This window comes from Lepidochelys kempii, chromosome 14 (genome assembly GCF_965140285.1).
Source record: "Lepidochelys kempii isolate rLepKem1 chromosome 14, rLepKem1.hap1, whole genome shotgun sequence".
Taxonomy (NCBI): domain Eukaryota; kingdom Metazoa; phylum Chordata; order Testudines; family Cheloniidae; genus Lepidochelys; species Lepidochelys kempii.
Genome location: NC_136393.1, coordinates 36,411,482 through 36,483,324, shown reverse-complemented (window position 1 = coordinate 36,483,324; position 71,843 = coordinate 36,411,482). Strand labels below are relative to the sequence as shown.

Below are 71,843 nucleotides of genomic sequence, written 5' to 3'. Positions count from 1 at the left end.
TTGTCCAAACATGAATTTTGATCAGAAATGGCTTTTTTATGAATATAAAAACTTGGTTAAAATGGTCTCCACTCTGCCTGTTGCGCAGTTAAAAACTCCGTGATGGGCCCATGGTTATGGCCACTTCCCTCCCTGGTCCTTCCACTTAGATGGACCACACTGACCTGAGCTCCAGCTGGATTCTCCGTTGTGTCCTTAGGGGCATAAGAAACGGTCTGCAGCAAGAAACATGATGATGTCACCCATTGCGTTTTGTTTGTATGAGACTGTCTGAATTTGATTACAAGACTTAAGTATCTAGCACAGAGAAACAATGAACAGCGGATACACACAGGGATTTACTTTGATCGTTAGTGGACTTTGTGCCTTACACAGTGTCAGCTCTGTGCAGTTTCAGACGCTGTACACGCTCCTCACAGAGGGTGAATGTTAAGACAAGACTATGGAGAAAAATACCATCATTCTGCGTGTGTCAGTGGTGAACATGAGAGCGTGACAGAGCTGTCCGCAATCTCACTTTCCTCTCTGTTCTGTTCCATGGAGACAGCGTGGGACTGCCAACACTGTCTCAGTGACTCCATACAGATCATCTCCATTTTTTTCACATTAGTGGTGAGATTTTCAATGGGGGATTTCAAATGAATTTCAGTGGAGGCTGATAGCCTGAGGTTTTCAAAGCTGCCTGGGTGATTTAGGCTAAGTTATAATCGAGGATTCTCTGCCTGTTTTTGTGAAAGCCACATATTTACTGACTGCTTTGCTCAAGGCTTCCTTGACATCTCTGTTTCTCAGGCTGTAGATGAGTGGGTTAACCAGGGGAGTCAGGACTGTGTAGCAAAGAGAGAGCACTTTGTTTAAGATGTTTAATGTGTCATGATTCGGTAGCACGTGGACAATCATGAGGGTTCCATAGTAAATTGTCACCACGATGAGGTGAGAGGAGCAGGTGGAAAAGGCCTTTTGCCTCCCAGTGGTGGAAGGGATTCTCAGGATGGTTGTGAGGATACACACATAGGATGTCAGTGTAAGTAGGAATGGAGGCAGGGTGAATACACAGGCCAGTACGAAATCCAGCAGTATGCTCAGGTGTGTGTCACTGCAGGAAAGCTTTATCAATGGGATGAGATCACAATAGAAATGGTCAATTTCATTCGGGCCACAGAATATTAAATGAGACATGAATAATACAAAGATTGCAGTAGCCAAACAACCATTTAACCCTGACCCAGCAGCCAACTGGAGGCAAAACCTGGTATTCATAAGAGTTGAATAGTGCAGGGGTTTACATATTGCTAAATACCGATCATAAGACATCGCTGCTAGGAGACAGCATTCCGTAGCCGCCAGAGCACAAAAGAAATACAGTTGTGTGATGCAGCCACTGAATGAGATGGTTCTGTCCCCAGTCAGGAGACTGGCCAGCATCCGGGGCAGGATGGTTGAGGTGTAGCAGGTCTCCAGGCAGGACAAGTTCCCCAGGAAGAAGTACATGGGGGTGTGAAGGTGCTGATCAGTCACAACTAGTGCAGTGATGAGCATGTTCCCAGTCACGGTTGCGATATAGATCACTAGGAACATGAGGAAGAGAAGAATTTTCAGATCAGGGAAATCCCCGAATCCCAGGAAGATGAATTCTGTGACAGCTGTTTGATTTTTCCAGTCTCTGTCTGCCATGGGTTGAGTCAAGGAACAAGAAAACAAACTGTGAAATTGAATTGGAAGAACATAAAGTTAAAAGTTAATCAAGTCTCATGAATTAATTACATAAATATTCAGAAACGCACCTTCCTCTCTTGGTTACAGGCTGAAAGTTTTAGACTAAATGTAGACTTCAGAGCTAAGTGCCAGGAGTTTCAGTCCGAGGACACATCATTGGTATTAATGTAGACCTCCTTCTGCCATATCAGAGCAATGACTAATATAACAAGCCATTTCTCTGGTAGCTGAGTACTGATAAGACAGATCAGACCACTTCTTTATCTACTGTCATATCCCATCTAGTAACATACTAGAGCTTAACAATGATGCTTAAATGCTGTATTTCACTTCTGGCAATGACCGGAGTCAAAATCAATAAATACATCAACCAATACTTTGGACTGAGATTTCTAGTGCAGTCTAGTACCCTTAGGCACGATCTTCTGTTAGAATTAATGGAAATTAGTCTAACCATATATTCTGGTCTATTCAGCATTTCAGTGCCCTGTCGGAGAAGGAATAATTTTCAGCTCCTCAAAAGAGATCAGGTTATGCCATAAATTCTGAAGTGGCGTAAATTCTCCCTTAGTTCCACTGGGTGTGATGGTGATGTTGTCAGAGACTGGCAATGCCTTTTCTGTTGCCTGATGTTGACTGGTGCAGTAATAAAATACAGCTCTTTGGAGGGTGGATCTTAGGAAGGGGCAAAACCAGGTTCATGTTCAACCCTAAGTGGGGTGTGACCCTCTGCACTCCATAACGAATGTGGGATGAAAATACAGGAACAAGAAAGGCACAGGGTTGGGGGGTGGGGGGATGATGCTGTCCCTGAACTCGGAGTCTAGAAACAATCTGGCATATGTGATCTGGGCTAGTAAGATTCCAGCACCACTTGCCACCCCATTGGGGCACACACTGAGCCAGATCCCCAGCTGGTGTAAGTCAAGGTAGCTCCATTTGTGTCAGTGGGGCAGATCCCCAACTGAGGACTTGTCACAAGACATGGATCTCAAGCTCCATCTCTGTGAAATGCTGCTGTGAACGCTGACTGGCACTGCTGTGGGAAGGTGAACCTAAAACTACACATACTAATCTGAAGAAGAGCTCTGTGTAGTTCAAAAGCTTCTCTCATTCACCAACAGAAGTTGGTCCAGTAAAAGATATTACCTCACCCACCTTGTCCCTCTAATATTCACAAAACACATTCATGCCCCTATTTGGTGGTGGTATAGAAATGCAGTCAGGAAGACGGTGCTTACCTGTAACCACAGCAGAGCCCAAGCTTGAAGCGATGAGCTCTTATTTCTCAGGGATTGGCCACTCAGACTCAGGATCTTCAGCTGAGGTTCTTGTCTCTCCTCTTTCTGCAGAAACTGGATTTTCTCACTGAAGAGACGTGCAGTTACCTGAAGGAATGAGCAGGTACAGTTGATCTACGGTTTGGAAAATGAGCTTCCCCTTCGATCTACAAAGTGTAAATGCTCCCTCCTATTTGTATTCGGTCTTCACACTTTTTAATATGGTTCCACTTCAACCTTTCTCCCACATGGTTCGTTTTGTGTCTCCAAAGCGTTGTGGCTAACAATGCCCAATGGGACTTGTACACTGTGACTTGTACAATTGCATTTTATTTAAGTCTAATGATCCTATATGGAAAATAATTTGATGATGAACAAACACGAGCTTATATTTTTGGAAGATGCCTGTCCAAGGTGATGGCCTGTTATAATGTACTCCCACCACACCTTTATTAATATTAAATATATGCTGCCATCTAGTGGGTACTTCTGAAAATAGCAGCTCATATCTCACCCTTACAACATGCTGCCACCTAGTGGCCATTTTACAGTATGACTTTTCCATCATTGTGTTGGATACTAAAATCTATTGGTCATTAGTCAATATTTCTGCAACCCCTGGCTCATTTCCTCTACTCTGCTGCAATCTAGCATTCATTTCCCAGCATGACAGCCCATTATTCTGCTCTCTTCTAGTGGATTCTTTTTGCTATAGCTGCCTGTTTCCAGTTCTTGACTCTTGTCACATGCTGGCCATTATTTCGTGCAGGCAGTCCTCGACTTTATGAAGTTTGAGTTAAGACAAAGGGCACTTATGACATTTATAAATTGAAATATAAAATCCACTTTACAATGCTGGTTTCGACTTTGCAACTCTCGGTTCCGAGTTAGGACGATTCGACTTAAGATGTGATTTTCAGGAACCAATTGTGTCTTAAGTCCGAGGACTGCCTGTATTACAGCCCATTTCTCACTCCTCAACATCTGTTACTATCATTACATACCTAGAGGCCCATTCCTCACCACTTATATGCCATTATACAGCTTCACCTCCCTTTCCACTTCCCTCTGGTGGTCATTTGGCAACAAAAGTTCTCCTTTCTTGCCCTTCTGCTTTGACTGCTATCCATTGGCCATTGGTCAGCATGGCTGCACATTTTCATTCCCCTGCCCTCTAGTGACCCTAAAGGGCATAATCGCATCTTTCCTCATTTCTTACCTACTGCTAGGTGTGCGCTGTTCCAAATTAGAGCCGCAGAGAACCAAATCGTAGAACAGCTTGAATGGAACATTAGTGGCTACAACAGCACACCCAACAGTGGACGCTCTCAAAGGTTTCGCAGGGGTTTCCCATCAGTCCAGTGCATTTCTGTTGCTGTGGTGTCTGTTTCCAATGGAAATGCATAGATTGAACCGACCATAACAGAATCTCACTGGCTCTCCAGGCTGAGATTCTCAGAGGCGTCGAAGGGAGTTAAACAATGAGGAGTCCGGTGGCACCTTAAAGACTCAATGTTTTTGTGGAAACAGACTAACACGGCTACCCCCTGATAAGGGAGTTCAGCGTTCAACTGCCATTTCACAGGGATGTGGGTACCTAACTCCATTCGGTCCCTTGGAAAATCCTTTCCGCAGTGCTGAAATTCTACCGTGCTCACCGGTGCCCAGCTCCCCTGCCTCTGGCCAAGCCCTGACGTGCTCCCACTGACTGAGCCAGCACTGCCATTTTGGCATGACAGGAGTTCTGCCCGTTGGTAGGTGGTAGCCGCTTCCTCTCACCATAGGTTGCCTCATTCCCTGAGGAGGGGACCCTGCGTGGAGCAGAGCTGTCTGTGGTACCTGAGGCTGCCTGGACATGGTGCCCTGAGAACTAGCCCTCTCGGGACGGGCACTTGTTACAGTCAGTTTTGGGGACACTCATTGTAACAGGTCCCCTCTCTTTGAACTGCTCTGTGCAGTTGGTGGTGGCAGAGCAGCTGCTGCCCTGAGGGCCACAGGCCAAGTCCCTCCTCGCTGGCCGTTTGACAGACCCAACCCCAGAAATGTCCTGCGTTCTACGTGTGCCTTAGCAAACCCCCAGCTGGGTCGGGACAGTCCCAGTGGCCCTGGTTTGTGAGTCTATCTCTTTGTCTGCCCAACCTCTCTGCCTCCAAGGGCCCTGTGACCTTTGCTGCAGCTGGTCACAGCTGGGCTTAGCCTAGATAAGAGCGATGAAGCTGTTCCTGGTGAAGTGTCAAGAGGTCATTGCTGGGGCCTGGCTGTTTGCATCCGGCGTGTGTTAGTGCAATGGTGGTAGCTGGTTTGCAGGGGGATATGGTGAGGATGGCAATAAGCACAATTTCAGGGGTGGCATATTTCCCAGGCTTATGTCCCCATTTATGCTGCACCAGGAGTTACTATTTTCATTGTCCAAACATTAATTTTGATCAATAAATAAAAATTGGTCAAACAATTGTATCCACTCCACCTCTTAGAAACTGTATGATGGGAACATGGTTATGGCAACTTCCCTCCTTGGTCCTTTCACTTAGATAGACAACACTGACCTGAGCTCTTCCTGGATTCTCCACTGTGTCTTTAGGGGCATAAGAAATGATCTGTCGGGACCAACACATCATCCATTGTGTTTTATTTGTATTAGACTGTCTAAATTTGATGACAAGACTTTATTATCTAACAGAGAAACAATGAACAGGGGTCAAGGGGAGTGCCCCAGAGGTCGGTCCTGGGGCCGGTTTTGTTCAACCTTGTTGCCGGCACCCAGTGCCAGAGGGGAGCAACAGCAGGGGTTTGCTGCCCGGTGTGTGTTACTTAATAATTATAAAGGGTTGGAGAAGCAGAAAAGTTTATTTGAAGCTTTAAAGAAGGTATAGGGAGAATAGAATCTCAAATCCTGCACACAGAGCAGGAAGTTACACAGGCTTTTATACATTTTTTTTAGCATACTTATTTAATAGCAAGCTGTCCTAAGTATCCATATAGCTAGCCAATTTAGTTACCAGCTAGTTTTTTTTGTCCTTTGTACCAGCTGTTAAACTATACATAAAGCTGCTTTCTTTAGCATTGTTTTTCCATATTTGTCTTGTTTAGCCTTGTTTCGGTTCAGGCAGTCTGACTCTGCAACATATTGCAAGGACACTTGGGCCTAGTATGCATAGCTGCTGCGAGTGCCTCCAGGCTGGGGCGCGGGGGCAAGGACACTTGGGCCTAGTGCAAGGGGGCTTCATCGACACTCGTGGTCTTCCATCCCCTCGAGTTACCTAGTGAAAATAGTAACTCCTGGTGCAGCATAAATAGTTACTCCCATTTTGTGATGTGGGAGACAGTGTCAAAAGCTTTGCTAAAGTCAAGAAACAATACATCCACTGCTTTCCCTTCATCCACAGAACCAGTAATCTCATCATAAAAGGCGATTAGATTAGTCAGGCATCATCTTCCCTTGGTGAATCCATGCTGGCTGTTCCCGATCACTTTCCTCTCATGCAAGTGCTTCAGGATTGATTCTTTGAGGACCTGCTCCATGATTTTTCCAGGAACTGAGGTGAGGCTGACTGGCCTGTAGTTCCCAGGATCCTCCTTCTTCCCTTTTTTAAAGATTGGCACTACATTAGCCTTTTTCCAGTCATCCGGGACTTCCCCCGTTCGCCACGAGTTTTCAAAGATAATGGCCAATGGCTCTGCAATCACAGCCGCCAATTCCTTTACCGCTCTTGGATGCAACTTATCCGGCCCCATGGATTTGTGCACGTCCAGCTTTTCTAAATAGTCCCTAACCACCTCTTTCTCCACAGAGGGCTGGCCATCTCTTTCCCATTTTGTGATGCCCAGCGCAGCAGTCTGGGAACTGACCTTGTTAGTGAAGACAGAGGCAAAAAAAGCATTGAGTACATTAGCTTTTTCCACATCCTCTGTCACTAGGTTGCCTCCCTCATTCAGTAAGGGGCCCACACTTTCCTTGGCTTTCTTCTTGTTGCCAACATATCTGAAGAAACCCTTCTTGTTACTCTTGACATCTCTTGCTAGCTGCAGCTCCAGGTGTGATTTGGCCCTCCTGATATCATTCCTACATGCCCGAGCAATATTTTTATACTCTTCCCTGGTCATATGTCCAACCTTCCACTTCTTGTAAGCTTCTTTTTTATGTTTAAGATCCGCTAGGATTTCACCATTAAGCCAAGCTGGTCGCCTGCCATATTTACTATTCTTTCGACTCATCGGGACGGTTTGTCCCTGTAACCTCAACAGGGATTCCTTGAAATACAGCCAGCTCTCCTGGACTCCTTTCCCCTTCATGTTAGTCCCCCAGGGGATCCTGGCCATCCATTCCCTGAGTCCAAGGGGAGAGGCTGGGAATCCTTGGTATACCTGTGAAGAGACAAGAGAACAGCAGACAAGGAACACATATGCTGTGACGAAAAAACATTACCCAAATCCTATTCCCCTGACAGAACCGGGGTGCCATTCATAGGCCATGCCCTTCCAAACATAATTTTAAAGGGACTAAGCCCTAATCTACCCTTTGGGAGAATGCGGATACCGAGTAGGACGAGGGGCAAAGCATCAGGCCATTGCAGTGAGGCTTCTTGGCACACTTTTGAGAGATGCCGTTTAAGGGTCTGATTGGTCTGCTCCACTACCCCACTGGCTTGCGGTCTCCAGGGCATATGGAGTTTCCAGGGGATCTGTAAGGAATGTGAGATGCTTTGAATGATTTTTGACGTGAAATGTGTCCCGTTGTCAGATTCCATCCACAGGGGGAGTCCAAAGCGAGGAATGATCTCCTTAACAAACTTAAGGGCCACTGTTCTGGCAGTGCAATTACGGCAGGGGAAGGCTTCTGGCCATCCGCTGAACCGATCCACTAAGACAAGGAGATATTTGAACCCTTGGGTCTGGGGAAACTCAGTAAAGACTCAGTAAAAACTCAGTAAAACTCAGATAGGCTCAGTAAACTCTATTTGCCCATCTTGTCCAGGGCCTGGAGTGGGTTCTAGGGCAGCTGATGGCAAAGGATGTCCCGGTCGGGGGTTATTCTTTTGGCAGACTAAGCAGTCCGCTTGTACCTGGGCAGCCAGGGGTCGGAGTCCGGAAGCAATAAAGTATTTTCCCGTTAGTTGGATAAGTGCTTCTCTGCCAGCATGAGTGGTTTGATGTAGTTTCTGCAGCACCAGCCGGATCAGGCCCTTTGGTAGGAGGACCTTCCCTTCCGGGGAATGGAGCCATCCCTCCTTTTCCCAGAGACCGAGTTTGTCAGTTAGTTGTCTCTTCTCCCCAGAGTACTGAGGGGTTGGAAGCTCCCCTACTGATGGGATAAGGGCATGCATATGGGCGTTCTCAGTCTGAGGGGATGGCAGGGTGGCAGCATGCTTAGCCTCTCTATTTGCCCAGGCGTTACCTCTGGCCACATCTTGATCTTCCCTTCGATGGGCTTTACAGTGTACCACCGCCACTTCCGAGGGAAGTTGTACGGCTTCTAGGAGCCGGAGGATTTGGGGCCCGTACTTGGCTGGGACCCTTGGGCTGTCAGCATTTTCCTTTGCTTTCATAGGCCAGCATGAGCATGCAGCACACCAAAAGCATACTTTGAATCAGTAAAAATGTTGACCCACTTTCCTTTTGACAGTTCAAGTGCATGGGTCAGGGCTATTTGTTCGGCAGGCTGGGCAGAGGGCCCAGCAGGCAAACCTTCAGCTTCCACAGTCTCATGGAGGGTCACAACAGCATAACCCGCCCTCCTTTGCCCATCTATTACAGTACTGCTACCATCAGTGCACCACTCATAATTTGCATTTGGGAGGGGTGCATCCTTTAAATCCGGACGGCTGGAGTACTGGGCATCTATGATCTTTAAACAGTCATGTTCCTGTTCCTCTGTCTCTGGCAAGAGGGTGGCTGGGTTAAAGGAGGGGCAAGGCTGTAAGGTGACTTCAGAGTTCTCTAACAGCTTAGCCTGGTACCGAGCAATCCGAGCCTGGGTGAGCCAGAGCCCACCCTTTGCATCCAATAAGGCTGGGACCACATGGGGAGTATAGATTTGCATAACCCCTCCCAATGTTAGCTTCTCGGCTTCCTCAAGCACTAGGGCAATAGCTGCGACCGCCCGTAAACATGCCGGCCAACCCTGTGCAACCTGATCCAGTTGCTTAGAAAAATAAGCCACGGGACATCGCCATGCTCCCAACAGTTGTGTGAGCACTCCTAGGGCCACCCCCTTTCATTCATGTACATACAACTGAAATGGCTTAGAGAGATCCTGCAGGCCCAGAGCCGGGGCTTCCATCAACTTTCTTTTTAAGATTTTAAATGCCCTGTCAGCCTCTGGGGTCCAATAGAAAGGGTCATGATCCGCTCCTTTTACGTAGTCGTACAGGGGTTTAGCCCATAGTCCAAACTCTGGGATCCATATCCTGCAAAAGCCTGCCATACCCAGAAATCATAGAATCATAGAATATCAGGGTTGGAAGGGACCTCAGGAGGTCATCTAGTCCAACCCCCTGCTCAAAGCAGGACCAATCCCCAATTAAATCATCCCAGCCAGGGCTTTGTCAAGCCTGACCTTAAAAACTTCTAAGGAAGGAGATTCTACCACCTCCCTAGGTAACGCATTCCAGTCTTTCACCACCCTCCTAGTGAAAAAGTTTTTCCTAATATCCAACCTAAACCTCCCCCACTGCAACTTGAGACCATTACTCCTTGTCCTGTCCTCTTCTACCACTGAGAATAGTCTAGAACCATCCTCTCTGGAACCACCTCTCAGGTAGTTGAAAGCAGCTATCAAATCCCCCCTCATTCTTCTCTTCTGCAGACTAAACAATCCCAGTTTCCTCAGCCTCTCCTCATAAGTCATGTGTTCCAGACCCATAATCATTTTTGTTGCCCTTCGCTGGACTCTTTCCAATTTATCCACATCCTTCTTGTAGTGAGGGGCCTAAAACTGGACACAGTACTCCAGATGAGGACTCACCAATGTCAAATAGAGGGGAACGATCACGTCCCTCGATCTGCTCGCTATACCCCTACTTATACATCCCAAAATGCCATTGGCCTTCTTGGCAACAAGGGCACACTGCTGACTCATATCCAACTTCTTGTCCACTGTCACTCCTAGGTCCTTTTCAGCAGAACTGCTGCCTAGCCATTCGGTCCCTAGTCTGTAGCTGTGCATTGGGTTCTTCCGTCCTAAGTGCAGGACCCTGCACTTATCCTTATTGAACCTCATCGGATTTCTTTTGGCCCAATCCTCCAATTTGTCTAGGTCCCTCTGTATCCTATCTCTGCCCTCCAGCGTATCTACCACTCCTCCCAGTTTAGTATCATCCACAAATTTGCTGAGAGTGCAATCCACACCATCCTCCAGATCATTTATGAAGATATTGAACAAAACCGGCCCCAGGATCGACCCCTGGGGCACTCCACTTGACACCGGCTGCCAACTAGACATGGAGCCATTGATCACTACCCATTGAGCCCGACAATCTAGCCAACTTTCTACCCACTTTATGCTGCATTCATCCAGCCCATACTTCTTTAACTTGCTGACAAGAATACTGTGGGAGACCGTGTCAAAAGCTTTGCTAAAGTCAAGAAACAATACATCCACTACTTTCCCTTCATCCACAGAACCAGTAATCTCATCATAGAAGGCAATTAGATTAGTCAGGCATCATCTTCCCTTGGTGAATCCATGCTGACTGTTCCTGATCACTTTCCTCTCATGTAAGTGCTTCAGAATTGATTCTTTGAGGACCTGCTCCATGATTTTTCTGGGGACTGAGGTGAGGCTGACTGGCCTGTAGTTCCCAGGATCCTCCTTCTTCCCTTTTTTAAAGATTGGCACTACATTAGCCTTTTTCCAGTCACCTGGGATTTCCCCTGTTCACCACGAGCTTTCAAAGATAATGGCCAATGGCTCTGCAATCACAGCCGCCAATTCCTTTACCGCTCTCAGATGCAACTCATCCGGCCCCATGGATTTGTGCACGTCCAGCTTTTCTAAATAGTCCCTAACCACCTCTTTCTCCACAGAGGGCTGGCCATCTCTTTCCCATTTTGTGATGCCCAGCGCAGCAGTCTGGGAACTGACCTTGTTAGTGAAGACAGAGGCAAAAAAAGCATTGAGTACATTAGCTTTTTCCACATCCTCTGTCACTAGGTTGCCTCCCTCATTCAGTAAGGGGTCCGCACTTTCCTTGGCTTTCTTCTTGTTGCCAACATACCTGAAGAAACCCTTCTTGTTACTCTTGACATCTCTTGCTAGCTGCAGCTCCAGGTGCGATTTGGCCCTCCTTATTTCACTCCTACATGCCCGAGCAATATTTTTATACTCTTCCCTGGTCATATGTCCAACCTTCCACTTCTTGTAAGCTTCTTTTTTATGTTTAAGGTCTGCTAGGATTTCACCGTTAAGCCAAGCTGGTCGCCTGCCATATTTACTATTCTTTCGACTCATCGGGATGGTTTCTCCCTGTAACCTCAACAGGGATTCCTTGAAATACAGCCATCTCTGCTGGACTCCTTTCCCCTTCATGTTAGTCCCCCAGGGGATCCTATCCATCCGTTCCCTGAGGGAGTCGAAGTCTGCTTTCCTGAAGTCCAGGGTCCGTATCCTGCTGCTTACCTTTCTTCCCTGTGTCAGGATCCTGAACTCAACCAACTCATGGTCACTGCCTCCCAGATTCCCATCCACTTTTGCTTCCCCCACTAATTCTTCCCTGTTTGTGAGCAGCAGGTCAAGAAAAGCTCCCCCCCCAGTTGGCTCCTCTAGCACTTGCACCAGGAAATTGTCCCCTATGCTTTCCAAAAACTTCCTGGATTGTCTGTGCACCGCTGTATTGCTCTCCCAGCAGATATCAGGATGATTGAAGTTGCCCATGAGAACCAGGGAGTGCGATCTAGTAGCTTCTGCGAGTACACTGACAACAACGCATGTGAGCAATGTACTTGACTAGCAAACACACACTAAAAGCAAAGTCTCAGTACTCTGCACTTGTAACGTAATCTCACAAAAAGAAACATATAAGCCAGATTTACACTAGCAACTTTCACCATCATAGCAATATCAGCTTGGAAGTGTGATTTTTTGCAACATTTCTATACCGATGTCAAGGTTCCTTCCCCACTCTGAACTCTAGGGTACAGATGTGGGGACCTGCATGAAAACCTCCTAAATTTACTTTTACGAGATTAGGTTAAAACTTCCCCAAGGTACAAACTATTTTACCCTTTGCCCTTGGACTTCCACTGCCACCAACAAACTTTATCTGGGTTCCTGAAAAAACGTAGTTTGGAAACGTTTTTCCCCCCAAAATCCTCCCAACCCTTGCACCCCACTTTCTGGGGAAGGTTTGGTAAAAATCCTCACCAATTTGCGTAGGTGACCACAGACCCAAACCCTTGGATCTTAGAACAATGAAAAAGCATTCAGTTTCCTTACAAGAAGACTTTTAATAGAAGTAAAAAAGAATCATCTCTGTAAAATCAGGATGGTAAATACCTTACAGGGTAATTAGGTTCAAAACATAGAGAATCCCTCTAGGCAAAACCTTAAGTGACAAAAAAGACACACAGACAGGAATATTCATTCTATTCAGCACAGTTATTTTCTCAGCCATTTAAAGAAATCATAATCTGACACATACCTAGCTAGATTACTTACTAAATTCTAAGACTCCATTCCTGTTCTGTCCCCGGCAAAAGCATCACACAGAAAGACACAGACCCTTTGTTTTTCTCCCTCCTCCCAGCTTTTGAAAGTATCTTGTCAAGTTGCAGTGGGGGAGGTTTAGGTTGGATATTAGGAAAAACTTTTTCATTAGGAGGGTGGTGAAACACTGGAATGCGTTACCTAGGGAGGTGGTTGAATCTCCTTCCTTAGAGGTTTTTAAGGTCAGGCTTGACAAAGCCCTGGCTGGGATGATTTAACTGGGAATTGGTCCTGCTTCGAGCAGGGGGTTGGACTAGATGACCTTCTGGGGTCCCTTCCAACCCTGATATTCTATGATTCTATGATTCTGTGATTCCTCATTGGTCATTTTGGTCAGGTGCCAGCGAAGTTACCTTTAGCTTCTTAACCCTTTACAGGTGAGAGGATTTTTCCTCTGGCCAGGAGGGATTTTAAAGGGGTTTACCCTTCCCTTTATATTTATGACAACCGATAAAAACCCCTAGTGCAAATATGCTAAACCATCTTAAAAATGCTTCTGTGATGTGTCTTGTTTCTCTCAGAGCACCAGTGTAAGCAATACCAGCAAAACTACTAGTCCATTTACATTAGGACAGTTTATTTGTATTGCTATACCAGCAAAACTTTTCCAGTGTAGATCTGGCTATACATTGTCTCACAATACATTCTCTCTCTTCTTCTCATATAAACACACACACACACACTGTCAAGGTTCCTTCTCCACTCTGAACTCTAGGGTACAGTTGTGGGGACCTGCATGAAAGGCCCATAAGCTTATTCTTACCAGCTTAGGTTAAAAAATTCCTCAAGGTACAAACTTTGCCTTGTCCTTGAACCCTATGATGCCACCACCAAGCCTGTTAAACAAAGAACAGGGAAAGAGCCCACTTGGAGACGTCTTCCCCCCAAAACTTCTCCACCAGGCCATTTCTTTGATGATGGTAAGGGGTGGCAACCAAGTCATTCACCCCATGAGCTTCCCAAAGGCTTTCCATAGTTCCTGCCAGGAAATTAGTTCCTCCATCTGTGAGGATGTTGGAGAGCCAACCTACCCTGGCAAAAATGTCCGTTAGTGCCTGACACACATTTTTAGCCCTCGTGTTACTTAGAGCTACTGCTTCCGGCCATCGGGTGGCAAAATCCATGAAAGTCAGTATGTACTGCTTTCCTCTGGGTGTCTTTTTCAGAAAAGGACACAGAATATCCACAGCTACTCTCTGAAATGGAACCTCAATGATGGGAAGTGGCTGTAGAGGGGCTTTGACCTGGTCTTGGGGTTTTCCCACTCTTTGACACACCTCACAAGACCGGACATAGGTAGAAACATCCTTGCCCATTCCTTCCCAATGGAATGACTTTCCCAAACGGTCTTTGGTCCTGTTCACCCCAGTATGGCTACTAGGATGATCGTGGGCCAAGCTCAAGAGCTTTACCCGGTACTTAGTTGGAACTACCAACTGGCTCTGATGATGCCAGTCTTCCTGGTGTCCACCAGAAAGAGTTTCCTTGTGTAAAAGTCCTCTTTCTACAACAAACCTGGATCGATTAGAAGAGCTGAGAGGCAGTGGGTTGCTCCATGCCACCATCCAAGCTTTCTGGAGGCTTTCATCTGCTACCTGTTAAGTCTGGAACTGTTCCCTTGATGCTGGAGACATCAGTTCCTCATTGGATTGTGGACCTATGCTTGGTCCCTCTGGAAGCAAGGCAGGTGATGGGGCTGTTTCCGTTGACTGTGAACCGCTGTCCGCTGGTACACTATGTTGGGGTTCAGGATCCCGCTGAGCCTCTTGTGTAGGGTTATCTGGTGCTGGTGGTGTAGGTTATGTGGGGCCCTCTGGTGTTGGGGTTGCAAGCACTGGATTCAGTGCTGGCACTGGTTGTGGTGCTGGTTGCTCTGCGGGTTCCGGTTCTGAGACTAGCTCTGTCTGGGTCTCTGGGACTGGATCCACTACTGCTGTTGCAGACGTTGGCATGGGGTCCAGTTCCATCACCCTGACCGGGTCCTGGTAGACGTTTCCGGAACAGAGCTAGGTGTGACAGCTTGCTTAGCCTGGCTGCGGGTGACCATTCCCACCCTCTTGGCTAGCTTCACATGATTGGGCAAGTCTTCCTGCAACAGCATGGGGATGGGATAATCATCATAGACTGCAAAATTCCACGTTCCTGACCAGCCCTTGTACTGGACCAGCAACTTGGCTGTAGGCAAGTCAAAAGAGTTTGACTTGAAGGGTTGAATCGTCACTTGGATCTCTGGGTCGATTAAATTGGGGTCCACTAAGGAAGCATGGATAGCCGACACTTGTGCTCTGGTGTCCCTTCACACGGTGACCTTCTTCCTGCCCACACTCACAGTTTCCCTCCGCTCTGAGGGTATCTGGGAGGTATCTGGGCCTGAGGACTTCTGGTGTTTTTCTGGTGCAATGAACTGTAATTGGTTGGGGTTCTTGGGGCAGCTGGCCTTTACATGCCCCAGCTTGTTACTTTTAAAACATCGTCCAGCTGATGGGTCACTGGGGCAAAATGGGTTGTTGGAGAATGGTGTGGCGGGACGATAAGGTGTCTGGAGTATTCCTTGGTGTGTAGTTGTGGCCTTGGGCTGCCCATGGTAGTAGGGTGTGGTGTGAGGATGTCCCTTCTGGTATCCCCTCCAACTGCAACCAGGGTTGTTTCTCTCTCCTCCCTCCACCTGTTTTGTTCCGATTTGCCCCACCTCTCTGGTGGTCTGGGACTGCTTGTATTGATCAGCATAAGAAGCAAGACTTTCTGCAGAGTCCATTTTCTTATCCCATAAACACTGTTTTATTTCCTTCTTGGACATATTCAGGAATGCTCCTGAGCCATCAAATCACACATTCCTTCAAAGCTAGTTACACCCCTTCCTTTGACCCATTTAGGTAACAGATCCTTCATCTGGTTTAGATAGGCCACATTACTTAGTCTAGGTCCTCTCTTAAGGGCTCTAAATTTTACTCTGTAAGTTTCAGGTGTAACTTGAAATTGCTTTAAAACCAAATCCTTGAATTTATTATAGTCAGAAGCCTCATCAATAGACATCTTATTGAATATGTCCAGAGTTCTTCCAGTCAATTTTGCGACCAATGTGGTCATCTTGTGAGCTTCAGGAATTTGATGGAATGTGCACAGTCTCTCAAAGGTAAGAAAATATTCAGCAATATCACTGGATTCATCATACTGTGGACATAGTTGCTCCCATTTGTGGATTGTTGGGTAAGGATTGTTAGAGTTATCCGGTATATTCTGCTGAGCCTTTGCTTTCTTCATCTCCAGTGCATGCTTCCACTCTTTTTCCTTTGCCTCCATATCTTTGTCCTTTGCCTCCCTAGCTCTCCTGTGGGCAGCCTCTTGGGCTTTTTCTGCCTCTTTCGCTGCCTCTAGTCTGGTTAACTCCAGTTTGTGTTGTGCCTTGGTTTCTGTCATGTTAGCTTCTCTGTTTTTAACTAACTTTACACCCGAGAGTTAGAAAGAAAACCACAAAACAAAAACAAAACAAAACAAAAAACCTGTCTTGTAAAACTTTGCTGTGCTGTAATCTGATACCTATGTTCTCTGATAGCTATTTTCAGCCTACAGAAAAATCCTTTAAAAAAAACCTAACACCTCTGTCTCCAGGCAAATAGACAGAAAACCCTCTAGCTGCTTTTAGCTAAAAAAACCCACACCTCTTCAGGTCTGTGAAAAACTTGTGAATGTCCCTGCAGGAGGTTAACTACCCTGCCTTTAGGTAGAGAAAACTCCAGCTCAAAAAAGAAAGATCCCTTTTGTTATGCCTGCTGTTCTGTCCCCCAGGCAGAGACACTGAATTTACAGCTGCAATCCTCTTTTACAAAACCTTTTAAAATCCTGCTGTGCTTCTGGTTCAGAATGTTCTCAAAAAAATCTCAAAATGATCCCCAAAAAATCTCAAAATGATCTAAAAAAAATCTCAAAATGTTCCCACCGCTCTGCCACCATGTCAAGGTTCCTTTCCCACTCTGAACTCTAGGGTACAGACGTGGGGACCTGCATGAAAGACTCCCTAAGCTTATTCTTACCAGCTTAGGTTAAAAACTTCCTCAAGGTACAAACTTTGGCTTGTCCTTGAACCCTGTGCTGCCACCACCAAGCGTGTTACACAAAGAACAGGGAAAGAGCCCACTTGGAGATGTCTTCCCCCCAAAATATGCCCCCAAGTCCTACACCCCCTTTCCTGGGGAAGGCTTGATAAAAAATCCTCACCAATTTGTACAGGTGAACACAGACCCAAACCCTTGGATCTTAAGAACAATGAAAAAGCAATCAGGTTCTTAAAAGAAGAATTTTAATGAAAGAAAAGGTAAAAGAATCACCTCTGTAAAATCAGGATGGTAAATACCTTACAGGGTAATCAGATTCAAAACATAGAGAATCCCTCTAGGCAAAACCTTAAGTTACAAAAAGACACAAAAACAGAAAAAAACAAAAAATATACATTCCATTCAGCACAGCCTATTTTACCAGCCATTTAACAAAAGGAAATCTAACGCATTTCTAGCTAGATTACTTACTAACAAGTTCTGAGACTGCATTCCTGATCTGTTCCCGGCAAAAGCATCAGACAGACAGACAGACCCTTTGTTACCCCCCCCCACCTCCAGCTTTGAAAGTATCTTGTCTCCTGATTGGTCATTTTGGTCAGGTGCCAGCGAGGTTATCTTAGCTTCTTAACCCTTTACAAGTGAAAGGGTTTTGCCTCTGGCCAGGAGGGATTTTATAGCACTGTATACAGAAAGGTGGATACCCTTCCCTTTATATTTATGACACACACGCACACAAATTCTCCTCCATTTACTGCCAATAGGTAAAATTATCACCCCACCACCAAGTTATTTAGATACCTAAGTCTTATTTTCAAAAGTGACTTTGGCACTTATAAATATAATATGGCCAGATTTTTAAAGGCATTTAGGTGCCTATAGAGGATTACCTAAAGAACCTAGAGTCTAACAAATTTATTTGGGCATAAGCTTTCATGGGCTAAAACCCACTTCATCAAATACATGGAGTGGAAAATACAGTAGGAATATATATATAGAGAGAGAGAGAGAACATGAAGAGATGCGGTTTGCCATACCCACTCTAACAAGACAAATAAATTAAGGTGGGCTATTATTGGCAGGAGAAAAAAAAAACTTTTGTAGTGATAATCAGGATGGCCCATTTCAAACAGCTGACAAGAAGGTGTGAGTAACAGTAGGGGGGAAATTAGCATGGGGAAACAGTTTTTAGTTTTTGTAATGACCCATCCATTCCCAGTCTCTATTCAATTTGATGGTGTTCAGTTTGCATGGTGTCCAATTTGATGGAGTCCAGTTTGCAAATTAATTCCAGTTCTGCAGTTTCTCGTTGGAGTCTGGTTTTGAAGTTTTTTTGTTGAAGAATTGCCACTTTTAGGTCTGTAATTGAGTGTCCAAGGAGGTTGAAGTGTTCTCCAACTGGTTTTTGAATGTTATAATACTTGACGTCTGATTTGTGTCCATTTATTCTTTTGTATAGAGACTGTCCGGGTTGGCCAATGTACATGGCAGAGGGGCATTGCAGGCACATGATGGCATATATCACATTGGTAGATGTGCAGGTGAATGAGCCCCTGATGGTGTGGCTGATGTGATTAGGTCCTATGATGGTGTCCCTTGAATAGATATGTGGCAATGGGTTTTGTTGCAAGGATAGGTTTCTGGGTCAGTGTTTTTGTTGTGTGGTATGTGGTTGCTGGTGAGTATTTGCTTCAGGTTGGGGGGCTGTCTGTAAGCGAGGACTGGCCTGTCTCCCAAGGTCTGTGAGAGTGAGAGATTGTCCTTCAGGATAGGTTGGTTGATCCTTGATGATGTGTTGGAGAGGTTTTAGTTGGGGGCTGAAGGTGACGGCTAGTGGCGTTCTGTTACTTTCTTTGTTGGGCCTGTCCTGTAGTAGGTGACTTCTGGGTACTCTTCTGACCCAGGCCTTCTGCAGCCATGCCACAGGAAGTGGATCTCCTGGACACTACGGTGCTAATAAGCGATGGTCACATAAACACCACCCTATACCGGAAACCTACTGACAGCTATACTTACCTGCATGCCTCCAGCTTTCATCCAAACCACATCAGACGATCCATTGTCTACAGCCAAGCTCTGCGATACAACCGCATTTGCTCCAACCCCTCAGACAGAGACAAACACCTACAGGATCTCTATCAAGCGTTCTTACAACTACAATAACAACCTGCTGAAGTGAAGAAACAGATTCACAGAGCCAGAAGATGGCAACCCCCATCTCTTCATGTTCTCCCTATCTATCTATCTATCTATCTATCTATCTATCTATCTATCTATCTATCTATCTATCTATCTATCTATCTATCTATCTATCTATCTATCTATCTTCCTGATGTATTTTCGACTCCATGCATCTGATGACATGGGTTGTAGCCCACAAAAGCTTATGCCCAAATACATTTGTTAATCTCTAAGGTGTCACAAGTACTCCTCATTCTTTTTGCTGATACAGACTAACATGGCTACCACTCTGGTAGGTGCTTAATAGCTGCTTAATACCTATAGGTGCTTAATACCTATAGAAATCAATGGGTGTTAAGTGCTAAGATGTTTTTGAAAATCTCACAATGCACCTAAATACTTTTAAAAATCTGGTCTGAATGACTAAGGCATTTTTGAAAATGGAACCTTGTCACAGAAGTGCTTTTGCCAATGTTACTCCTCGCCATGAGGCAGCCACCAGCCAGAGGCAGATACCTTTGCTCATGATGGTGACATTTTGCAGGAGGTATCAGATGGCCATAAAGAAGTATAAGGACATGACATCAAAGAGGAAGAACTCCATGCAGTCCATCAGGAAGTAGGCCTGGGCATGGTAGCTAGGGAAGGAACTCGTATCCTGATTGCTCACTATTGGGATGACCTTGTTGGTGAGCAGGACATCCAGGAGGGAGAGGTTGGTGATGAAGGGGCATACTGGACTGGTGAGTTTGGAGAGGAAGACCCAGAGATTCTGGCTTTGAGATAAACTGTTATTTCATGTTAATCATCCAGAACCCAGAAAGGGAGAATAATTCCAGTGTACCAATTGCAGGGCTTTATTTGATTGGGAAAGGAGAGTAACTTGTATAGTGTCAGGGTCTGACACCAGTTTGGTGTTAGCTTTAAGTCCTATCCATAACCAACAGGGATTTAAGTATAAGTTTTTCTTTAAACCTTCAGTGGGGCCACTTGTGTTTAAAGTTGAGAATGTGCTGAAGTGGCTGTGGAATCAGGGCCTTTGTACAGAATATTCAAAGTGAGTTTTAATTTTATAATCATGAGTGTTTGGACCAGATCCTCAGCTGGTGTAAATTCTCAGAGATCTATTGACTTCAACCGAGTTATGACAATTTAAACCAGCTGAGAATTAGCCCATTGATTTTTCAGGAACCCATGTCTGATACTTCCATTTATTCAGAGAAACAAAACACAGCATGTTTGAAATGTTTCAGAGTAACAGCCGTGTTAGTCTGTATTCGCAAAAAGAAAAGGAGTACTTGTGGCTGTAGCTCACGAAAGCTTATGCTCAAATAAATTGGTTAGTCTCTAAGGTGCCACAAGTCCTCCTTTTCATGTTTGAAATGTATCCAGTCAAAACATCTTGAAGTCCAAACACTGAGTTCTTTTGATGAGCTGTTTATAAATGATTGATGGAGTAAGATATAGTCATAACAAATCTTTGCTAAATAATGTTTAATAAGGAGTACTTATAAGAAAATCATGATGTGGACAAAGACAATCATTAACAGGAAAAGAAGCACAATAATTTTCATAGATTATGTTATCTAGCTAGCTAGCTAACATAATTCACAATCAAAGAGAAATCTGTCATTATGACTAAATGAGGTTGTGTGTTAGGAGAAGAAATGGTCCTATCTGTCTGTCTCTCTGTCTAATCACATGGTCTGTTTTTGTCTGTCATATATCTAGTGTACAGAACCATTCACAAAGATGGTATTCTAATAGTAACAACTTCTGAGATCCTTTCTCAGCTTGGAAATGAGTAGATCTACATGGGATAGCATATGGAACACTAGATAAGTGCATGTGACGGCACTTTTCCACTTACATCAAGGCTAGAACAAAATGATCCCAACCAAGTAACTTACACCAGTGTTCATGTCACTACTGAGTGGAGCCCAGAGACTTTGGGCCAGAACCTCATCAGTATTAAATTGGTGATGTCAATGGGTCTAGTTTACATTGGTGCTGATTTAGATGAGTTGGGATATCAGATCCTTACATTTCTGTCACACTCACTTTCTCCAGGGGTCTGTCAGCCAATTCTGGATCCTTATGTAGACAGGCTCTTGGCCAAATCCTAATTTCTTTGAAGTGAAGGGCTAAACCTCAGTGACTTCAATGAGATCCAAATTTGGCCTCATTATCCAGAGTTAGATTTTCTTTAGAAAATACTGGAAAAAGTTTCTCTTCAAAACAGTCTTTGCACCATAGCAAGAATGACACAGTTCTTACATAGAAAAGATGAGTGAGGTAATATCTTTTATTGGATCATCTTCTGTTGGTGAGAGGGACAAGCTTTCGAGCGACATGGAGCTCTTCTTCAGGTTAAAATAATAAAAGACAGCTACCTGAGGCTTTTTATCTCCTAACATGTCATTAATAATACAATAATATCCCAACAGTATATACATAATAATTTCAGGAGGAACTTAGCCACGCAGAAATTTCTTTTGCACCCTTTTATCATTGTGGGGAGCAAACCTTCAGCTCACTCAGAAAACCCCATCCAAGAGATGACATATGAGCACTCTCAAGAGAAGGCAAACATTGAAAATCTTATCTAACCAAACTCTCACCATCTCAACAGGCCTTCCCACCTGCAAACCCACCTGGAACAAAGAAACAAATAAAAACAGCAAACAACTCAACAAAAATCAACTAAAAATCTGACAAACAAAAAAACCCCAAAGAACAAATGCGTTGATACCTCAGTCAGAATTATTATCCTGAAAAATAAGAAGAGCCAGAGAACCCACTAGGAACTTTGCTATGGCTACTGATTTTATTTGCAAGATTATCACATAGTATGGTGATGGCTAGCAGTACATAGGTAGATAGATAGATTCCAATCTTAATTACATTGATGTAAACCTAGTAACCACTGTTTTTCTTGAATTGTTTGTCTGGATTTTTATTAGTGTAAATACCCAATTCTGCATAAACAGATTGCACAGTATGTTCTCATGAAGGCAATCATGTCATCAGATGATTCTATTTATAAAGAAACACAGAATGAAACTGTGATCAGTGGAGAAATATAGACATTTTATTCTTGCTGAATAACCTCCAACCTAGCAGTTTACTCAGTGCATGTTTCATTTCCTTGTTTCTCATGCTGTAGATAATCGGATTCATCATTGAGGGCATTATGGTATAGAGAACAGCCACCAAGAGATTCAGATCTGAGGTTGAATTGGAGGTGGGTTTCAGGAAGGCAAAGATGCCAGTGAAAAGGAATAAGGAGACCACAATAAGGTGAGGGAGGCAGGTGGAGAAGGCTTTATGCCGGCCCTTCTCAGAAGGGATTCTCAGCACTGTTTTGTAGATCTGAACATACGACACAATTATAAAAGCAAAGCAGATTAAACATAAAGGCACACAAAGAGAAATAAGAACAACTTCACCGAGGTATGAGTCAGAGCAGGCAAGGTGGAGGAGCTGGGGAATTTCACAGAAAAACTGATCCACCCTGTTGCCTCCACAGAAAGATATTGCAAATGTGTTCCCGGTGTGCATTGCAGAGTAGAGAATACCACTGACCCAGGCACTGGCTGCCATTTGGACACAAGCTCTCCTGGTCATCACCATCTCATAGTGCAACGGTTGGCAGATGGCGATATATCGGTCGTATGCCATGATGGTCAGTAAGACAAAATTTGCTGAAGCAAAGAATAAGAAAAAAAAGACTTGGGTGACACATCCAGAATAAGAAATTGATCTGGTGTTCATGAGGGAATTGGCCATGGATTTGGGGATGGTGACAGAGATGTAGCTAAAGTCTAGGATGGACAGATTCATCAGGAAGAAGTACATGGGGTTGTGAAGGTGGCAGTCGAAGGCTATGGCTGTGATGATGAGAAGGTTCCCCAGCAGGGATATCAGGTAAAGCAGTAGAAACACAATAAAGTGTAAAATCTGCAGTTCCCAAACATCAGAGAATCCCAGGAGAAGGAATTCAGTCACGGCGGTTTGGTTGGACATTTTCTTCCTCAGAACACTGTGTGATGGCTGCAGGGGGAATGAGAAGGACCATGGTCAGGATTAGAGCAACAAAGGGAATTGCCCTGATTCCTCTTTCTCTAATATCTCATTCTATGAATGTCAAAGGTGCACAGAACTCATCACTTACAATGAGTCGGTGTTGTTAGTGCTCCTCGCCTCTGACAATCCATCAGTCATATTATCACACTAGTGTAACCTCCTTTAAACTCAACAGAGCTTCATCTCTTTACCTGATCTGAGGATTTGGCCGAAGGTGTGGCTTGTTAAAATGCAGTATGAAGGATGGAACAAGGCACACTCCAAATCCAACAATTCTTGCAAAGAAGGTCCCTCCATTGCGACCATCACCAAGCTCACAACTTGGGCATAAAACTAATAGACTAAAATGCCAACACAGCCTGATTCCCACTTTGAAGGGCAATATGACATAGACTCCTCCAGCATCATAAGTAGCAGGTCATCTGTAATGTTTCTACTGCAAGCTCTGTGCCTAGATGGCCTGCTGCCTGCTTCCAGATTAATTTATGGCAACAACTCCCAGCTGCACTTTGGCCTGCATGTAACAATGGGCTAGCAGCATCCCTCCGTCACCACTATGTTTTATCGTTTACTCTGTGCTGTGCGGTGCAGGAGTTGCCAGGCCACTTGGGCTCTACTCTTGTCTCTGCCAGTGACCTGCTGTGTGACCTTGAACCAGTCATTTCCCCTCTTTGTGACTCTGTTTCCCCTCCCTCCCTTTCTCTGCCATCTCTACTAGGACTGTAAGGTCTTTTGGAGAGGGGCCGTGGGGCAGATTTTTAAAGGTATTGAGGCACCTAGTGGGATTTTCAAAAGCATCTAGGCCCCCAAGAAATCAATGAGCTGTAAGCTCCTAGGTGCTTCTGAAAATCCCACTAGGCACCAAAATACCTTTGAAAACACGGCCCCGTGTCTTACTCTGTGTAAGTTGTGCACAGCCATTTACACCTTTTATACTCCGCTAGCAGCAGAGTGGAGCTAGGCCAGGAGGTCTGAGTTCTACTCCCAGGGAGCTCCCATATGTCCTTGAATGAGGTCAGGATAGACAGGCTTTGGCTGCTTGGTCAGCTCTAAACCGGGGTTTAAAGAGACAAGTCTGTATAAAACATTCTGTGCGCTCTGACGCAACTATCCCTTTGAAAGCGAAATCACACAGATTCAATAGAATAAATGGGTTTGAAATCAAGCTCTTATCAGGCAATATTAATGTTCCCCAATTAATTTAAAATTTATGGCTGGTTGGAAATTTTCAGCTGTGTTATTTTTAATGGAGATTGTTTTTTCAGCTAACACCGCCAACAACAAAATCTTAGAATCTCTCTGCTTCCCTCCAACATTTTGGGATTCTTTTGTAAAAAAACCTGAAAACTCAAAACCCAAACAGTTTTGGTTTAGTGATCAAAAAAATCCAGTTTTCATCAGAAAGTTTTCATTTTCTAAAAACTTGATTTGGGGTTTTCAGTGAAAAGTCAAAATTTTCCTGAATGGTGGAAAAATTCCAGTCAGCAGCAGGTATTTGATTAAACTGAGAGTAAAAGTCTTCATGAGTTCATAATGTACGTCTTATTTATCATCTTAATGTTCCCCTGTATGTTGATCCCCCAACATATTTAATTGAAATAGCAAACTTACTGTGCTGATCTTGTGGATTTTTTCCCAGCATATGATGCATTCAGTCATCCAGCACCAGGATTTTTTGGTCAATATCTATCTATATACCAGAATCTAGAAGCTAAAGGCACAGAGAGAATCCTTCCCCCGTGCCTGCACCCTTCTGAGACTGAACGGACAGAAATAGACTCAAACCTGTTGCTCTCTGCAGATGAACTGTGAGCAGCTGGCATTGAGTATCACTGGCATTGAAGGACTGATGCTGTGGGAAGGTGATTTATTCATGTCTATTTCCTAAGGGCGAGCGGGACTCACTCCCTGGAGCCCTGCACAGCTCAGCAGCAGAGGCCCAGAGGCAAGTGCAGAGATGCCTAGGTAATAAAGCCAAAAGAGCCATTCTGTCCCTCAAGTCTGAGACCCACATAGCACAGGCCTATGGTCTCCCCCAGCGTTCCCTGATTCCAGCCCAGCTTCTGTGTTATTCCTGGGCCAGGATCACAAAGATGGATATAGGCACTGGCAGGGATTGATCAATGCTCCTAAATGAGCTTGGTGGCTAAGTCCCATGGTCATTCTGTGGGAGTTAGGAGCGTAACCTGCTTAGATGCCATTGTAAATCCCAATCGGCAGCTATCTCCTTCTTTAGGTGCCTTTGTAACCCTGGTCCTGTGTCTATCTTGTTCACTTCAAGGCCTGGGCTTGGAATTTCAGATAATGGAGGCTGGGATTCACAAAGAAGCCTATGGGAGTAAGGCATGTACATCTTGGGCTCCTAACTCCCTTAGACTCCTTTGAGAAGCTCAGCCTGAAATGATAACTAGTAGAGCCAGGGATCTAGAGAGAGGAGGTCACAAGAGGCCAAGAACTCCTGTAATCTAAGCCCAGCTATGCAGCTATGTGACTTCAACTCTCTGTGCCTCACTTTACCAAAATCTGGAGCATAATAATTGAGACTGGATGAAAAATTCATAATGAAACTTTTATTTAGAGATGATCCATGATTCAGTTTTGTTTGACCTCTTAATGAATTTTCATCGATCTGGGTGAAATATTTGTCTTTTTTTTTTTCTAACAGAATTTGCCCGTGTTCCACAGGAATACAGGAATCACCAGAATCCTGTGCCCTGGCTCTCACAGGGGCCAGCCCCAGATGATGCACCACCCACAGCCTGGAACAAAGGTTGGGAAGTGGGGAGATCTGCCCCCACTGCAGCATCTGCAGCATTGTCTGCCTGAGTCTGAAGAGGTCCTGAAATAATGGTTCTAGGAGAAGGGAACTGCCCCAGGCATCTCCACGGGGTATAAACTCCCAGCTCCGCTGTTCTGGAGGACTCCACCAACCCCGCCTCAGAAGGGGGCTCAGTGTGCAAGGAAAGAGGAAGAGCACAGCAGTCCTGACCCCCTCACCCAAGCAGATACACCCTGGCTGGGGAGGTAAGGACTGGGAGTACCACAACTGCCCCCTGCCTGTCTGTGGGCACCTTGCTGATCCCAAGGAGTTGGGGGACAGTCACCTGCTCCTCTTCTGGGACAGAGCAGGGGTCCTATGCCACTGTCTCAGCCTCTCTTTGAGGGCCCCCTGCCACTGCCACTCCATGTGGGACACTGGATCAATGGGGCAGAGTCCCTTGCATAGCCCTGGAGTGTCTGAATCTAGCCCTGAGAGTCAGCAGAGCTATATGGGACAAATGGGCCTCTTTCCCCAGGCTCCTGGGAACAGCCTTGCTCAGAGCAGTGACTCCTGGAGGGACCAGCTCCAGCTACTGTAGAGGGAGGGGCAGGGGACCCTGCCCCCCTGAATGAACAATTTTGCACTAACTTCCATGTCAGGGAGATTCCCTGTGAGTGAGTGGCTGGTTGAAGACATGCATCATGGTGGTTTAATTCATTCTCTGGTGGAATGTAACTGTGAAGGCTTTCATGATCCCTGTCAGTGTCTCACCCTGCTGGTCATTTTGTCTCAGTGATACCTTGTGGCAGTGAGTTCCCCAGGTTAGCTGTGTATTGGGTGGGGCTGGGCAAAGGCCACCCTGGAAATACTGTTCAGAAAAGGGACTGGGCCACGCAGAGGAAGGATGAGAGCAGGTAGGGAAGAAAGTGGTGGCCAGAGCTTGCCAATGGGAAGAAGGAGGAGAGAATGGGCAGGTGTTTGGAGCCGGGGTGGGGGGCTGTTCCCTGGGGTTGGGGCCATTTTAGGGGAGTGGGGCTGAGCAGAGGAGGGGACTGGTGGGCAGAGAGGTTAAGCAGGGATCTCTGAAGAAGCTGAGTCAGGAACTCTGGGTGGGGGAATTGGCTTTGTGCCATCGGAGGGGAATCTCAAAAAACAGGGTCTGACAGGGTCTGTGGGGTGGAGGGTGGTGAGAGAGAGGGAGGAGATTAGGGGCTACGGGTGTTTGTTTGGGGGTCTTGGCTGTGGGAGGCAGAGGGAGGGAAACACTCAGAGGGTAGGGTAAGGGTGTTCAGGGGGTAGATGATGCAGTAGGGACTGGACTCAAAGGGCCTAAATCTCTTCTTCCTTAGACCAGACATACTCCATTGTAACAGTATGGACTCACCCTGCGGAGAGTGAGTGGGGAATCAGTCTCATTGACTGCAATGGAGTTACTCCTGATTTACACCAGGCTGAGTGAGAGGAAATCAGCCCCATTGATTCCAAAGGAGTTACATCTAACTTTTCTTAACTTTGGTGTGTTTGGTACTGATTTTTGGTGCCCAGATAGAGATAAAACCAGGGCTCAGATCCTCACAGCAGGGAGCATTTCCAGTGCTCAAGGGCCACCCCAGCAGCCCTTTGGGGAAAATAAAGTTACAGTGTTATTAGCCAAAGGGTTTAGCTCTCAGTTGGGCCCTTCAGAAGTGCTTGGAGTCACGCTGAATGGATTATACGGGGCACGTGCATGGAGAGAGCATGGGCTGGTTGAAAGCTACTTATAATGTGGAATGTTCTGGCTGACAAATCCACATGCCAGCTGGGCACTTTGAGTTCAGATCTAACCCTGAGCAGAAATCTGAAACTAAGAACAGGTGGCATCTGACTCTGTCTGAGGGGTTTGAATTGTGGGGAAATGTCACCTGAGCACAGCAGGATATTTAGGAGGTGCTGAAAGTATTTTGGAAACGCACTTACCTGCTGGGAGGGGAGGATGATGGGAGTGGAAATTGGGGGAGAAGGCTTTTTGGGGCAGTGTGGGAGGGGTGATTATGGGGTGGGGGATGGAAAGGATGGGTGGGTAAGAGGTGGGTTGGGGATCAGGAGATGAGGAGGGGTGGGACACTGGGAAGGAGGGACTTGAGGGTGAGTGACAGGGGGACTGGGACAGCTGGGTTCAAATATAACAGCACATGCTTCCACTCTGCCTTGTGCCTGGAGCTACCTTCACCTTCCCTGCCCCCCTGGGAGAGAGCCTGCTCTCCTGAGAGAACACCACACCTCTGAAATTTAACAGCCACTTCATCCCCTTTAACAGCCCCTTCACACTTGCCCACAGGAGACCACCTAAATTTATACTTCCCTACATATCATTAAATCCACAGCCTGCTCTCATATCCCACTTCACTGCCGGCTACACCTGTGGCAAGAAGACACCAGTGCCCTGCTCCTGACACAACCTACCACAACCCAGTTCTGTATTGAATTGATGCAGATGGGACCCTCAAGGAACAGGTGTACCTCTCTCCTTTGATCACACCCTTAGGGGGACTCAGACCCAGATCTTGTTAGATCACAATCATGGCTCTGTGATGCTCCTCAGCTCATCCCAAAATCTCCTCATATCACAATCACACCTCCACCAACTTGCTCCACCTACTGCCTCCACTACTCAACACAGCTAAAAGGAGCACAGTGAATGAAGCTGGAGTACATGCAGATAATTCCCAGCAGCTACTGTCAGCTCCTGGGGGCAGAGTTAAGGTTATGTGAGCATGTACCTTAACTCTATATTTCTTGGGTTACCAAAGTTTAAGGATTGCTGAACTTAATGTTCTGGTACGGCAAGAGCTATCACTAGGTGACCTCAACTCTGTGTTAACAATTATTTTTTTTAGATAGATAGATAGATAGATAGATAGATAGATAGATAGATAGATAGATAGATAGATAGATTCTTATCTAATTTACACTGCTGTAAACCTAGAGTAACTCCACTGACTTCAGTGAACTTAGTCTGGATTATTACTACTGTGAACATAAAGGTTTTGCATAAAACAACTGCACATCCCATTCCTGTGGAGACAATGTCATCAGTTGATTATGTCTGTAAAGAAGCACAGTATGCAAACATAGTCATGGGAGAAATCTGGAAATTTTATTCTTCTTAAATAACTTCCCCTCAGTCAGTTTCCTCAGGGCACCTTTTATCTCCGTGTTCCTCATGCTGTAGATGAGGAACAGCAGATTCATCGCTGGAGGAACCACAGAATCGAGAACAGTCACCATGACATCCAGACCTGATATTGAGCTAGAGGTGGGTTTCAGGTAGGCAAAGATACCAGTGCAAAGTAACAAGGAGGTCACAAGGAGGTGAGGGAGGCAGGTGGAGAAGGCTTTATGCCGGCCCGGCTCAGAGGGGATTCTCAGCACTGTTTTGAAGATCTGAACATATGACACAATTATAAAAGCAAAGCAGATTAAACCTAAAAGCACACTAAGAGAAATAACAAAAACTTCACCGAGGTCTGCGTCAGAGCAGGCGAGGTGGAGGAGCTGGGGGATTTCACAAAAGAACTGATCCACCTTGTTGCCGCCACAAAAGGTTAATGCAAATATGTTCCCAGTCTGCATAGTAGCAACAGAAATTCCATTGATCCAGGCACTGGCTGCCATTTGGACACAAACTCCTCTGTTCATTATAGTCTCATAGTGCAGTGGTTGGCAGATGGTGACTTCCCCTTCGGTCATACGCCAAACGCTATAAGGGAGCATTGGACCCTGGAGAAGATGCACATGTAAGGTGAGGTGGTGGCCTTGGGGGGAATAGGGGTAGGTGTGAGCATTCTGAGTACACACCTGGGGGTGGGGGGGCAGAGGATGTGCGAGAAGAGGGGGTGGGGGGAATTTTGGACGTGCTGAGCTACGGTAGCCAGAGAAAGAGGCTCCAGGGCTGTGGCTGCTGGGGAGAGACCCCCCTTCCTTCCCAGCTTCAGCTCTGTGGCTGCTCTGGCATGGGAGAGCCCTCCCCTGCCCCCATCCTTTCCAGCCCGAACTCAGGGGCTGCTGTGGTGGTGGAGAGAGGGCACATCCGTGGCATTAGAAACGTTAAGACTATGGATATTAAAACATGAGTTGTGTGCTTTTATGTGTAGAACAAAAAAAGTTAATTATTAGTAAGGGTTTTTTTTATATATATAGCACTGTGATGAAGTAGGACTGTTCTTCATGTTTTCTCTGACTCCTCTGTGGGTGCCTCAGTTTCCCCTATGCATTCCTTAAGTATCGAGGTGGGAGAATTAGGGGTATGATTGTTGCAGAGCCCTAGAGGGCCAGTGTCATACCTTCAGAACAGAGATTGGTCAACTCCCTGTCTCCTGGCAACTGACAGCCTGGGCCCCTCCCCTGCCAGGTGCCAACTGAACGTGTTGGAGAACAAAGAGATCAGGTGTCCTCCTGGCTCGGGAAAGAGACAAAGGCCAGAGGAGAGACTGAGGAGTTTCCGTTTGGAGCTGGCTGGGGAAATGGAAGGAGGCGCAGACGTGGTCTGGCCTCCCTGCCCCCCAGGATGGACCTGATTGAGGGGTCCTAGTCTCTCTACCAACAAACTCTGTTTTAGACCGTGTTCCTGTCGTCTATTAAATCTTCTGTTTTACTGGCTGGCTGAGAGTCATGTCTGACTGCGGAGTTGGGTGCAGGGCCCTCTGGCTTCCGCGGGAGCCCCGCCTGTGCGGACTCGCTGCGGGAGGCACATGGTGTGAGAAGGGGATGCTGAATGCTCTGAGGTCAGACCCAGGAAGGTGGAAGCTGTGAAGCTTCTTGCCCTGCAGACAGTCTGCTCACAGAGAGGAGGTGCCGCGTGACAAGCCCTTTTATCCAAAGCACTTTACAATGGTTAGCTCAGGGTACAAACGACATTGGGAAAGGTCATTAAGTGGTCCGCAAAGACCCTCAGCAATTTTTAAGTGGTCCAAGGAAAAAAAAGTTTGAGAGCCACTGCTCTCATTGATCATCACTTTAACACCAAAACAACGTGAATCGGGACAAGTTTAAGTGAGGGTTTAGAGTAGCAGCCGTGTTAGTCTGTATCTGGCACCTTAGAAACTAGCAAATTTCTTTGAGCATAAACTTTCGTGAGCTACAGCTCACTTCATTGGATGCATGCAGTGGAAAATACAGTGGGGAGATTTATATACACAGAGAACATGAAACAATGGGTGTTACCATACACACTGTAAGAAGAGTGATCAGGAAAAGTGAGCTATTACCACCAGGAGAGCCGGGGGGCGGGACCTTTTGTAGTGATAATCAAGGTGGGCCATTTCCAGCAGTTGACAAGAACAGTAGAGGGGGAAATAAACAAGGGGAAATAGTTTTACTTTGTGTAATGATCCATCCACTCCCAGTTTTTATTCAAGCCTAAGTTAATTGTATCCAGTTTGCAAATTAATTCCAGCAGTCTCTCGTTGGAGTCTGTTTTTGAAGTTTTTTTGTTGAAGAACTCCAACAGACTCCAACGTCGTACCCCTGTCTCCGAGACCAGGGAGGTGGCAGAGCGCAGACTGGTTTATGACATACTACAACTTTTCTGGTCAGCCCTGAACTCTGATTTCCCTCCCAATGCAGAGCGCGGCGCGGCTGACAGGGTGGCCGGGCTGGATTGAGCCGCTCGTATCGGGGCCTCCAGCAGCCAGAGCCCCTCCCCTGTTGCCCCCCTCCCCTGCAGCCTCAGCACCCCATGCCGGCAGCGCTCTGGGGGGCGGGGCTGCGTGCGTTGTGGGGGAGCGCGGCACTGTGTCTGGCTCCGCACACCAGACACACTGCTCTGAGCAGCATGGTAAGGGGGCTGGGGGGTTGGAGATGGGGCATGGGGTCCCAAGAGACAGTCAGGGGACAGGAGCAGGAGGGATTGGATGGGTCAGGGGTTCTGGAAGGGTCTGTCAGAGGGTGGAGGTGTGGAGAGGGGTCAGGGCAGTCAAGGGACAGGGAGCGGGGGGGTTGGATGGGTCAGAGGTTCTGGGGGGCAGTCAGGGGACAGGGAGCGGTTGAATAGGTGTGGGAGACGAGGGGGTCTGTCAGGTGTCAGGGGTGTGGATAGGGGGTGGGGCTGTCAGGAGACAGAGCAGTCAGGGGACAGGTACGGGGTGGAGTTTGAGGGGGGCAGTTAAGGTGGGGGGTCTAAGGAGGGGGCTGTCAGAGACAAGGAGAAGGAAGTCTTAGATAGGAGGTGGGTCCCGGGAGGGTGGTTAGGGGCAGGGGTCCCTGGAGGGAGCGATCAGGGGACAAGGAGCAGGGGGGGGGTCAGATGGGTTGGTGGTTCTGTGGGGGACATTCAGAGGGCAGGAAGTGGGAGGGAGTGGATAGGGGGCAGGGCTACCACTCCCCCCCACCCTTGGAGTGTCCTCTTTTTTGAAAGTTCAAATATGGTAACCCTACCCTATGGGCCAAGCCTCCACTCCTGACAGTTCAGGCGAACCTTCCCCTGTTCTCAGTGAGTCTTGGCTTTAGCTGCTGGGCCTGCCTGCCGAGACAGAGGACTCAATATTTCCATCAGGCTGCTCTGTTGCTAATGCAGCCATCCAAAGAGGTGAAGAATGGAAGATAAAGAGCAAAGCTGGACCATCCGCTGAGCTCCTGCAATCAAGTGAGCACAGCCTGGAAGAGAAGAGGGAAAGCTTGAAGGTGGCTGGTAGCTGTAGGGAACCAGGGGAGGAGAAATAAATAGTTAATGATGAATCCTACGGGCTTTGTCTTGTGTGGTGAAGGGTTTAAAATGGGTCTAGTTACTCTCACATTCAACTTTACAATCACTGTGTATGACTGAAGGGCAGGTCTAGAAAGGTAAGAGGTCACTCTCGGAGCTTCAAGTCTCAGACTCTGTCACTATTGCCGGCTATGACCAGCTGATCTCAGCCCAACACATCCCTCAGGTGGTCGCGGTGGTGAGCTCTTTCCCTCCTTTTCTGGATTAGCCACCAGAATAGGGACAGGATACATGTGGCCAAGGAAATCAAGAGGCCTGGGGGGGTCACTTGAAGAGGCATGGGGGTCAGTTGCAGAGTTGCCTGTTAATGCAGTTCCCTTGAGGGAAGCACGGTAGGGTTCTGTGCACTCAGGGGCACCATTTCCAATTTTGGTGGTGGTGGGAAGGATAATTTCATCATGATTCCAGGGGCTACTTAGGCACCTGAAAACTCTCGTGTTTTGGCCAATAACTTCGCAATGAGCTGACAGGAACACTTGCCAGATTGCTTTCCAGGGAAGACAGCTATAAGAATGGATCCAGGGAATGGTTCATAGAATCATAGAATCATAGAATATCAGGGTTGGAAGGGACCTCAGGAGGTCATCTAGTCCAACCCCCTGCTCAAAAGCAGGACCCATCCCCAATTAAATCATCCCAGCCAGGGCTTTGTCAAGCCTGACCTTAAAAACTTCTAAGGAAGGAGATTCCACCACCTCCCTAGGCAACGCATTCCAGCGTTTCACCACCCTCCTAGAGAAAAAGTTTTTCCTAATATCCAACCTAAACCTCCCCCACTGCAACTTGAGACCATTACTCCTTGTCCTGTCCTCTTCCACCACTGAGAATAGTCTAGAACCATCCTCTCTGGAACCACCTCTCAGATAGTTGAAAGCAGCTATCAAATCGCCCCTCATTCTTCTCTTCTGCAGACTAAACAATCCCAGTTCCCTCAGCCTCTCCTCATAAGTCATGTGTTCCAGACCCCTAATCATTTTTGTTGCCCTTCGCTGGACTCTCTCCAATTTCTCCACATTCTTCTTGTAGTGTGGGGCCCAAAACTGGACACAGTACTCCAGATGAGGCCTCACCAATGTCGAATAGAGGGGGACGATCACGTCCCTTGATCTGCTCGCTATGCCCCTACTTATACATCCCAAAATGCCATTGGCCTTCTTGGCAACAAGGGCACACTGTTGACTCATATCCAGCTTCTTGTCCACTGTCACCCCTAGGTCCTTTTCCGCAGAACTGCTGCCTAGCCATTCGGTCCCTAGTCTGTAGCGGTGCATTAGGTTCTTCCGTCCTAAGTGCAGAACCCTGCACTTATCCTTATTGAACCTCATCAGATTTCTTTTGGCCCAATCCTCCAATTTGTCTAGGTCCCTCTGTATCCTATCCCTGCCCTCCAGCGTATCTACCACTCCTCCCAGTTTAGTATCATCCGCAAATTTGCTGAGAGTGCAATCCACACCATCCTCCAGATCATTTATGAAGATGTTGAAGATGTTCTGTCTCTCTGAGCTGTTTGGACACTTTCAGGGAACTTTCCAGATGCAAGACAGAGATCCCCAAAGTTATCTTGGTAACCCTGAGAGACTTATGGAAAACTAGCAGACACCACATCTCTGCTGTCACTTTGCACTGACAAACTTGGACTGTCCAAACCTGTTCATGTATTTTACCTGCTTTAACCTCTCAATAACTTTCATATATAAAAGAAAGAAAATTAAATAAATATTAGACCCACTGAGCTCTAATACTAACGTGGTCTGACACCTTTTGGAAAATCACTTTAGGGAAACTGGTTCAAATTGTAATGTATATTCTTACTTTGTTACTAACTCTTTAGAGAGAAAAGGAGGACCTGTGGCACTTTATAGACTAACAAATTTATTTGAGCATAAGCTTTCGTGAGCTACAACTCACTTCATTGGATGCATTCAGTGGTATTTTCAGGTGTAGCTCACGAAAGCTTATGCTCAAATAAATTTGTTAGTCTCTAAGGTACCACAAGTCCTCCTTTTTCTTTGTGAATACAGACTAACACAGCTGCTACTCTGAAACCTGTCTTTAGAGAGAGAGAGACCCTGCCAGGACTCCTGGGTTCTATCCCAGCTCTAGGAGGGGAATGGGGTCTAGTGGGTTACAGTGTGGGGCAGCCAGCCCAAGAGAAAGGGGCGATTCTGGCATTGCTGACATTCCAGTGGGTCCCACTCACAGCCAGTGCCTCTGCTGAGCATTGGGGAAAGTGGGCCGGTACCGGCTGGCATTGTGTGCTGGTAAGAAGTGGCTGCCGGTACAGGCCCATTGACCTGAGATAAGTGACTGACCCTTTGGCGTTGGGAGTAACCCAATAGAATGTGATTTTTTGTTTTAATAAACGTTTAACACAAAGTCCAGTTTAACTGGTTGGTAAGATTGGCTGGAGATACTAGGGGACTGTCTGTGGCTCCATGGTAATACTAATATAGCGATCCAGGAATTCACATTTATTACTGGCTTGGTGAAATCTAATTATAGAATATACCACCAGTTTGGGGTGTCTGCCCTGTGTTCTGACCGTCTGACCTGTGATTGGCACTCATGGTTGTGAGCCGTTCCAGACAGTGTGATAGCAATGACTGAGGAAGAATTGTCCAGGTGGTTTGGACACTGACCTGGAACCTGAGAGACCCAGCTCAGCTATTTGTTTTGCCATGGGTTTCCTGTGTGATCTTGGGCATGTCATTCTGTCCAGACAACAGTTCCCATCTGTAACGTGGACATAATAGTACTGCCCTGGCTTGTAGGGTTGGGGGGAGGATAAATATATTAAAGAGTTAGTGGTTAAAACAGAGGTGGTTGGAAACTTTGTTTCCTCATGAAAATTTTGTGGTTTTTTTGTTAAAGAAAATCCCCAACATTTCTCAAAACTGAACCTTTTTGTCTGAAAACTGTCAAAAACATTACATTAAATTAAACTAAAAATACAATTTTCAGGCAAAACTATTTGTTTTCCCAGTTTTCATTTCTTTAAATGAAAAACAGAAAATGTTCAAGGAAAGTTAAGACTTTCTGTGAAAATTTTGTTTGATGAACGCTGCAATTTATACATTGGAAAACACTGTGATGGAATGCAGTCATGGCAGCCATGTAGACACTTTAGATAGACAGAGCAGTGAATAATTGGACTTTTTTTCCTGATCATCTCTAGAGTTGAGTTATAACAGTTCCTTCCACTCGAGGCTATCATGAGGCTGATGTCATTCTCAGATTAAATTCATCCATGGGCGCCATTTAATGTGGTGCCTGACTGGGAACTGAGTTCTTCTGAGCTGGCCTCTGGGCATAAGGAATAAGATACATTTCATGTTCAGCACTGGATGAGTTGATTTTTCACCTGCTGTGAAGCACCAAGTATTGGCTATTGCCCAGAGCCACCAAGTATGTCAGTGGCAAAACCAAAAACCAAGTCCCATGAGAGCATAATACCTTGGAGGACCTGGGCCTGGAACAAGTACAGAATTCCTATTGACTGCACGAACTTCCTTAGACACCCTTAAAAATAAAAGCCCCAATATGGAATTTTTTGCACCATTCTGGAGTCCTTTCAGGATGCAGTATAAAAGTGACTTTTGAAAATGTGGCTCAAAATAATTATTGCAAATTTTGTTTTAAAATTAACAAGACAGAAAATACAAACATTGAAGGACTCCTGAAATGAGCTGGCCTTGGCATGGGAGGAAATGACGCATTGTAGGCATCACCTTTGAATGGACTAAAATTGCACTAGCTGAGGAGCTGCAGGAAGACAGCAGCTTTTGATTTTGATACCAAGCTCAGCGGTAAGTCCTTATTAATGTTCACTTCCAAACACACACATGCATAAAATAATAGTTACCCATAAATACACAATTATGTACACGTAGAAACACACAAACAATAATCCACTGTCACAACACACATGTAGGTTTCAGAGTAGCAGCCGTGTTAGTCTGTATTCGCAAAAAGAAAATGAGTAATTGTGGCACCTTAGAGACTAACAAATTTATTTGCGCATAAGCTTTCGTGAGCTACAGCTCACTTCATCGGATGTATTCACTACACACACATAGTCACACAATATTTTTTCACTAATAAACACACAATGTTGTGTGTTCACAAACACAACAATAATGCACACTCGAACACCAGAAGAAGCACTGACAACACACACACAAGTTACACAACATTTTTCAGTAATAAACACATGATATTGTACATTCACTTCATGTCTGTTCTCAAGGACACACACAGGAATAGAAAACTCACATGCACACTGATTTCAACTCAGGTATACACTCACAATAATGTACACGGACAACAACACACAAGTGAGCAGCGTACTTGACTAGCAAAGACACACTGAAAGCAATGTCTCAGTACATTGCACTTAGAATGTAATCTCACAAAAAGAAACACAAAGAACAGATCGACACTAGAAACTTTCACCATCATAGCAATGTCAGCTTGGAAGTGTGATTTTTTTGGCAACATTTCTATTCCAGTAAAACCCCTCTTGTAAACATGGTTAAACCAGCTTACAAATGCTTTTGCGGTGTGGCTTGTTTCTCTCAGAGAACCAGTGTAAGCAATACCAGCAAAACTACTAGTCCATTTACAGTAGGAGAGTTTGTCTGTATTGCTATATCAGCAAAACTTTTCCACTGTAGACCTGGCTCTACCTTGTCTCGCTAGACATTCTCCCTCTTCTTCTCATATAAACACACACACACTCACACTTATGCGCACACAAATTCTCCTCCATTTACTGCCATTGGGTAAAATGATCATCCCCCACCCAGTTATTTAGGTACCAAAGTCTTATTTTCAAATGTGACTTTGGCACGTCTACACATAAAATGGCCATATTTTTAAAGGTATTTAGGTGCCTATGGAGGATTACCTAAAGAAACTAGATGCTTAATACCTATGGAAATCAATGGGTGTTAAGTGATAAGATGTTTTTGAAAATCTCACAACGCACCTAAATACCTTTAAAAATCTGGCCTGAGTGACTAAGGCATTTTTGGAAATGGAACCTTGCCACAGAAGTGGTTTTGCAAATGTTACCCCTTGCCATGAGGCAGCCACCAGCCAGAGGCAGATACGATTGCTCACGATAGTGACGTATTGCAGGAGGTATGAGATGGCCATTTGGAAGTCTAAGGACATGATATGAAAGAGGAAGAACTCCATGCAGTCCATCAGGAAGTTGAAGTAGGCCTGGGCATGATAGCAAGGGAAGGAACTCGTCTCCTGATTGCTCACCATGGGGATGACCATGCTGGTGAGCAGGACGTCCAGGAGGGAGAGGTTAGTGAGGAAGCGGCACACTGTACTGGTGAGTTTGGAGACGAAGACCCAGAGATTCTGGCTTTGGGATAAACTGTTATTTCATGTTAATCATCCAGAACCCAGAAAGGGAGAATAATTCCAGTGCACCAATTGCAGGGCTTTAATTGATTGGGAAAGGACAGTACCTTGCACAGTGTCAGTGTCTGACACCAGTTTGGTGTTATTCTTAAGCCCTATCCATAGCCCTAACCCATAACCAACAGGGACTTAAGTATAAGTTTTTTCTTTAAACCTTCAATGGAGCCACTCATGTGTTTAAAGTTGAGAATGTGCTGAAGTGGCTGCAGAATCAGGGCCTTTGTACAGAATATTCAAAGTGAGTTTTAATTTCATAATCGTGAGTGTGGACCAGATCCTCAGCTGGTGTAAATTCTCAGAGATCTATTGACTTCAACAGAGCGATGACAATTTAAACCAGCTGAGAATTAGCCCCTTGGTTTTTCAGGAACCCATGTGTGATACGTCTATTTATTCAGAGCAACAAAACACAGCATGTTTAAAATGTATCCGGTCAAAACAGCTCTCTAAACCCTTGGATCTTAAGAACAATGAAAAAGCAATCAGGTTCTTAAAAGAAGAATTTTAATGAAAGAAAAGGTAAAAGAATCACCTCTGTAAAATCAGGATGGTAACTATCTTACAGGGTAATCAGATTCAAAACATAGAACATCCCTCTAGGCAAAACCTTAAGTTACCAAAAGACACAAAAACAGGAATATCCATTTCATCCAGCACAGCTTATTTTACTAGCCATTAAACAAAAGGAAATCTAACACATTTCTAGCTAGATTACTTACTGACTAACAGAAGTTCAGAGACAGCCCTCCTGATCTGTTCCCGGCAAAAGCATCACACAAACAGAGGAATCCTTTGTTTCCCCCTCCTCCAGCTTTGAAAATATCTTGTCTCCTCATTGGTCATTTTGATCAAGTGCCAGCGAGGTTATCTTAGCTTCTTAACCCTTTACAGGTGAAAGGGTTTTGCCTCTGGCCAAGAGGGATTTTATAGCACTGTATACGGAAAGGTGGTTACCCTTTCTTTTATTTTTATGATAGGCACCAAGCTCATTTAGGAGCATTGATCAATCCCCGTCGGTGCCTGTCTCCTTCTTTGCGATCCTGGCCCACAGATAACACAGAAGCAGGGCTGGAATCGGGGAATGCTGTGGGACATCATAGGCCTCATACTATGTGGGTCTCAGACTTGAGGGACAGAATGGCTCTTTTGGCTTTATCACCTAGGCATCTCTGCACTTGCCTCTGGGCCTCTGCTGCTGAGCTGTGCAGGGCTCCAGGGAGTGAGTCCCGCTCGCCCTTAGGAAATAGACATGAATAAATCACCTTCCCGCAGCATCAGTCCTTCAATGCCAGTGATACTCAAAGCCAGCTCCGCACAGTTCATCTGCAGAGAGCAACAGGTTTGAGTCTATTTCTGTCCGTTCAGTCTCAGAAGGTCTGGGGGTGGGGGTGAAAGATTCTCAGATACGTGTACCCCTAGCTTCTAGATTCTGATATATAGATAGATATTGACCAAAACATCCTGGTGCTGGATGACCCAAAATGTTTGAGGGAAGCAGACAAGTTCTAAGATATTGTTGCTGGCGGTATTGTTTAGCTGAAAAAACAATCCCCACTAAAGAGAACCCGGCTGAAAATTTCCAACCAGCAGTAAATGTTAAATAAATTGGGGAACATTAATATTGCCTGATAAGAGCCTGATTTCAAACCCATTTATTCTATCCCATCTGTGTGATTTCTCTTTCAAAGGGATAGTTGCGTGGGGGTAACAATTGAATAAGGAGTAATGTTGGCAGTGCACAGAATATTTTATAAAGAGGAGCCCCTTTAGACCCTGGGTTAGAGTTGAACCAAGCAGCCAAAGCCTGTCTATCCTGACCCAGTTCAAAGACATATGGGAGCTCACTGGGAGTAGAACCCAGAGCTCCTGGCCTAGCTCCGCACTGCTGCTGGCTGAGTATAAATGGTGTAAATGGGTGTACAGAACTTACACGGAAGACATAGAAGACACAGGGCTGTGTTGGCATTTTAGTCTATTAGATTCATGCCCAAGTGGTAAGCTTGGTGATGGTCGCAAAGGAGGCACCTTGTTTGCAAGAATTGTTGGATTTGGAGTGTGATTGTTCCATCCTTCATACTACATTTTATCAAGCCACACCCTGTGCCGAATCCTCAGATTGGGTAAAGTGATGAAGGAGGTTACACGAGTATGATAATATTACTGATTGATTGTCAGAGGTGAGGAGCACTAACAATACCTAGTCATTGTAAGTGATGAGTTCTATGTACCTTTGACATTCCTAGAATGAGATATTAGGGAAAGGAGAAACAGGGCCATTCCCTCTGTCACTCTAATCCTGATCATTGTCCTTCTCATTCCCTCCACAGACATCACAGAGTGTACTGAGGAAGAAAATGTCCAACCAAACCACCATGATCAAATTCTTTCTCCTGGGATTCTCTGATATTCGGGAGCTGCAGATTTTGATCTTTGTGGTGTTTCTACCGCTTTACCTGATATCCCTGCTGGGGAACCTTCTCATCATCACAGCCATAGCCCTTGACCGCCACCTTCACAACCCCATGTACTTCTTCCTGATGAATCTGTCCATTCTAGACTTTGGTTCCATTTCTGCCACCATTCCCAAATCTATGGTCAATTCCCTCATGAACACAAAATCAATTTCTTATTCTGAATGTGTCACCCAAGTCTTTTTTTTTTCTTATTCTTTGCTTCAGCAAATTTTGCCTTACTGACCATCATGGCATACGATTGATACATCACTCATCTGCCAACCATTGCACTAGGAGACAGTAATGAACAGGAGAGCTTTAATACAAATGGCAGCCAGTGCCTGGAGCAGTGTTATTCTCTACTCTGCATTGCACACCGGGAACATGTTTGCAATATTCTTCTGTGGAGGCAACGTGGTGGACCAGTTCTTCTGTGAAATACTCCAGCTCCTCCACCTCACCTGCTCTGACTCGTACCTCGGTGAAATTGTTGTTATTTCTCTTCATGTGCTTTTAGGTTTAATCTGCTTTGCTTTTATAATTGTGTCGTATGTTCAGATCTAAAAAACAGTGCTGAGAATCCCTTCGGAGTAGGGCCAGCATAGAGCCGTCTCCACCTGCCTCCCTCACCTCACCTCACTGTGATCTCCTTATTCCTATTTCACCTTCACCTATTCACCTTTGCCTTCCTGTAGTTACTCTAGGTTTACATCAATGTAATGAAAATCGGAATCTATCTATCTATCTATCTATCTATCTATCTATCTATCTATCTATCTATCTATCTATCTATCTATCTATCTATCTATCTACTGCTTCACATCACCATTCTATGTGATAATTAGTAGCCATAGCAAAGTTCTTAGTGGGTTCTCTGGCTCTTCTTTTTCAGGATAATAACCCTGACGGAGGTATCAAGGCAATGAGGAGTCCTTGCGGCACCTTAGAGACTATCACATTTATTTAGGCATAAGCTTTCATGAGCTAAAACCCACTTCATCAGATGCATGGAGTGAAAAATAGAGTAAGCAGAATATATATTCTAGCACATGAAAAGATAGGAGTTGCCTTACCAAGTGGGGGGGGGGCAGTGCTAACAAGCCAATTCAATTAAGGTGGAAGTGGCCTATTCTCAATAGTTGACAAGAAGGGGTGAATACCAAGGAAAGGAAAATTACTGTTGTCGTGCCAACAAGGCCAATGCAATCAAGGTGGCCCATTTCCAACAGTTGACAAGAAGGTGTGAGTATCAGCAGAGGGAAAATTACTTTTTGTAGCACTTGTCCTCCAATCTATATGTGGGAAATCAAGGTCTCCCTTAATCACACAATTCACAGTAGTATTTGTTTCATTACAAACATTAACAAGAGGTCTCTATCCATATCGGATCCTGGTGGTCATTAGCAGACTCCAAGATTATCCTGGGAGAACCTCCAGAAGCTTTCTTCCCCAAAGTGATTTTAGCCAAAACAGACCCTGTCTTATCGATTCCATCACTTCTAATTTCTTTACAGTCTACCTCATCATTAATATACAATGCTGCTCCACCACCTTTGCCTTTATTTCTGTCTTTCCTGAACAGCACCCACCCATCAATACCTGTACTCCAGTCATGATTATTACTCTACCATGTTTCTGTTATCCCTATAATATCTGGTTTCACTTCCAGTACCAGTAGTTCTAATTAATCCATTTTGTCACCCAGGCTCCTTGCGTTGGTGTACAAACATCTTATCTGGTGCTGCTTGGCTTCACCCACGTTCCTTGCCTGATCGGGTACAGTTATTCTTCTTCCAGTGTCACCTATCTGACTGGTATCAGCACTATCCTTCCTCTGAATGTCCATTCTCCGACCCACTGTGGCTCCTTTCTCCATTGCTGTATCCTTTCTGACTTGATTTTCCGCCCTCTCAATCTTAGAATCAAGCGTGGAGATTACATGAGCATCTCCCCCAAGTTTCTAGTTTAAAGCTCTTTTAATTAGTTGTGCCAACCTCCATCCCCAAATGGTCCCTTTTGGTCTTAAATCTAAGAATCAATTAATGAAAAAGTTGGGGTATGGGGCAGAAGAGGGGCAAGTTAACTGGGTGACAGCTCTTTGGGGTGTGGGGGAAGCTCTCTGAAGTGAAGAAGTTTCTATGTTGTGAGAGAATATAAACCCAGCTCTCAGTTTGCAGTGGGAACTCTTATGGGATCAAAAGATGGAAATCTATCTAATTTCATGGTACAGCCAAATCTTTCGATGTTCATTACTTTTCACGATCACAGGATGCAGCTCATGGAGAAAGGAGATGCGGAAAATCAAACAGATGTGACAGAATTCATCCTCCTGGGGTTTGGGGATCTCCCTGAACTGCAGATCCGTCTCTTCTGAACTGCAGATCCGTCTCTTCCTGGTTTTTCTAGTGATCTATATTGGGACCATGGCAGGGAACATCCTCATCTTTGTTCTGGTTGTGACTGATCAGCACCTTCACACCCCCATGTACTTCTTCCTGGGGAACTTGTCCTGCCTGGAGACCTGCTACACTTCTGCCCTCCTGCCCAGGATGCTGGCCAGTCTCCTGACTGGGGACAGAACCATTTCTGTGGGGGGCTGCATGACACAGTTTTTTTTTCTTTTGTTTTCTAACTACAGAGTGTTCTCTCCTGGCAGCAATGTCTTATGATCGGTATTTAGCCATATGCAAACCACTGCACTATGGAACCTGTATGAATGGCAAGTTGTGCCTCCAGCTAGCAGCTGGGTGTTGGATAAGTGGATCTCTACCTTGTACAATAGTAATGTGTTTTATGTCACAATTAATTTTCTGTGGCCCCAGTGTAATGGACCATTTCTTTTGTGATCTCACCCCAATGCTAAAGCTCTCCTGCAGCGACACCAGCTAGATGATGCTGGTTCTTTATATATTTTCCTCCCAGATGCAGTTTCCCCATTTCTATTAACATTGACAGCCTATGTTTGTATCGTTAGCACCCTGCTGAGAATCCCTTCCACCACCGGGAGGCAAAAGGCCTTCTCCACTTGCTCCCCCCCCCCTTTATCGTGGTAACACTTTTCTACGGGACCATAATGATTGTCTACACGCTACCGAAATCCAGCAACCTGAGAGCCCTGAACAAAGTGTTCTCTGTCTGCTACACAGTCCTGACTCCTCTGGCCAATCCCCTCATCTACAGCCTGAGAAACAGAGAGGTCAAGGAGGCCCTGAGAAAAGCTGTCAGGAAATGTCTGGCCCTCACAAAGAAGTCAGACTAGTTGAATGAAATGAGGATCAATCAATCTGGTTTCTATTGTGAAAGAAGGAGGGTCTAAGTGGGCCCTGATACAGAAATGCAGTGTACAAGAGATGTGCGTGCTTGCACACACACACACACACACATATATATATAAATTTAAGAGTGATACAGATGGTTGGAATTTTGCAGGGGGAGGAGGGGAGAGAAGATTTTGACTTTTCATCAAAATAACTGAAAAATGAAAAATGTTTTGATTTTTGGCAACTGACATCTGAAAACCGGCAGATGGAAACTGTAAAAAAAAAAAGTGTCGTGCACTGTTGTGGCTGTGCTGGTCCCAGAATATTACAAAGACAAGCTGTGACCCTCTGTACCTTAAAAATAGCACCCTGGACTCCCCTATTCATCACTGGGATAGGAGGATGCTGTGTTTGGTACAAAGTGTGCCTTGGGAGGGATCATTTGAGAAGTCTGGATCTGCTGAACATTAGTATCCTGTTGAATTGTGGGTACTATCATTGTATGTGATGTTATGAAATATTGCTAAATGTGTTACTGAAATATAGTGAGGTTGGGAGATGGGCACAGCTGGCCTTTCAGTAACAACAAAGGGGCACCAATCGCTGGCCAGACAGGCGTTGATGGCCCATCAAGAAGAATCCACTCTCCCAGAGACTCCTCAGAGGGCAGGTACACAATGGGTACTGCCCGACCCCACCTCACAACAAGGATCTTTCTAGCACCTGGAGAGAAAGTATAAGGAGGGTCAATGACATCACCACTTGGCCTCTCTCATCCACCATCTCAACACCTGGAAGGTCGTCTGGAAGACAAATACTTTGAATTGGGGAAGATTGGTCCCAAGCTGGGAAGGGATTCCAGCCTGTTTATAGAGAACTGTAAGTTGCCTGTAACATCTGTTAGGGTGAGAAACTGTTTGATTCAAATGTTGCTTCATTTGTAGAATTTAGACTGCAAATTTATTTGTATTTCTTATGTAACCAACTCTGATCTCTATGCCTGCTTCTTATAATCACTTAAAATCTATCTTTCTGTAGTTAATAAATCTGTTTTATATTTTACTTAAAACAGTATGGTTTTGGTTCAAGTGCTTGGGGAATCTCAGCTCAGCTTCACAAGGGCCAACTAATTAATGAGCTTGCACTGTCCAAGGGAGTCTTGAGAGGTGTAAGATAGTATATTTCTAGGGTACAAGGCTGGGGTGATTGGCTGGTGCCTCTCTCTGTATAATTCATGACTGGCTTAGAGAACATTCATGCAATTTAACTGGGTGTGTGTCTGCACAAGCTGATGGCTGAGTGATCACAGCACTTGGAGGGGTTTGCTGCTTGTCACTGGCATAGTATTGTGAGAGACAGCCCAGGCTGGATATTTAAGGGGACGCAGCAGTCCCACAGCTCCAGGTTGTACCCCGGGGATCCCATCACTCAAGGCGGGTGAGGTAATATCTTTTATTGGACCATCTTCTGCTGGTGAGAGACTCAAGCTTAGACAGAAGAGCTCTTCTTCAGTACTGGGAAATGTACTCAGTGTGTCAGCTAAATACAAGGTGGAACAGATTGTTTAGCATAAGTAGTTAACATATTTCAAGGGACTGCTATAGAGTGATCTCTTGGTGAAAAGTGTTCACCCAGAGGTGATACAGTGTTTGTCTTTTATCATTTTTCTGTGTCAGTTCATTTGAGAGCATAGTGATTGTCTGGTTTCACCCACATAGCTGTTGTCTGGGCATTTGATTCACTGGATGAGGTACACCACATGTCATGATAGGCACAGATAGGACTCATGGATCTTGAAAGGTGTGTTGGGGGAAGTATTGCTCATTGTAGCAGAGGAGATATGTCTGCTGCTTTTGCATCTGTTGTTCTGGCAGGGTCTGATGCGGCTTTGAGTTGGTGTGTCCTGATCTGTGTGGGACTTGCTTCTGATGATGAGTTTGGAAAGGATGGGGGGTTGTTTGAAAGCCAGAAGTGGGGGTTCAGGAAAGATTTCTTTCAGGATGTGATCCCCATCAAGTGTGGATTGTAATTGTTTAATGGTACTTTTCACAAAGCGATCACTCTACATCTGACCTCTAAATCCTCATTCTCAAAAGAAATCTGCACAACCCTGTCAAAAGATGAGCCTGGGAACTTAAATTCATAACTTTGCAAGACACTAAAATCATGAACTGAATAGATACACTAGATTTATGGCTTATTACAACAAACTGTAACCAACTAACTCCCCCACCCCATACACACACACACACACAGCTTCATTTCCCACCCTCCCTCCCATGACTGGAGGGGTGTGTGTCATAACCATAAGGGTAGCCTAAAATTCCTCCTTACCTGTAAGGGGTTAAGAAGCTCAAATAACCTGCATGGCACCTGACCAGAGGAACCAATGGGGACAAAAGATACTTTCAAATCTGGGGAGCGGGGGAGAGGCTTTGTTTTGGGTTCTTTGTTTCTGTATTTGTTTGCTCTCGGGACTAAGAGGGACTGGACATCAATCCATGTCTTCCAAACCATTCTGAGCCAGTCTCTCATATTACAGAAATTGTAAGTAGAGCGAGGCAAGGTGGATTAGTTTAATCTTTGTTATCTCAACTTATGAATTTTCCCTTTGCTGGAGGGAGGTTTATCCCTGTTTCATTGTAACTTTGAAACTAAGGCTCGAGGGGGTTCCTCTGTGTTTTGTTCATCTTTTGTTAACCTGTAAAGTTATCTTCCAACCTGATTTTACAGAGGGGATTTTTACCTTTTCTTTTTTTTTAAATAAAATTCTTCTTTTAAAAACTGATTGATTTTTTTTTCAGTGTCGAAAGATCCAGAGATTTGGGTCTGTGTTCACTTTGTAACTGATTGGTTAGGATATTATTCTCAAACCTCCCCAGGAAAGGGGGTGTAAGGGCTTGGGGAAATGGAGGGAGGCGCAGACGTGGTCTGGCCTCCCTGCCCCCAAGATGGACCTGATTGAGGCGTCCTATTCTCTGTACCAACAAACTCTCTTTTAGACCGTGTTCCTGTCGTCTAACAAACCTTCTGTTTTACTGGCTGGCTGAGAGTCATGTCTGACTGTGGAGATGGGGTGCAGGACCCTCTGGCTTTCCCGAGACCCCCGCCTGTGTGGGCTTACTGTGGGAAGTGCATGGTGAGGAAGGGGATGCTGAATGCTCTGAGGTCAGACCCAGGAAGTTCGAAGCTGTGAAGCTTCTTGCCCTGCAGACAGTCTGTTCACAGAAAGGAGGCTCCGTGTGACAAGCACTTTTATCCAAAGCGCTTTACAATGGTTAGCTAATGGTACAAACAACGTTGGGAAAGATCATTAAGTGGTCCGCAAAGACCCTCAGCAATTTTCAAGTGGTCAATGGAAAAAAAAGTTTGAGAGCCACTGCTTTCATTGATCATCACCTTATCACCAAAACAACGGTAATCGGGACGACTTTAAGTGAGGAGTTACTGCACGTTGGTTTACAAGGCTGGGGGTGGGGTAGGACTTGGACCTGTTCTGTGCACCACCAAAAATTATAGAAACCTACTGCCCCTGTTCCTGATGAATTGGCCCATACTCGACCTTGGATCCACCTCCATCACCGTTACACATCACTCCTGACGTATTGAGGTACAACCCCTCTATGTAGTAAGGTGCCACCTATCACCTTGTACATGTTGTTTCAATGAAAACAACTCTATCCATCATATTATTCTTTTGACCCTGTCTTTAGGATGGGTCACCATGTTCTATGTGGAATGTGTTATTTTCGGAGTATTCTGGTATCATCCTGGCATATGTTTATATCTCTAGTGTCCAGTACCTTTTAGGTATGTGTGTCTTTGCAACATCAGCCGCCTTCTTGCCAGCTTCTGTGAGCAGGGCCTGCCTCTGGCTCATAGCTTAGCTTTGCTTTATGTTAGCAAAGTCTTAACAATTACTTTGGCTCAGGCAGTAGGCCTCATACTGGGCCTCTGATACAAGGGTTTATGTTTCAGGGCCTCATCTTACTACATTAGCCAGAGGTTAAGGGTCTATTCCAGGAGTGGGTGGGTGAGGTTCTGTGGCCTGCGATGTGCAGGAGGTCAGACTAGATGATCACGATGGTCCCTTCTGCCCTTAAAATCTATGAGTCTATGAAACAACCTGTAAAATGCTGTGGGCTGTAACATTTGTAAACTGTGTATTGGATTTTTAATTAAAATCACAATAAAGGGGTCATTAGCATAGGGAGAGGGAGCGGTCTGAGTGTGATGGGATCACTGATATTTGGGGCTTTAAAAGGCAGCCTGGGGCACTAGACCTTTGTGACTGACTTTCCCTGTCTATACAATGGAGATAATAATCCTTCTTTTGTCTGTTGAGACAGGGAGCTCTTCAGAGCAGGGGCTGTCTCCCACTGTGTCTGTGCAGCACCCAGGAGAATCCTGGGCGCTGATCTCGGCTGGGGTTGGTGCAGCATCTGGCGCAATGAGGCCCTGATCTCGGTCAGGGCCTGTGCAGCACCTGGCACAACAGGGGCCCTGATGTTGGACAAGTGCTACCATAATACAAATAATAAATAATAATAGTGGTGAAAAGCGTTAGAGAGGCTGAAGTGTGTGAGGCCTGTACACCAGGTGATAGGGCTCATATTTAAATGGGTCAGATTGATCCTCTGGGCACTTTGAATGCCTTCAAATTATATCTAAGATGTGGTCAGGGCCTCACTGGGCCGGGTACCACCCAGACCCCTATTAAGATTGGGATCCCATTGTGCCAGATGCTGCCAAGACCCTGACCAAAGTGAGGGCGCATTGTGCTGGATGCTGCACAGACCCGCAGTGAGACAGTCCCTCTCCGAAGAGCTCATCATCTGAAATTGATGATGTCAGAACTGCATAATGGATTGGGATGCCCGATTTCCATTAATTAGCTCTTAGGAGCTGGGACAGCCTTTTTTTCTGTGTTTGCACAGCATCTAGCACAAGGGGGCCTGGGCCATGACTATCATAATACATCTAATAATGGGAACTGATTTCCGAACTCCTTCACCAGCTTTGAAAATCCCAATCTGGGCAGGAAACTGAGGCACAGAGAGATTCAGTGACTTGGATTTGCAAATGAGGCCAAAGGAGTGAAGAGCCCAATTCCAACTGGCTTGCAATGTAATTTGGGGTCTTATTTCCTTAGGCTCCTTTGAAATCCCTAGCCTAAGTCATTTACCCAAGGTTACATGCAGAGTCTCTGGTGAAGCTGTGATTTCAATCCAGGTTTCTTTCGTGCCAGTCCAGTGCCTTAAGCACCAGGCTGCAGGCCACCTGAGTCAGTGCAACCAGGGTGTAGTTTACCAATGTGATCATTCTCATCCCTGCCTCTCTCACCTCTGTCTCATCCCTGTCCCTCATCCCCACAGGAATTGGTCGATGACCTGTACTATTTCCGGGATCACTACTTTGAAAGCCATGGCGTGGAGGATGCTGAGAGAAAGCAGCAGGACGTGCTGGAGGAAACAGAGAAGACACTACAGCAGATGGGAGAGATAGATGGCAACTGGGTACAGGAGGGAAATGTGACCCCTGCCCTAGAGGGGAAAACCTGGCATCCCATTCCCCACCCCCAGGAGCCAGACAGAACTGGGGCCCCCTGCAGATGGATTAGAACTGACACCCCTGGAAGGGAAAGGCCCCATGCCCCATTCCTCACCCCAATGAGCCAACCAGTGTCCTTCCCTGGGGCTGGATTGCGGCCAGCGCCCCCTAGAGGGGATAGGCCCTGTGCCCCATTCCCCCTCCTGAGCCAGCCAGTCCCCTGCCCTGGGGCTGGAGGGGAGCTGTACCACAGGCTGTGCCCTCCCTCTATGGCTCTGTTTCTCCAGCTGTTCCCAGGGCCCGGCCCAGGCGCTGATGCTGAAGGGGAAGGTTCTGAACATCACACCTGACTACAGCCCCCAGGTTGAGGAGCTGCTGGCCAAGGCCGTGAAGCTAGACCCAGAGGTGGTGAGGCCTGGAATCAGCTGGGCGAGGCCTACAGGGCGAGCCGAGGGGGCCGAACTCAGGGCAGAAGAGGTTTGGGTGGGGAGGCAGAAGGCTAGGCTGAGGTGCTGACCCTGGCTCCGTGTCCACCCCCACAGTGGAAGAACAAGGTCTTGCTGAAGAACCTGTCCATGGTTCTGCAGCAGCTGCAAGCTGAGAGTGCAGAGCAGCACACCCAGAATGTCATGGACAGCATCCAGCAGGCCAAGCTGGCTGTCCAGATGGACATGCAGGACAGCCACTTGTGGTGTGAGTGACAGCCCCTTTCCCTTCCCTAGACAACACTCCCACCCACTCCCTGCCCCAAGGGACACTGGGACCCCACGTAGTGCCACCTGGGAGGGGCTCAGGCTTCCCAGCATGCTCTGCAACTTCCTGCCCTTCATCTGGCTCTAGGGGGAGGACAATATACCTCAGCCAATGCAATATCCCTCCATTCAGGCCTCCATTCTCACTATGTCCCATCATCCCTCCATCCTCAGCTATATCCTTCCCTCAATCCATTCAACCCTCCATTCTCAGTGTCCCGCCACCCCCCATCCTCAGCTATAGCAATCCCTCTCTCCATCCATCCATCCGTCCATGCTCAGCTATGGCCATCCATCCATCACCCCGTTCATCCTCAGCTATATGCCTCTGTCCATCCATTCATCCATCCATCCTCAACTATGTCCCTCCACCCTTAGTGATATCCATCCCTCCATCCATTCAACCCTCCATCCTCAGTGTCCTGCCATCCCTCCATCCTCAGCTATAGCAATCCCTCCCTCCCTCCATCCATCCAGGCTCAGATATAGCCATCCCTCCAGCCCACCATCCATCCTCAGCTATATGCCTCTGTACATCCATTCATCTGCAGCTATATCTCTCCAGCTATATGCCTCTGTCCATCCATTCATCCGCAGCTATATTTCTCCAGCCCACCATCCATCCTCAGCTGTATCCATCCATCTCCCTCAGCTATATGATTCTGTCTATCCATCCTCAGCTATAGCCATCCCTCCACCCATCATCAGCTGTAGCCATCCATTCAATCCTCCATCCTCAGCTATACCCCTTCAGCCAGCCAGCCAGCCATTCATCTTCTTTGATGCTTTCTGTCCATCTGTTCTCAGTGCTAACCTCTGTGTCTCTCTGCCACAGACATCCTGGGAAATGCCAACCTCTCACTGTTCTTCAACACAGGCCAGAATCCCAATATCTCCCAGCAGGCCCTAAGTGCCTATGCTCAGGGGGTAGGTGCTGCTCTGTCTTCTACTGGCTGCAAGGGAGCCCTGTGCTGCGGGGAGCAGGGCAGAAGGCTCAGTAGGGGGCACTCTTCTCTAGGAGCCAATGTTAGTGCCAGTGTTCCAGCACCACACTAGGGGGTGCTGTGATGCAGGGAGCAGGTGGGAGGCTCAGTAGGGGGTATTCTGACTTTGGATGCATCCTACAGCATCCTGTAACCCAGACCTGTACCTCAACAGAGCTACGGTGAGAAGGTGGGAGGGAGGGGAGCAGAAAATGTGATTGAAAGACATGGGGGCTCAGTAGGGATCACTCTCCCCTGGGAGTCAGTGCCGGCATCAGTGCCCTTGTGTGGTTCTAGAGGGCACCGAGCAGGGCCAGGGCTCAGTTGGGGTGCTTTCTGTTTGGCCATCGAGTTAGAAAGAACTGTGATGTACTCTGGGTGTGTGTCTATGTCTGTGTGCCTGCTGCCCCCTGCTGGAAGAAATGAGCCCTGCTCAGGGTGTCTGTGTGTCACTGCTACTTTCTGGTCTAACCACTGGAGCCCACTTCCCTACCAGACCCAGGAATTGAACCCAGGAATCTTGATTTCCTGAACATGCTGCTCTAACCCAGTGGACCCCTCCCCCCAACCTTGAGCCAGAAATAGAAACCAGGAGTCTTGGCTCCCAGCCCCCTCACTCTAACCCACTAGACCACCTCAGGCCTGGAACAGAACCCAGGAGTCCTGGCTCCAAAACCCGCTGCTGTAACCCTAGCATTGTGCTGTGTTTCTCTTGGGTAAGCTGCATAAATATGAGGAGAATTACACAGAGGCCTTGGAGGGGTTTTCCCATGCAGCAGCCCTTGATCCAGCCTGACCCGAACCCCGGCAGTGCCAGCAGCAGCTCCTGGATTTCTTGGAGCATCTCACCAGCCTCCTGGAGATCAAGGTAGAGCATCCACCCTACTCCCTGCCCGGTCTACAGGGAGGCATGTCTCAGTCAGTGACCCAGCCATCCGTCCTCCCCTTGTAGGGCAAAGTGAAGGGTAAGAAGTGGCAGAGCATGCTGGGAAGCCTGCACCCATCCCAGCTGGGCCCCTGTGAGGATGGGCAGTACCAGGGGTCCTCGGGACAGAAAGCAGCACTGGAGCATCGGCCCCTGATAGCCCTGCAGCTAGGCGTGAACACGGGGGCCATAGTGCTGGGTAGGGTGGTCTTCAGCCTCACCACGGACAAGAAGGTACCTTTGTGAGTACCAGCCTGTCCGTCTACCCATCTTTAGTGCTTTCTATTAATGTCATCTATCCATCTTCTGTACCATCCATCCATCCTGTTTTCCATCTGTCACTCCTGAGCTCTGTCCATCCTACTATCTATCTGTCACTCTTGAGCTACATCTGTCTATCAGTCCTGCTACCCATCTGTCAGTCCTTGAGCTTCATCCATTTGTCCATCTTGCTTTCTATCTGTCAGTCCAGAGCCCTGTCCATCCTGCTACCCATCTGTCAGTCCTGAGCTTCATCTATCCTGCTGTCCATCTGTCAGTCCAGAGCCCTGTCCATCCTGCTATCTATCTATCAGTCCTGAGCTCTGTCACCCATCCATCCTGCTGTCCATCGGTGAGTCCAGACCTCAGTCCATCCTGCTATCCCTCTGTCAGTCCTGATCTCTGTCCATCCTGCTATCCATCTCAGTCCAGAACCCTGTCCATCCATCCATCCTGCTATCCATTTTTCAGTTCTGAGCTCCATCCATCTCTCCATCCTGCTACCCATCTGTCAGTCCTGAGCTCTGTTCATCCATCCGTGCTTCCTCAGTTCCATTTGCCCATGCATCCATCTTCATGACTACCAGTGTGGCCTTCCATCCATCCATCTATATATCCTCAGTGCCATCCATCCGTCACCCTAACTCCTGTCCCAGCACCATGCTCACGCTCTCACCTGGTTTCCTGGCAGCACATTCAGCCTGGCTGACTCCGAGGGCCCCTGTTTTGCCATCACTGTCTATAACATGCTGCAGAGCTGGGGTGTGCTCATCAGTAACCTGGTGGCAATCCCCAAACTGCACCTCCAGCAACACCATGTCCAGCACCAGGGCAATATGAGCGCAGCCAGGTCCTTAGTGCTAGAGAGAATCATAGGCCTGGCCCCTGGGGAGGAGGGATATGGGAAGTCACTAGAGATAGCAGGTTGAAGCAGAACTGTAGCCCTTCGTCAGTTTAAGGGTTAATCCCCACCCTTTCCTCACGCCCCTCCCTCCACCTGTTGTTTCCTCCCACCCCCACTGCAGGGGAGGGAAGCATGAATTAACTCGAGACTTCCTGTCTGCTACGTGCATCACCTTCTGTGTGGAACGTTAGACCTCAGTTACAGGGCCAAGAACCCCGGAATGTTAGGGCCACAGACCCTGGAATTGGGGCCTTTGTCACCATAAGAACGGCCATACTGGGTCAGACCAATGGTCTGTCTAGCCCAGTATCCTGTCTACCGACAGTGGCCAATTCCAGGTGCTTCAGAGGGAAAGAAAAGAACAGGCGATCATCGGGTAATCCTTTTCAGAGAACTATCCACAATGACTCCATGATCTCTTTCTTGAGTGGTAACAGCTAATTTAGACCCCATCATTTTATATGTAAAGTTGACACCCCTCATCCCCCACCCCCAGTGTCCCAGATCCAGCTGTTGATGCTCATCCCTGATTCTTCACAGGAAAGAGAGAACAACAAAAAACACACATCCGCTTCCTCCCAAAAACCAGAACATATTTTGGGGGAGAGAAATTCCTCCTGATCCTTGCAGAAGACCAGCTGAAACCCTTAAGCATGAACTTTTAGAAACATCAGAAGGGACCTTCAGGGCTGCCAAGTCCTCACAAGCAACCCCATCATACAATCCCACACATATATTTGTCCAGCTCTCCTTTAAAACTAATTAAGTTGTTTGCCCACCACAACTCCTATTGGGAGATTGTTCCAGAATCTCAGCCCTCTGATGAGTTAGAGAACTTCTCATTTCTGTCCCTGGCCACCGGGGGGAGGAGAGGGGGCTGGGGTGGGATGCGGGGGGAGTGTCTAGAGGGTTAGATTATCATAGAATCATAGAACTGGAAGGGATCTCAAGAGGTCATCTAGATCATCCCTGACATGTGTTTGTCCAACCTGCTCTTAAAAATCTCCAGTGATGGGTATTCCACAACATCCCTAGGCAATTTATTCCAGTGCTCAACCACTATGACACTAAGGAAGTTTTTTCCTAACGTCCAACCTAAACTCCCATTGCTGCAATTTAAGCCCATTGCTTCTTGTCCTATCCTCAGAGATTAAGAACATTTTTTCTCGCTCCTCCTTGTAACAACCTCTTATGTACTTGAAAACTGTCATCATGTCCCCTCTCAGTCTTCTCTTCTCCAGACTAAACAAACCCATTTTTTAAAAAAAAATCTTCCCTCATAGGTCACATTTTCTAGACCTTTAATAATTTTTCTTCCTCGTTCCTGGATTTTCTCCAATTTGTCCACATCTTTCCTGAAATGTGGTGCCCAGAACTGGACACAATACTCCAGCTGAGGCCTAATCAGTGTGGACTAGAATGGAAGAATTACTTCTTGTGTCTTGCTTACAACACTCCTGCTAATACATCCCAGAATGATGTTCAGTTTTTTTTTGCAACAGTGTTACACTGTTGACTCATATTTAGCTTGTCATCCACTATGACCCCCAGATTCTTTTCTGCAGTACTCCTTCCTTCATAGTCCTTTCCCGTTTTATATGTGTGCAACTGATTGTTCCTTCCTAAGTGGAGTACTTTGCATTTGCCCTTATTGAATTTCATCCTATTTACTTCAGGCCATTTCTCCAGTTTGCCCAGATCATTTTTATAGATGGGCACTATATTTGCCCTTTTCCAGTCTTAGAAGTATAGATTATCAGGGTTGGAAGGAACCTCAGAAGGTCATCTAGCCCAACCCCCTGCGAGCAGGACCAATCCCCAAGTTTTAACCCAGATCCCTAAATGGCCCCCTCAAGGAGGGAACTCACAACCCTGGGTTTAGCAGGCCAATGCTCAAACCACTGAGCTATCCCTCCCCCCTTCTGGAATGTCTCCCCGTCTTCTATGACTTTTCAAAGATAATCGCTAATGGCTCAGATATCTCCTCAGTCAGCTCCTTGAGTATTCGGGGATGCATTTGCAGATTGTGGTGCTCAGACTCCTGGGTTTTGTCCCTGGCTGTGGGAGGGGAGTGTGGTCTGTAACATACAAATATAATGTCACCATGATTTTGGTCCCAGCTGCACAGGTGTCAATCTCTTGACATCACTGGGGTTGCTCCTGATTTCCAGCAGAGAAAAGGACAGCAGAACTTTGCTCTCTGTATCTTAGTGTGATACCACATTTATCCAGGTAACAATCTTGAAACACAGGTACACAAAAAGGGCAGAGATGCAAGCAAGCTTCCCTGCACACACACTCGGTTTGTTCTCTTGTCCTCTGCATTCACACACATTGGGCAGAGCTCATTTCTTCCAGCCAGGATACCCCCCGACACACACCTCCCCCAGCTCCCATTTGTGTTCTGGTTGTATCGTCAAACAGGCATTTTTTATACTACGAGGGACTCCTAGAGGTCATGCAAAATTCTGTGTGTGTTCCCGTGCAGGATTGGAGTCAGCAACCCCTAGAGGAGAAAGGCTCCAGACCCTTTTGCCTACCCTCCTGACCTGCCAGTCCCTGCAGACTGGGCCAGAGCAGAACCCCCTACCACTCCTTCAGCAGTGTCCTCCTCAGAGCCTCCTTCATCACCTTGTTTCTCAGGCTGTAGATCAGTGGGCTGAGCAGCGCAAGTATGTGTGTGTGAGCTGGGAACCACACCCTGAGCTTGTAGAGCAGATGTAGCCTTAGAAAAATTGAGCTTTGAACAGAAAGCAGATTTTAATTACTGCAGAGGCTGTTGGCCTGCTATAATGATCCCCTTTGCAGCTGCACCTCTGAGCATGACAGCACCCATGGTCCCAGCCCTCCTCCCAAGGCAATTTGCAATCACCAGCTGGGTCTCTCCCCGACCCAGCTCTGGAGCTGATATACCAACACTCTGGTCTTTGATGGCAGGAGATGCACATGTGAGATGCTCCATGGTGGGGATGGCTCAACCTCACCAGAGCTGACTTCCTTAGATCCTCTCCAGTAGTGTTGGGTGGTGGGTGAGAAGTCCCTGGAATTGCTGGGATGCATGGTGACAAGTCCATCAGTGGAGGAACTCCATGGGCATTGGAGGAGAGGCACCGAGGGCCAGAGGAGTGGTGGCTGATGTGCAGGTAAATGGGAGTGCAGGTGTAACCCTTCTGCCCGTCAGAGTTGGCAGCAACAAGGGCCGGGTTCAGTATCTAGGGGATCCATTCCAATAACACAATGCAAACCGGCTCGAGCCCCCACCCAGTGACCTGGGACAAATATATACCACCCCCGCTGGGCGCCTCCAAGAGGCAATACTTCCTCTCTCGCAAGCACCTAGTCTGAGTGTAGCAAAAAGCCTTTTAATAACAGAGAGAAACAATGTGGCATTATGTTGGGGAAACACCACCAACAGGATTCATAACACAACCCATGAGCAAAAACCCACCCCAAGCAAATTGGGGCGTGTCCTTTTCCCTTTGGTTCTTGAGTCCAGCAACCCCAAATCACCCAAAGTCCCAAAAGTCTAATGACCCAAAAGTCTCTGTCCTTGGTCAGGGCAGCCCCAGAGTTCAAAAGTTTATCTGCAGAGCTTTACCTCCCAACCTGGGTGGAGATGGGGGCAGGGGTAAAAGGCACCTTACGTGATCTGAAGCTGACCGCCCTACAGCTCCATAGGCCTTCGCACCGCTCCGTGGCCCACAAGCAGCTCCCGCTGTCCCACAAACTGCTCCGCGTCCCACCAGCAGCTCCCGCCGGCCTATGAACTGCTCCACCAGCCTGTCCACAAGGCGCTCCAGCCATCCCGCAAACTGCTCCACAATATATCTTCAGGCTCCCCCACTACTTAACACAGCACTCAGTGATTTCAGCTCTTAGGTGAATTCAGCTTGTAGTAGGGGAGCCTCAGTGCTGGTGCCCCATTAGCCCAAAGTGAGCTCAGCAGCCTGTAACCAGATTCCTAATAAAATCAAAATTAGCTCTGATATTCCACAGTGCAGAGAGGAGGAAGTGCAATTAGCATGTAAGGCCCTCACCAAGGGGCCCATACCACCAAGTATTAATACTTGTCCCCCAACCTCTCTCAATTCACTGACTTTTGGAACCCATGACCCTTGCCTAGCGAGTGCTACTTAGTTGATGGTGAATCCCTCCATCATAACAAAAGGCCAAGTACAGCTCCAAGCACAGTTCCCATAATCAGGGTAATAACAATTTATTCTTCCTGCCCCAATAACAGAGACACTGGGGATCCCACAGCAGCCAAAGTGACCATTTGGGCAGCTATGGCCTCATTCTAGGTGGGGTGGGTGTGCCTATGCAAATGAAATCGGCCCCTGAAGTTCTTTTCCACACCTTGCCACACCTCACCACCAGATGTCAGGGTGGAGCTCATCCTGACACTGCTTACACAGGAAACGGAGCTGGGAATCTCTGACTGCCATTGGATGATTCAGAGATACTCAGAAGTGGTGCAGCACTGGAGGGGACGGGGGAGGATTACAGTAATAGGAGTTTCAAAAGGCAAAGAAGGTAGACAGTGGGGTGTGCATGGAGTTTGATCAATCAGTGTGTATAGGAATAGGGAAAGAGAGAGAGATAGAAGGGTGTGTATTTGGTGATGGAGAGAGGGGTGGGTATGAGAACAGATAACAGAGTGTGTATGGGAACAGATAGATTAGATAAATAGGTGTACATGGGGGTGGCTAAATGGATAGAGAGAACAGTGTGTATGGGGATAGATGGATGGAAAGATGGATTGATAGAGGATGTTTATGGGGATGGATGGAGAATAGAATAGTGGTGTGTGGGGGAATGAAGGATAGTTGGGTTGATAAAGGGGTGTTTGTGGTGATAGGTTTATGGATAGATAGATGCAGTGATGAGCTGCCAAAATCTTAACAACCGGTTCCCTATAAAAAGTTCTGATTTAAGGGATGTGCCCCAGTATGTATTTTTTGTACCAACAGGGTTACCATACATCTGTATTTAAAATTTAAAAATTCCTCCCGGGCGGCGATTTAAGAACCAAAAAGCCTGACCTGTCCAGGAAAATATGGATGTATGTTAACCCTGCCTAAAGTTCTTTTTTAAAAAGATGGGCCTGAACTAGAAATGAGCTTCGTTTCACATGTGTGGGTCCCCGCCACTCCCTGGGGGTGTGCTAGGGTGACCAGATGTCCAGATTTTATAGGGACAGTCCCGATCTTGGGGTCTTTTTCTTATATAGGCTCCTATTACCCTCCACCCTTTGTCCTGGTTTTTCACACTTGCTGTCTGGTCACTCTAGTGTGTGCACATGTGTGGGTCCCAGCTGCTCCCTGCCCCCATCATTGAAGCAGGTGTGCAGGGTTACTGCCCTGGGAACTGCAGGGCACCAGTGGACGTGGGGCCAGCTGCAGACAGGGGCGTAGGGCAGGGCTAGCTGGAGGCAGGGGGTGCAGGCCTGGCTGCGGGCAGGGCAGGGGGTGCGGGGCTGGCTGCAGGCAGGGCAGGGGCTGACTGGAGGCAGGGGCTGGCTGCAGGCAGGGCAGGGAGTGCAGCAGGGGCTGGTGTGGGCAGGGCAGGGGGTGTGTACGGCAGGGGTTGGCCGGAATAAGGGCAGGGGGTGTGTTAGGATATAGATATTCAGGCCCATCTGTAAAGGCCGATACTCTAAGAATTTAGGTGTATTCTTGTCACTTGGCTAGTTATAGAGGTATAAAAGAAAGAATCAAAATCACTGTCTGCCACTGTAAGGTCCTTCTCTCACTGTGACAGTCTGAGGCCCTGTTCTTAGGCTAAGGCCTTTGGCTAAGCAGCAGAGGCAGCCATAAGCCTGGAAGCGACCGGTCACATCCTCACATTCCAACCTAGTCACATGGAAATAAGGTGCTATTGGGCTGTTAGGAATACAATCCTGTCCTGATAGTGCCTATCACCTCCAGAGAAAGGGAAGTGCCTAGAAGATGTAAAAGGAAATTGAGGTTGTTAGTTTTCTGTCTGGCAAGAACTCATTTATCAATAGCTGGGATGTGAAATCCTCACTTCTGTATTGTTTTGTCATTATAGTTCCCACTTTGCTATTGTTTGTCTGTATAATCTCTGTCTGGTTCTGTGATTTTTTCTGTCTGCTGTATTAATTTTAATTAATTTTGCCGGGTGTAAACTAATTAAGGTGGTGGGATATAATTGGTTAAATAATCATGTCACAATATGTTAGGATTGGTTAGTTAAATTTCGGTAAAATGATTGGTTAAGGTATAGCTAAGCAGAACTCAAGTTTTACTATATAGTCTGCAGTCAATCAGGAAGTGAGTGTGTGTGTGTGGGGGGGGGAATGGGAACAGGGAATGGGGGTGGGGAAATTGGAATCATGTTTGGCTAAGGGCAGGAATGGGAACGGGGACACAGGTGTAAGGCTCTGTGGTGTCAGAGCTGGGAAGGGGGACACTAAGGAAGGAAACTGGAATCATGCTTGCTGGAAGTTCACCCCAATAAACATCGAATTGTTTACACCTTTGGACTTCGGGTACTGTTGCTCTCTGTTCATGTGAGAAGGACCAGGGAAGTAAATGGGTGAAAGAATAAGCCCCCTGACAGGGTGCGGCAGGGGCTGGCTCCGGGCAGGGGGTGCAGGGCTGGCTGGAGACAGGGCAGGGGCTAGCTGCAGGCAGGGGCTGGCTTTGGGCAGGGCAGGGGGTGCGGCAGGGGCTGGCTGCAGGCAGGGCAGGGGGTGCGGGAGGGGCTGGCTGCAGGTGGGGCAGGGGGTGCGGGCGGGGCTGGCTGCGGGCAGGACAGGGGCTGCGGGCGGGGCTGGCTGCGGGCAGGACAGGGGTGCAGGAGGGGCTGGCTGTAGGCAGGACAGGGGGTGCGGGGGTGGCTGGAGGCAGGGGCTGGCTGCAGGCAGGGGGTGCGTCAGGGACTGGCTGCAGGCAGGGTGGTGGGTGCTCACGGGGAGAGCGGCTCGGAGCAGCCCAAGCAGCAGGACGCAGCCCAGGCCCAGCAGAGCAGCCGGGGACCCACCAGGCAGCATCGGGAGCCCCAGGGCCAGGGGAGCAGCAGCAGCAACAAGGCTCGTGCCCAAGGCCAGGCGGCAGCCCACATGGCTCCCGCAGTGCAGCGACCCCAGCAGCTGGAGGAGGAATTACATCACTTCCAGGCTGGAGCCCATCAAAACCTCAGCGCCCCCTGCAGGGAAGTGGGTTAACAACCAGTTCTAAAACTGCTTCAAAATTTAACAACTGGTTCGCGCGAACCGGTGCGAACCGGCTCCAGCTCACCACTGGATAGATGGAATACGGGGTGTTTATGGGTTTAGATAGATGTGTGTATGGGGATGGATAGATTGATAAATAGGTGTATATGGGGGGAGAGAGAGTGGTTTGAATTAAGATAGTTAAATCAAAATCAACATATTTGTAAGATATTTGATACAGTCAACATATTTTGCTATAATTATTTTATATTACCACAAATGTGTGAATTTTTATCTGATAAAAATCAACTGATTTATGACATACTTATTTGATAGAATCAGTATATTCATTTGATGTTTATTTGATAAAAATCAATGCATTCCTGAGATATTTATCTGATAAAATCAATACATTCATTATATTTATATATATATATAGTGACAAAGCTCTGTCCTTGTCTCAGTGGGTCCCACGCTTCCTGGCAGATTTCACTGGCCTCAGAGGCTCACTCTGACCCTCCATGTAGCCCTTCTCTCTCTAGAGGCAAGGGTCACAGCCTACTGATCCATTTTCATCATAAGCCAGCAAGGGAGGTGAGGAGAAGCAACCCTCCCTCACACAGTCTCTGTTGTCTCCCAGTCTCAGTGATTAAATGGGGAGGGGAGCCCAAGCCCACCCTCTACTCCAGGCTCCAGCCCAGGGACCCTAATAGTAGCAGCTATGGTAGCTGACTTTTTGGAAATAGGACATGTACAATTCCCTGGGCCACTTCCCCACAGCAGCCCCCACTCAATATCTGCTTCACAGTTACCTCAGGGTCTCCTTCCTTGCATCTAATATGGATTTGTAATGCTTAGTTCCTCCAACAGCATGGCTTCCTCCTACAGCTCCTGACACACACATCCACACCTCACTGACTAACTGGGAGGCTTTTAACTAGTTCCAGCTAGCCCTTGATTGGCTTCAGGTGTCCCAATCAACCTAATCTGGTGTGGATTGCACTCTCAGCAAATTTGCGGATGATACTAAACTGGGAGGAGTGGTAGATACGCTGGAGGGGAGGGATAGGATACAGAAGGACCTAGACAAATTGGAGGATTGGGCCAAAAGAAATCTGATGAGGTTCAATAAGGATAAGTGCAGGGTCCTGCACTTAGGATGGAAGAATCCAATGCACCGCTACAGACTAGGGACCGAATGGCTAGGCAGCAGTTCTGCGGAAAAGGACCTAGGGGTGACAGTGGACGAGAAGCTGGATATGAGTCAACAGTGTGCCCTTGTTGCCAAGAAGGCCAATGGCATTTTGGGATGTATAAGTAGGGGCATAGCGAGCAGATCGAGGGACGTGATCGTTCCCCTCTATTCGACATTGGTGAGGCCTCATCTGGAGTACTGTGTCCAGTTTTGGGCCCCACACTACAAGAAGGATGTGGATAAATTGGAGAGAGTCCAGCGAAGGGCAACAAAAATGATTAGGGGTCTAGAACACATGACTTATGAGGAGAGGCTGAGGGAGCTGGGATTGTTTAGCCTGCAGAAGAGAAGAATGAGGAGGGATTTGATAGCTGCTTTCAACTACCTGAAAGGGGGTTCCAAAGAGGATGGCTCTAGACTGTTCTCAATGGTAGCAGATGACAGAACGAGGAGTAATGGTCTCAAGTTGCAGTGGGGGAGGTTTAGATTGGATATTAGGAAAAACTTTTTCACTAAGAGGGTGGTGAAACACTGGAATGCGTTATCTAGGGAGGTGGTAGAATCTCCTTCCTTAGAGGTTTTTAAGGTCAGGCTTGACAAAGCCCTGGCTGGGATGATTTAACTGGGAATTGGTCCTGCTTCGAGCAGGGGGTTGGACTAGATGACCTTCAGGGATCCCTTCCAACCCTGATATTCTATGATTCTATGATTTATGAAGATATTGAACAAAACCGGTCCCAGGACCGACCCCTGGGGCACTCCACTGGGACACCGGCTGCCAACTAGACATGGAGCCATTGATCACTACCTGTTGAGCCCGACAATCTAGCCAACTTTCTACCCACCTTATAGTGCATTCATCCAGCCCATACTTCTTTAACTTGCTGACAAGAATACTGTGGGAGACCGTGTCAAAAGATTTGCTAAAGTCAAGAAACAATATATCCACTGCTTTCCCTTCATCCACAGAACCAGTAATCTCATCATAAAAGGCGATTAGATTAGTCAGGCATGACCTTCCCTTGGTGAATCCATGCTGACTGTTCCTGATCACTTTCCTCTCATGTAAGTGCTTCAGGATTGATTCTTTGAGGACCTGTTCCATAATTTTTCCGGGGACTGAGGTGAGGCTGACTGGCCTGTAGTTCCCAGGATCCTCCTTCTTCCCTTTTTTAAAGATTGGCACTACATTAGCCTTTTTCCAATCATCTGGGACTTCCCCCGTTCGCCACGAGTTTTCAAAGATAATGGCCAATGGCTCTGCAATCACATCCGCCAATTCCTTTAGCACTCTCGGATGCAACTCGTCCGGCCCCATGGACTTGTGCACGTCCAGCTTTTCTAAATAGTCCCTAACCACCTCTTTCTCCACAGAGGGCTGGCCATCTATTCCCCATGTTGTGATGCCCAGTGCAGCAGTCGGGGAGCTGACCTTGTTAGTGAAGACAGAGGCAAAAAAAGCATTGAGTACATTAGCTTTTTCCACATCCTCAGTCACTAGGTTGCCTCCCGCATTCAGTAAGGGGCCCACAGTTCCCTTGACTTTCTTCTTGTTGCCAACATACCTGAAGAAACCCTTCTTGTTACTCTTGACATCTCTTGCTAGCTGCAGCTCCAGGTGCGATTTGGCCCTCCTGATTTCATTCCTACATGCCCGAGCAATATTTTTATACTCTTCCCTGGTCATATGTCCAACCTTCCACTTCTTGTAAGCTTCTTTTTTATGTTTAAGATCCGCTAGGATTTCACCGTTAAGCCAAGCTGGTCGCCTGCCATATTTACTATTCTGAATAATCTGAATTGGGTCAGTATTTAGCAGGGCAAGTATATTGTCATTGTTTCAAATGTACTTTGTGTTACTATGTGAACATAAACATTTAAAAATCCTTGGATCTTCCTTCTATCTGGATGACCATGATGGTTTAATCTTGTGGCTGAGATTACTTTCTCTGTATCGAGGTCCTTTTTTGCTTCTCACTGCAGTAACCTCACAGGCATTAGGAGTTTGCTCTCATAACATACCTGTGAGTGAGGGAAGGATTTTATTCCCCATTTCACAGATTGGGAAACTGAGGCACAGAACTCTGCAGGGCTAGAGTCACAAAAGGACTTAGGTGCCTAACTGCCACTTTCAGCAACTACATCCCAGAATCAGGCCCCACTGGGATCCCAAAACCCTTGCTCAGCCTCTGCCGAGACCTGTAGGCGCCTACATTGGTTTGCCGCCTATAATTTTGCAGTAAAAGTTCCTCGGGAACCTACTTCTGCCTGTGCACATGCATACTGCAGCACCACACTGGGCATCCACACACCTCAGCACTAGAGCGATGCCCAAACCAGGGAAAGACAGGTGTTCCTGTGCCCAGCTCGCTCGTGGGGCCCGATCTGCTGGGCAGGCTCTGAGCTCATCTATGGGATCAGGCCCTTGTAGGTAAGATTACACCAATTGGCCTGGGAGCACAGGGACAGGATCCAGGGCCTGCCACCTCCGAGGCGGGTGCTCTGCTCACCAGGCTCTAGAGTCATTCTCAGGGCTGTGCACTCTCGCTCTCTGCCTCTCACCCATTGAGTCTTTCGTTCTTTAGGCAGAGTGGCCCAGCTCTGATGGGACAAACTGCAGGAGTGCCCCCCACCCCCAAAATGAGAGTATCTGACAGCCCAAGGGTTAGAGAATGCACAGAGCCACATTTAAACCCTGTCTCCCCCTCCGGCAAAGGGCAGCCTGAATGGGACGTGTCCCCGCTGGTACCCTAACCGTGGGGCTGAACACTATGGGGGAGTCCCTCACCCCAGCTCCTTTCACAAAGGGCATTGCTGCCTAGCCTCAAGGGAAGGTTTGCAGCTGTGACCCCCAAGCAGAGGGAGGCACCGAACTCCCTGCGTGGGGTGGGGCTTAGGACACGCCCTTGCCGTGGCATCTCCCATTGGATAGCTCAGGCACCTCCCTGCCTAACACGCTGTCTTTTGGGAATCCCACTTGAAGGCGCCTCTCTCCTCATTTGTTGTGTTGGGAGCATGTGTGCTGAGCTCAGGCCGGAGTTAGCTGCGGTGACGCTCAGCCTGACCATGCCTCAGCTCCTTGGGGAACTGGGCCTGGCATGCTGCACCCAAGGTCACAAAGCTGGGCTATAGCAAAGCTGAGGACTGAGCCCAGGTCTCCTGAACCTTAACCCCAAGGCTAAGGAGCAGCTCATTAGCTGGGGTTAATTTGCATCGCTCCGTTGACTAAGGAACCTCAGGAAGTGGCTTGTTTGTTCCACCGGGAGTGCCTGAATAAGAGCTGAGAGCCAGATTTTAAAGGCACTGAGGCATCTGGGTGTCTGGCCCTCAGTAACCACTGAGTCAGGGTCTCAGCACTTGTTTCTTTATCCCTTCCCATTAATATCCCTGTTATTATCCCCAGGGCCCCAGGGTCTGTGTGTAAGGCACAAGCTGCCTCCATGGAAGAGGGGAATTGCAGCACTGTGACCGAGTTCATACTCCTGACTGACCGAGTCCTTGAAGCTTCAGCTCCTCTTCTTTGTCATCTTCCTGGCTGTGTATGGCGCGACGGTGCTGGGCAATCTCCTCATCATGGCACTGGTGGCCTGTGAGCCGCAGTTCCACACCCTCATGTATGTGCTGCTGGGGAACCTCTCCTTCTTGGATTTTTGCTACTCCTCTGTCACCCTCCCCCCCCGCCCCCCAGTTTACTGGCAGGGTTCCTCCTTCAGGCTCAGACCATCTCCTATGGGGGCTGCGTGGCCCAGATCTTCTTCCACTTCATCAGGGGCATCAAGATCTTCCTGCTCACCATCATGGCCTATGATCGGTACGTGGCCATCTTCCATCTCTTGTGCTATGTATGAACCAGGCTGTGTGTGTGGTGCTGGTGGGGGCCTCCTGGGTCAGCGGCTTGATCCACTCCATCGTCCAGGTCTCCATCATTGTCCAGCTGCCCTGCTGCGGCCCTCATGAGCTGGGCAACTTCTACTGTGATGTGCCCCAGGTAGTCAAGCTGACCTGCGCCAACACCTTTGCTGTGGAACTGCTGATGGTGTCGAAAAGTGGCCTGATGACCCACCTGGGCTTCCTGGTGCTGCTTGTATCCTACTCCATCCTCCTGGCCAAGCTGAGCACACGTTCCAGCGAAGGGCAGGCTAAGGCTCTCTCCACCTGCACCTCCCACCTCACCATGGTGACCCTGATCTTTGGGCCTTGCATATACATCTATGCCCGGCCCTTCTGCTCCTTCCCCATGGTCAAACCCATCTCTGTTCTCTACACGGTTGTCACCCTGTCATCTACACCCTGAGGAACACGGACGTGCAGCTGGCCGTGAGGAAGCTCAAGAAGTTACATTTGTGACACTGGGTTGGGTTGGGGCAGCAGGAAAGGGATGGGATTTTCCATCACACCTTCCCCCCCGCGTGTGCATGTGGAAATACACCTGGAATAGGAGCCCAAGTGCTGCCCCTACTGGGCGGGAACAGAACTGTTCCAACTTGTCCCACAGAAGTTCCAGTGCTGCCCCTAGTGGATGGGACAGGATCTGTCCCCAAGGGAAGTCAAAATTGTAACAAAAGTGCCAGGGGGGACTGGATTTTGGGACTGGAGCTGATCCAAGTTTTCACCCTTCTGAATGGAACTGGGACTTCATTGTATGCTATTGGCTCTGTACAGTGGGGTGCGGGTGATGCACCCTACTGGTTGGAATTGGAATTGCACCAGCCTGTGTCATAGACCCTCTAGAGCAGTGGCTCTCAAGCAGGGGTATGCATACCCCTGGGGGTACACAGAGGTCTTCCAGGGGGTACATCAACTCATCTAGATATTTGCCTAGTTTTACAACAGGCTACATAAAAAGCACTAGCGAAGTCAGTACAAACTAAAATTTCATACACACAATGACTTGTTTATACTGCTCTATAGACTATACACTGAAATGTAAGTACAATATTTATACTCCAAATGATTTATTTTATAATTATATGGTAAAAATGAGAAAGTCAACAATTTTTCAGTTATAATGTGCTATGACACTGTTGTATTTTTATGTCTGATTTTATATGCAAGTAGTTTTTAATTGAGGTGAAACTTGGGGTACGCAACACAGATCCGACTCCTGAAAGTGGTACAGTAGTCTGGAAAGGTTGAGAGCCACTGCTCTAGAGTGGAAAGTCCCTTCTGGCTGGGGTGAGAAGTGCTCCTCCATGTATCATGGTCCCTACAGTGCACAGGTTGAAGTGGCTGAGTCTGGTTATTTTTGCATCCATCTGATTTGGCTACTAGCCCCACAGCTTTCTGGCAGGTCCTGGAATGAAGCCTGCTCAGCCAGAGTGACGTCCTGCCGGGGGAGAGATTTATTACAGTATTGAGGTGTAGGGGACAGAAGCTTGTGGCCTGGGCTGAGGAGCTCTGGGCTCCAGTCCCAGCTCTGCCACAGACTTGCTGTGTGACCTTGGGCAAGTCCATTATGTTGGGATTTTGAAAGAAGACTAAGGGAGTTAGCTGTCCAAATCTCATTGGCTTTGCCTGTAGCGGTGCATGGGATTCTTCCTTCCTAAGTGCAGGACTCTGCACTTGTCCTTGTTGAACCTCATCAGATTTCCTTTGGCCCAATCCTCCAATTTGTCTCGGTTACACTGGACCCTATCCCTACCCTCCAGCATACCTACCTCTCCCCACAGCTTAGTGTCATCTGTGAACTTGATGAGGGTGCAATTCATCCCACCATCCACATCATTAATAAAGAGGTTGAACAAAACTGGCCCCAGGACCGACCTCTGGGGCACTCCCCTTGACCCCTGTTCATTGTTTCTCTGTTAGATAATAAAGTCTTGTCATCAAATTTAGACAGTCTAATACAAATAAAACACAATGGATGACGTCTTGGTCCCGACAGATCATTTCTTACGCCCCTAAAGACACAGTGGAGAATCCAGGAAGAGCTCAGGCCAGTGTTGTCCATCTAAGTGAAAGGACCAGGGAGGGAAGTTGCCATAACCATGTTCCCATCATAGAGTTTCTAAGAGGTGGAGTGGAGACAATTTTTGATCAATTTTTATTTTAATAAAAAAGACATTTTTGATCAGAATTAATGTTTGGACAATGAAAATACTAACTCCTGGTGCAGCATAGATGGGGACGTAAGCCTGGGAAATATGCCACCCCTGAAATTGTGCTTATTGCCATCCTCACCATATCCCCCTGCAAACCAGCTACCACCATTGCACTAACACACGCCGGATGCAAACAGCCAGGCCCCAGCAATGACCTCTTGACACTTCACCAGGAACAGCTTCATCGCTCTTATCTAGGCTAAGCCCAGCTGTGACCAGCTCCAGCAAAGCACCAGCATTGGGCTCACAGGACCCTTGGAGGCAGAGAGGTTGGGCAGACAAAGACATAGACTCACAAACCAGGGCCACTGGGACTGTCCAGACCCAGCTGGGGGTTTGCTAAGGCACACGTAGAACGCAGGACATTTCTGGGGTTGGGTCTGTCAAACGGCCAGCGAGGAGGGACTTGGCCTGTGGCCCTCAGGGCAGCAGCTGCTCTGCCGCCACCAACTGCACAGAGCAGTTCAAAGGGAGGGGACCTGTTACAATGAGTGTCCCCAAAACTGACTGTAACAAGTGCCCGTCCCGAGAGGGCTAGTTCTCAGGGCACCATGTCCAGCCAGCCTCAGGTACCACAGACAGCTCTGCTCCACGCAGGGTCCCCTCCTCAGGGAATGAGGCAACCTATGGTGAGAGGAAGCGGCTACCACCTACCAACGGGCAGAACTCCTGTCATGCCAAAATGGCAGTGCTGGCTCAGTCAGTGGGAGCACGTCAGGGCTTGGCCAGAGGCAGGGGAGCTGGGCACCGGTGAGCACGGTAGAATTTCAGCACTACGGAAAGGATTTTCCAAGGGACCGAATGGAGTTAGGTACCCACATCCCTGTGAAATGGCAGTTGAATGCTTAACTCCCTTATCAGGGGGTAGCCGTGTTAGTCTGTATCCACAAAAACATTGAGTCTTTAAGGTGCCACCGGACTCCTCATTGTTTAACTCCCTTCGACGCCTCTGAGAATCTCAGCCTGGAGAGCCAGTGAGATTCTGTTATGGTCGGTTCAATCTATGCATTTCCATTGGAAACAGACACCACAGCAACAGAAATGCACTGGACTGATGGGAAACCCCTGCGAAACCTTTGAGAGCGTCCACTGTTGGGTGTGCTGTTGTAGCCACTAATGTTCCATTCAAGCTGTTCTACGATTTGGTTCTCTGCGGCTCTAATTTGGAACAGCGCACACCTAGCAGTAGGTAAGAAATGAGGAAAGATGCGATTATGCCCTTTAGGGTCACTAGAGGGCAGGGGAATGAAAATGTGCAGCCATGCTGACCAATGGCCAATGGATAGCAGTCAAAGCAGAAGGGCAAGAAAGGAGAACTTTTGTTGCCAAATGACCACCAGAGGGAAGTGGAAAGGGAGGTGAAGCTGTATAATGGCATATAAGTGGTGAGGAATGGGCCTCTAGGTATGTAATGATAGTAGCAGATGTTGAGGAATGAGAAAGGGTCTGTTATACAGGCAGTCCTCGGACTTAAGACACAATTGGTTCCTGAAAATCACATCTTAAGTCGAATCGTCCTAACTCGGAACTGAGAGTTGCAAAGTTGAAACCAGCACTGTAAAGTGGATTTTATATTTCAATTTATAAATGTCATAAGTGTCCTTTGTCTTAACTCAAAGGTCATAAAGTCGAGGACTGCCTGCACGAAATAATGGCCAGCATGTGACAAGAGTCAAGAACTGGAAAGAGGCAGCTATAGCAAGAAGAATCCACTAGAAGAGAGCAGAATAACAGGCCGTTATGCTGGGAAATGAACACTAGATTGCAGCAGAGTAGAGGAAATGGGAGGGAGGGGGGTTGCAGAAATATTGACTAATGACCAATAGATTTGAAAAAAGAAAAGGAGTACTTGTGGCACCTTAGAGGCTAACCAATTTATTTGAGCATAAGCTTTCGTGAGCTACAGCTCACTTCATCGGATGCTCTGAAACCTGTCAATAGATTTGAGTAGCCCACACAATAATGGAAAAGTCATACTGTAAAGTGGCCACTAGGTGGCAGCATGTTGTAAGGGTGAGATATGAGCAGCTATTTGCAGAAGTACCCACTGGATGGAAGCATCTATTTAATATTAATAAAGGTGTGGTGGGAGTACATTATAACAATCCATCATCTTGGACAGGCATCTTCCAAAAATATAAGCTCGTGTTTGTTCATCATCAAAATATTTTCCATATAGGATCATTAGACTGAAATAAAATGCAATTGTACAAGTCACAGTGTACAAGTCCCCGGGGGCATTGTTAGCCACAATGCTTTGGAGACACAAAATGAACCATGTGGGAGAAAGGTTGAAGTGGGACCGTATTAAAAAGTTTGAAGACCGAATACAAATAGGAGGGAGCATTTACACTTTGTAGATCGAAGGGGAAGCTCATTTTCCAAAGGTAGATCAACTGTACCTGCTCATTCCTTCAGGTAACTGCAGTGTCTCTTCAAGTGAGAAAATCCAGTTTCTGCAGAAAGAGGAGAGACAAGAACCTCAGCTGAGGATCCTGAGTCCAAGTGGCCAAGCCCTGAGAAAGAAGAGCTCATCGCTTCAAGCTTGGGCTGCGCTGTGGTTACAGGTGAGCACCGTCTTCCTGATTGCATTTCTATACACAACCAAATAGGGGCATGAATGTGCTTTGTGAATATTAGAGGGACAAGGTGGGTGAGGTAATATCTTTTATTGGACCAGCTTCTGTTGGTGAATGAGAGAAGCTTTTGAACTACACAGAGCTCTGTTTCAGATTAATATATGTAGTTTTAGGTTCACCTTCCCACAGCAGTGCCGGTCAGCATTCACAGCAGCATTTTACAGAGCTGGAGCTTGAGATCCATGTCTTGTGACAAGTCCTCAGTTGGGGATCTGCCCCACTGACACAAATGGAGCTACCTTGACTTACACCAGCTGGGGATCTGGCTCAGTGTGTGCCCCAATGGGGTGGCAAGTGGTGCTGGAATCTTACTAGCCCAGATCACATATGCCAGATTGTTTCTAGACTCCAAGTTCAGGGACAGCATCTTTCCCCCCAACCCCCACTCCCCAGTGCCTTTCATGTTCCTGTATTTTCATCCCACACTCGTCATGGAGTGCAGAGGGTCACTCCCCACTTAGGGTTGAACATGAACCTGGTTTTGCCCCTTCCTAAGATCCACCCTCCAAAGAGCTGTATTTTATTACTGCACCAGTCAACATCAGGCAACAGAAAAGGCATTGCCAGTCTCTGACAACATCACCATCACACCCAGAGGAACTAAGGGAGAATTTACGCCACTTCAGAATTTATGGCATAAACTGATCTCTTGTGAGGGGCTGAAAATTATTCCTTCTCTGACAGGGCACTGAATAGACCAGAATATATGGTTGGACTAATTTCTATTAATTCTAACAGAAGATCATGCCTAAGGGTACTAGACTACACTGGAAATCTCAGTACAAAATATTGGTTGATGTATTTATTGATTTTGACTCTGGTCATTGCCAGAAGTTAAATACAGCATTTAAGCATCATTGTTAAGCTCTAGTATGTTACTAGATGGGATATGACAGTAGATAAAGAAGTGGTCTGATCTGTCTTATCAGGACTTGGCTACCAGAAAAATGGTCTATTATGTTAGTCATAGCTCTGATATGGCAGAAGGAGATCTACACTGATACCAATGATCTGTCCTCGGACTGAAACTCCTGACACTTAGCTCCGAAGTCTACATTTAGTCTAAAACTTACAGCCTGTAACCAAGAGAGGAAGTTGCATTTCTGAATATTTATGCAATTAATTCACGAGAACTGATTAACTTTTAACTCTATGTTCTTCCAATTCAATTGCACAGTTTGTTTTCTTGTTTCTTGACTCAACCCATGGCAGACAGAGACTGGAAAAATCAAACAGTTGTCACAGAATTCATCTTCCTGGGATTCGGGGATCTCCCAGAACTGAAAATTCTTCTCTTCCTCATGTTCCTAGTGATCTACATCGCAACCGTGACTGGGAACATGCTCATCACTGCACTAGTTGTGACTGATCAGCACCTTCACACCCCCATGTACTTCTTCCTGGGGAACTTGTCCTGCCTGGAGACCTGCTACACCTCAACCATCCTGCCCCGGATGCTGGCCAGTCTCCTGACTGGGGACAGAACCATCTCATTCAGTGGCTGCATCACACAACTGTATTTCTTTGGGTCTCTGTTGTCTATAGAATGCTGTCTCTTAGGAGCGATGTCTTATGATCGGTATTTAGCGATATGTAAACCCCTGCACTACTCAACTCTTATGAATACCAGGTTTTGCCTCTACTTGGCTGCTGGGTCATGGTTAAATGGTTGTTTGGCTACTGCAA

At 46.9% G+C, this 71,843-nt stretch overlaps 3 protein-coding genes and 3 pseudogenes across 3 annotated transcripts; 4 read left to right on the top strand and 2 right to left on the bottom strand.

Annotated features, from left to right (window-relative positions):
* Positions 1-691: 691 nt before the first annotated feature.
* LOC140898157 (olfactory receptor 6B1-like) lies at positions 692-1,674 on the bottom strand. The gene is given in 2 exon segments (XM_073311594.1): positions 692-742; positions 745-1,674. Coding segments are annotated over 2 exon segments (981 nt in total).
* A 20,327-nt stretch (positions 1,675-22,001) lies between these two features.
* Positions 22,002-22,958, bottom strand: LOC140897792 (olfactory receptor 14A16). Its single transcript, XM_073310849.1, has one exon. It carries the CDS (start codon positions 22,956-22,958, stop codon positions 22,002-22,004), a length of 957 nt encoding a protein of 318 aa, XP_073166950.1.
* Positions 22,959-42,679: 19,721 nt separating this feature from the next.
* On the top strand, positions 42,680-43,669 carry LOC140898178 (olfactory receptor 6N1-like; annotated as a pseudogene).
* Positions 43,670-44,291: 622 nt separating this feature from the next.
* On the top strand, positions 44,292-53,070 carry LOC140898156 (tetratricopeptide repeat protein 5-like; annotated as a pseudogene).
* Positions 53,071-64,857: 11,787 nt separating this feature from the next.
* LOC140898155 (olfactory receptor 4D5-like) lies at positions 64,858-65,764 on the top strand. Its single transcript, XM_073311593.1, is given in 5 exon segments — positions 64,858-64,901; positions 64,903-65,098; positions 65,101-65,257; positions 65,260-65,688; positions 65,691-65,764. Coding segments are annotated over 5 exon segments (900 nt in total).
* A 5,598-nt stretch (positions 65,765-71,362) lies between these two features.
* The window catches only part of LOC140898154 (olfactory receptor 6C3-like), a 983-nt pseudogene continuing 502 nt past the window's right edge, over positions 71,363-71,843 (top strand).

What these genes read in the sequence shown, in the direction of transcription:
- LOC140897792 (XM_073310849.1), bottom strand. Translation starts at nt 22,958, where the DNA reads ATGTCCAACCAAACCGCCGTGACTGAATTCCTTCTCCTGGGATTCTCT.